Source organism: Amblyomma mixtum, chromosome 2, assembly GCF_055824585.1.
Source record: "Amblyomma mixtum isolate Tamu chromosome 2, ASM5582458v1, whole genome shotgun sequence".
Classification (NCBI taxonomy): Eukaryota; Metazoa; Arthropoda; class Arachnida; order Ixodida; family Ixodidae; genus Amblyomma; species Amblyomma mixtum.
The window spans coordinates 255,999,428-256,071,516 of record NC_143013.1 but is presented as its reverse complement, the minus strand read 5'-3'; the positions used below and the strand labels follow the sequence as shown (position 1 = coordinate 256,071,516).

Below are 72,089 nucleotides of genomic sequence, written 5' to 3'. Positions count from 1 at the left end.
CTCTGCAGCCTAAGCTATCAGCTGAAGCCGGTACTTAGGCGTAATTTGGTAATTTTCGAGGACGGACTGCAGAGCGAGCAGCTTAGAGGAGTCGGACAAGTAATCGGGGCCATGGAAGCCATCGACCATATAAAGCTTCGCCGCCTTCCCAAGGTCGTCTCGAAGCCCGATTGCTGGACGGATGTCTCGTCCCTGTGCCTAGTCCTAAAAGCCCCTCGTGGAGACAACTTGCCAGGAACTGCATATGCCAGCAGCTACCACATCGAAGCAATACAGCTTTTCTTCAAGAGTTGCGTGTCCAGCATCACAGAGTTGAACATGACGTCGTTCCACTTCGATCACGGCAGCGATGGGTCCGCGATCGTGGGCTCCACTCTGCATCATCTACGGGCGCTGGCGCTCACTCCCTGCGGGGTCAACCAGGCCGACGCCCTCACCTTTCTGGCGCGTGGTTGCAGAAGCCTAATGCAGCTGGAAGTCCGGGCGGAGCGTGACGTAATAGGGGAATGTACGTGTGAATTCTGCAAGACGCCTCTTCGTTTCAGCGAAGCGGGCTTCGAGGAGATGCAGAGGACGACCAAGCTTTGGCGGCTGAGTCTGGATGACGCGGCTAAGTTGACATCGCTGGATTTCCTGCGAGAGTGCCGCGTCACCGACCTGCGGTTAAGTCTGTACAGCCTCGAGGAAGAGGCGACAGACACTGCCGACCTCTACGCTACCCTGACTCGACTACTGCGAGCCAACACGAGGCTCAGCTTCCTGACGATTGAGACCCGCGGCATGCAGCCGCAGCACAACGCATCCGCGCAGGGCCTCGCAACCATTTCCACTCTGAAACATCTCTGCGTACTCACGGAGGCAGTGACCAGCGAGGTGGACGTCGCTTCCTTCTTCAAGTAAGTGATTAGTTTTATGCTTGCATGTACTACATATATTCGCACGTTTCCTTTATTCATATATCGTCTTCTATCATCGTACCTCGACACCTTAAGTACACTCGCTCATGACTCAGATCCACTCACATCAAAAACACTAACGTCCCCTCGCACTCGAATACTCACATGCCCATTCCACAGTTTCACTCGCCATGAAGTTTGCAGAGCATGTTTGCGTATAGACGGCACATCCTTCTAGATAGTTTTCTTTCCTCCTTGTTTGCTGAGAGTGGAGGGTGTGAGATTTGACAGTGGCTCTGTGTGCGCGAAAAAGAGTGCGAGGCGGCGCGGGGAGGACCGTCGTCATTCGCTTCATCGCTTAGTGGGCAAACCTCAAGCAAGCGATGGCAGCAGGCTACGTGCACCAGCGGTATAAGCAGCGGATATGTGTTTTCCTACGGTGCCTGCGCACTCCGACTTAGTAAACTTAATAAACACGCCCGTGACCTGTCCCCTCGATCTGCTTGGAAATGAGCACACTATGGAAAAGAACAGCTGCTCTGTGAGTTTGTCTGTGCCTGCGCTCACCGAAGTGTAGTCGGTGCCTGGGATCGAGCACTGGACATACGCCTCGCCCTGAAGTGCTCTCGACCCCAGCTGGCTGCAAACATGGTTAGCTCTTTTCTCCTTATTTAAATTTTGCGGGTCTGCCTCATAGCTACAACAAAACTAAATATTTTCTCTACGGCGACCGCCGATGACCCAGCCGACGGGGGAGGAACTATGTGACAAACTGGAAACGGCAGCCGGTTCTCTGATGGCTAATAAAGGGAGGTGGGGGTGGGGGGGTGGGGGGGGGGGGGGGCGGAGGTACACGGAGGAAACGATTCTCGTGGGCAAGACGGCCTTTGCTCGGGTCCCCTCCCCTAGCGTAGCATGACGCGGATCTGCCTTGGCCCCAACTTATGTTGCACATGTGTGCTCCTACGCTTGCTGATGAGACGACGAGTGTCTAGATTAAAGGGGACTACGAAATGGCTACTTTGCGATGAGGGATAACGTCTGAAGTATGCATGAACACCGTGGACGCACGTGGGGACTATGAATATTTTTAGAGGTGTGGGAAATCGAGACTCTTTGAAAAGATCTTACCTCCAGGGAAAGGAAAACCACTGACAGTTTTGCCTCGCGTAAAAGGAATGCAATGGATGACCATTGCAAATCGCTTTACAATCGCCCCTTGGACTTGGCTTCCCCTAGCCAGAGCAGGTGTGCGCGACTGTTGCACTCGACGCCGAGGACCGACGGAGCCCCGCCCCTTCCAACCACTTCGTCCCCCCCCCCCCCCCCCCCTCCCTTTCATCTTTGTGGCCCTACGGAATGAGCGTCCCATGGACGGACAGAAATGCCTTTCTCCGCTGCCGCGCTCGTCACTGCTGACTCCCTTTTTTCCCGCGTCACTGACGACTGGCACCGTCAGGTCACCGCTTGGCCAGATCACAGGGTCTGTGACCCGGTGGTGGCTTCTGAGCTTCACCTTGGCGGCGGGACGCACTCTCGGCGAGCTAGCGGCACCTCTGGGGGATCAGCCTTTTGACAGGGAGGCCTACGCAACACTCGCCAACGACGTCACAGACTGCGCTTTTGGGTCCAGCTGCGTGTGAGTCAAGAAGGCGGCAGTTTTTTTTTTTTTTTCGCTGCCTCGGCACTCGCTCCCCCCAGCTATCCTTTCGTCGTTCCTTTTCCCATGCGAAAAGCTCACAATGGTGCTTTATTTAAAAAAAAATAAAAAGAGATGAAGCAAAAGAGTGTTGTTGGTCGCGTCAATTGCTATCTAATATCTTAAACACCCGAACTGCAGCCGGCGAAAATGAAAGGGGAAGGGAGACGATAGTGAGGAGAAGTATAGAGGGGTGCGAGAGCAAGAAAGGACGGGAGAGCTGCCTTGCCAGCAGCTGATTTCTCTCACTCAAGCCAAGGTTGAGAGCAGCACAATCGTGGCGCGCGAATGCGCTAGTCACGTGATTTTTTTTTTTTTTGTATTTCGCGTGCTTCCTTTGGAGCTCGGAAAAAAAGACACGTGAGGCTTTCTTTGTCGCAAATAAATGGAATGGGTGTTTCTGAAGGTGCTCTCCAACTTTGCTATTCACATCTGCTGTCTATTGTCTATAATTACGCATTTAGAAAAGTTATCTCAATTGGTAATTTATTATTTGCAAAACAAAAAATTGCCTTTCACTGGCCTGCCTCAAGTATCTTATTTTTAAACCCTTGGCTAAAGTTAGCCTGGACACCCGGTATAAGTAGACAGTGCAGTACTCCACCCTGCACATACTGGGACATAAAAAAAATCCTAAGCGTCCACAGCAGCGATGGGTGCCGCTTTACGCTAATTAATGCTGATAAGCGGACAGTCGTTCTCTCAGCAGCAAGCATTGGAACTAGTAATATGGGCGCGAGCCACGTAGAAGGCGCGACAAGTGACACCCATCCTTCTAGCAGCGGCAGCGAGGAGATTGGTCAAAGGGCCCGACAGATTCATTGCCGCTCATAACACCCGCGAAGGGTCTGCGCCCATGTCAACGCTAAACTATAGCAAAGGGAACAGGAACAAAAGGTTGCCGCCGCTGCGTCCGCTGATTCCTCTACTCTGGTCCTCCAAACACACCCGCATGTTGCCTCACCCTCGAGCGCCCTCGGCAGTAAATATTCGCTCCCCTCAGCTGTAAACAACATAGAACACTAACCGCATACTGTCCGTGACGGAGCGCAGCGGCATGCTTGTGAAGCCAACCAACCAATGCGCACGTCTCCTGCGCCGCTGCTTATCGCACGCCTCGTCATACCCGTCTGCGTTGATGAATGAAGCGCCTTTTCTTTCCCGCTGCTCCCCTTGTTTACGCCGTCGTCGGGAAACACGCGGACAACTTCGCTGTCGCACCTACTGACCACTCACATACACTCACGCTCACTCACACTGATGCCAACTGTCACTCATCATCACAGACGTGGGTGCGAGTGAGGTGTAATGAGTTCACGCAGCGTGGCTTTTTGGGCTTGTTGGTACATAGTTCCAAATACACTGTAGCGCAGCAAAAGACGACGCAGCAAAAGAGACGAGAGGACACAAGAGACACAAGCGCTCGTGTTCGTCTCTTGTGTCGTCTTTTGCTGCGCTACAGTGTATTGACCATCAAACACTTCTTTCTTTCTTTCTTTCTTTCTTTCTTTCTTTCTTTCTTTCTTTCTTTCTTTCTTTCTTTCTTTCTTTCTTTCTTCCTTTCTTTCTTTCTTTCTTTCTTTCTTTCTTTCTTTCTTTCTTTCTTCCTTTCTTTCTTTCTTTCTTTCTCTCTCTCTTTCCTTCTTTCTTTCTTTCTTTTCTCTCTTTCTTTCTTCCTTCCTTTCTTTCTTCCTTTCTTTCATTCTTTCTTTCTTCCTTCCTTTCTTTCTCTCTTTCTTTCTTTCTTCCTTTCTCTCTTTCTTTCTTCCTTTCTTTCTTTCTTTATTTCTCTTCCTTTCTTTTTTTCTTTCTTTATTTCTTGCCAGAAAATCAGAATGTGCGTTTCTTCTAATACGTATGTATTTTTCGCTTCACAGGTTCATGCAGGCCGAACTGCCTTTCCTGCAGGTGCTTCATGCACACTACATGGAGACGCGATGGGGTCTGAAGCAGGTTACATGGCTTCGTCAGCGCCATCCGGTTAGGGCTAAGCTCGGGAAAGAAAAAAAGCGGCGGCGCCTAGGAAGCGGCGTTTTGCTCGATGACCGGCCCTGCTTTGGCTGCTCCCGGAGGTCCTTCATCGGTCTTGCAAAGCCTAGCAGCGTTGTTTGAAATGACATCGAAAACACAGTCTCTAAAGCTGCGGCGCGTGCGGCCAACGATCCCTGTTTCGACTTGTCATGATAGTCGTCTTGCCATGTGTACATAGCTCCTACTGCTCGACATTGCAGCAGTGAATGCATTTCTTGCTTTTTTTCTGCACTCCCTTTCCTCATGTGCGTTCGCTGAATAGTCTTTAATGCAAGTGTTCTGTGTCCCTTGTGCGTGCTTGATATTTGTGTTTCTTTTCCTGGGCACTAAATCAGAAGAAAACACATTAATTACTGTGGCATTTACTTCTGCCTTGAGGCGAAACTGTAGTTACCAAAAGCGTGGGGCCTTTCGCTCGGAATTCTAGTGCCATTAGTGAATGTGGACATTGCCGTTTGTGGGTCTATTGCAAGGAATCTGGAGAATACCATTGATACAGTGCATAAACGGAAAAGAAAAAAAAAATCACTGGCAATCAACGCTTGATGCTTAAGGGAATACGTTGGCAAATGAGCTCGATTTTGTGAGCGCATTGACTTGTGGTGACCTCTTTGTGCAGTCACGCAAACTAGAGCTTGCGCCAGAGATCTGTGACGCACTCTGTGCGTAGCTGCGACTTGTGCTACAGCGTGAGAGGCTAGCAGTTTAATACCCCTGTCACACGGCCGACTCAGAACTCCCTTGAACTTCCTTGGCCTAACGGAGTGTGAGGGAGTTTCACTTCGAAGGAGTTGTCTCCGTGTCACACGGCCTGTAAAGAGCTTCTCAGACGATCCGCCAGGGGCCCATTAGGCGCTGTTTATTTTGTGCAAACACATAAAAGAATAAGGTTAAAAACAACTGAAATGTTATCAATCCTTCATTTTTCTTCCCAAAGTGCAACGACGGGAAGCGGGAGCCAATGCGAGCGCGGAGAGCGGCAGCGTCATGTTGACGTAGAGCGCGCTACTCAGGGCGCTCGGGGCCGAGCCACGCCGGGCCGGTCTGCCAGCTTTGATGCCGGCCGCCGGCGACTGAAAAACGCGCTAGTATTGTTTGCTCGCGTTCATAGCAAGCCCAGGGATACATGCACGTCAAAAATGCATCATTTCTGATGATCGTTGGCCAATACTGAGTTGCTCGTAACAGTGATGACGGCGATACAAGCAAATTTCATCCCACAGCCGCTTCGGTGCTGCTGCTACTTGGTGCGGTTCGCCTGCCGTCTGTTAGCTTCGTTTCTGAAGGCGTCGTGGAAATCGAACATATCTTTTTTTATGGGACGAGTTCGCAGTAAAGCGATGTGAATAGTATGCTTTTTATTATAGCACAGGCGACTTTCAAAGCGCCGCCAGCTTCGGCTTCCATGCGAAACCACCTAGGCCTAGCGACGACTAGGGCAGCCTGGGACCAGCGCAGTTGTTCGTCGGCCGGCGTTGCCGTAGGCGGTGTCGTTGCCGAAAGGTCCTCTTTTGCACAGGCATATTGTCGTTCCTCGAATCTAGGAAGCATCCTCTCTGATATCATGGCTATTTTGTATTTTCTTGTGCGAACGTGGAGTACGCCGAGCATGCCGGCCGGCCGGCGAGCCTGGATCCCGTCTACCGGCGTCATAAAAACGAGCTAAAGTGTGTTCTTGACTTAAATAATAAACCCTGGGATAAAAAATGTAAGAAATGTGTCATTTTTGAGGATCGCTGACCAATGCTGAGCTGCTGGTAAAGGTAACGACTGTGATACGAGCAAACTTCTTGCCACAACCGCCTCGCAGCTGCCGCTGGCCCGACGTTGGTGTCCGGCTCGCCTGGCGCCCGCTCACTTCGCTGCTGAAGGCGTCGCGGAAATATACCATACTATTATTTTATTGTGAGATGATCATTGACAGTAAAACCATGTGTAGAATAGGCCTTTTATGATAGCTCAGGCGACCTCCGAAGCGCCGGCCCCTGCAGCTTGGATGCGGAAAAGGCTATAGGCCTAGCGACGACCACGGCATCCAGGCAGCAGCAGAGCTCGTCGCCCGGAGCGCCCGCGAGCGGTGCCGTTCCCCAAAGCTCGCAACATAAGCAGGCATGCTTTGTCGCTGCTCGAGCAGACCTTCTGATAAGAAGGCGATCTTGTCTTTTCTTGTGATATTTGTACACCATCCCAAGCAGCGCTCAGGCACTGCTGCACGGCGGCGAAGTGCGACAGCGGTTGTGGGCGCGTGCTTGGGTAGAGCGGCTCAGCGATGCTCACCGCTCGCGTCGGCCAAGTTTTCGCACATGTGTCCCCTGCTTAACGCTTCGCTGGCGGAGGTAGCACGGGTTGCGCGAATGCATCGTCCATCGTATAGGTAGTACACGCGCGAGGTGCGAGCATGTGCGCGACCACAGATCAAAACAAACAAATATGGCGCAGCCAAGGCAAGCTGTCAAGCAAGCGCCTAGCTTGAGAGTACAGTGCGGCCACTAAAATTAAACATAACTAACCGACCTGTAATGCTTGTTTTATGATATAATAACTAATATAGCCACTATTAAAAATGTATTTATTAAAGATAAAGGTTGTTTACATACTCGGAAGTAAAGCGCACTGCAAGCGAGAGTACTCCCTTCAGCATTCGAGGGAGATGACCGATCTCCTTTCGCGAGGAACTTCTTTCAACTTCCTTCCCTTAAGGACTGCCGTGTGACACGGCACGCATCTCCCTCGAGATAAAGACTACCTTGGCTGAAGGGAGTTGAAAGGAGTTCAAACGTGCCCGTGTGACAGGGGTATAACACACAAGGAGGAAGGCTGCTTGTTATGTTCTCCAGCGCCGACTTTGTCAGCCCACTCCACCACCAGAAAATGCGTTCTGGGGTCTGAGCTAGCCAGCACGGTCTCCCACCGCTCGAGAGATGGAGCGGTAACTAGATCATCCGGAGGTGGCTCTATTTTGCAATCCCATAGGATATTATCATAGTTGGCTCTTTGGCGGCAGTGTTTGCAGTTCGGGTTGTATAGATCAGGATAAATGTGTGCGAGGAATGATGGAGTGCGCCTCGATCTCGTCTGTAGACGACGCCACGTAGCCTCTTGTTCTTTAGTCAGGCTTTTGTCCGGAGGGGGAAAGCTCTCCTCTCTAGTTTAAGATGATTGGTTAGATCATGATATGTGATCATGGAGTCTTTCGTAAAATTCAGGGAGCTAGACTCATCCACTGCCCGGTCGACGAAACCTGGGGCTTTATTGTGGGCTGCCTCGTTCCCCGGATTCCCCGAATGGGCTGGGGCTCATATAAGTTCGGAATAATTTGGCGAGAATTTGGGGGAGTTAAGTGTTATAAGGGAGGTGTTTGTAATTCGCCCTTTTGCGAAATTATTGATAGCTATTTTGGAGTGTGTGAGAATGATGCTGTCTTGGGTATGCGCCAGGGCGAGGGCTATAGCTGCCTCCTCTGTCGTTTCAGAGGATTCCGTTTTTATTGTTGCCGAGACGACGAGGTCGCCATTCTCCTTCACAGCTTCAATTGCAAAGGCATTCGTATGTTTGTATTCTGCCGAATCTACATAAATTGTTCCGGCGCACTGTCCGTATTTATTATGTAGGGCTTTGGCTCGTGCTTGTCTTCTACCCTCATGGTGTAAAGGGTGCATGTTTTTGGGGAGTGGTTTTATTAGTAGGGCTGCTCTATAGCCGCGGGGCAAGTCTACTTTCGAGCCTTGGTTCGTAGGTTGAAAGCTAATTACAAGCCTGGTAAGAATACTCCTGCCAGTTCTGGAATTGGCTGATCTCGCCGTTTGAGCCAATAAATGAGCTTCATTCAGTTAATTGTAGGTGTTGTGTATTCCTAACCTCATAAGCCCTTCGGTTGAGGCATTTAGCGGGAGCCCTAAAGAGGCTTTTTAGGCGTTCTGTATCATGCTACGCAATTTGTCCTTTTCTGCTTTCAAAAAGTTGAGATAAGGGGTGGCATAGAGTATCCTGCTCAGCGCAAAGTCCTGCACTATAGTCGCCATAAATCTCTCCCTCACTCCTTCTCATCGATTATCTATGCGGCGGGTTAATCACGCCTTGGCTTCTACCGTGCATTTTAGCTTAGTGAGTGTGTCATTATTCTGTCTATTTGTAAATACAACCCTAGTATTCTCATTGTTTGTACCTCTTTGACGGATCGTCCATTGCCATAGAATTTTATGTGCGGCGGGGGAAGTCATAGCCTCTTTGTTTATGTCGTATCACGAATAGATTTTTGCTCTGAACAAGTGAGGCCGGATTCCTATGCGCATGCCTAAATGATGTTCATTGCTTCTTGGAGTGTCTTCTATGTAGCCTTCTTTGGTTACCCAAAGCGTGATGTCATCTGCGTAGAACGTGTGATGTAGGTCTGGTATTTGTGCGAATTTGGGGGGGAATTTTGATTTTGGTGAGGGAGAGGTTAAAAAGGAAAGGGGACAGGAAGGAGCCCTGTGGTGTTCCTTTGGTCCCTAGTGGGATTGGGGCATACTCTATTGTTCCGACCGTTATCACTGCTGTTCTGTTTGTGAGGAAGGATTGTATGTAGTTGAGCGTTTTTGCTCAGGGGTTGATTTCTGACAAGTTTGTCAAAATGGCTTTTGTGGGTGACGTAGCCGAAAGCTTTAATAAAGTCTAAACCTAATATTGCTTTCGTTCCTGTTCCCTCGTCAGCTTCAATTATGTCCTTGTTAAGCCGCAAGAGTGTGTCCTGGGTAGATAGTTGGGCCCTGAATCCTAAAATTGCCCTGAATCCGAAAGACGCGGGTTCGATCCCGGCCACGGCGGTTGAATTTCTTTGGAGGAGAATTTCTAGAGGCCCGTGTACTGTGCGATTTCAGTGCACGTTAAAGAACCCCAGGTGGTCGAAATTTCCGGAGCCCTCCACTACGGCGTCCCTCATATCCTTAGTCGCTTTGGAACGTTAAACCCCATAAACCAACCAACCAACGACAACCATTCACTCACCCTCTTGTCCACTCACTCTCATTCACGTTCACTCATTCTTTCCTTGTTTGCTGACAACGGAGGGGATGAGCGACTGCCCTCGTGGCTCCCCTAGCATAGCTGAGTCGCAAAGGTGGGGTGGTGAGCCGCCCAGGCTTTGTCGGGCTATAGGCCAATTTTCACAGTTTCTTAAACAGTGGTCTCTCATCACGCATATTTTATGGACCGAATGCTACGCACGTGTGCCTCCACGCTTTCTCCTAAGACGATGAGTGCCTGTTTAGCATCAGCTAATATGTCTAGACACGTTTTTGAACGGTGTCTTTCGCTCCCTCCTTTATCCCTTCCCTTACGGCGCGGTACTGTGCGGCACCTCTTTCTCTCTCTCTTCTTTCATTCCAACCTTCAATTCCTCTTGTCGCTTACGGCGCGGTTCAGGGGTCCATCGATGTATGTGAGACAGATACTGCGCCATTTCCTTTCCTCAACAGACAATTTTTGATCAGTCCACATTCACACGCCGCACGCTGCCCGCACCCACTGCCGCAGAAAATGTGAAGAACCTTGCATTTCCTGGCCAGCGATTTGAGTTCGTGCGTCAAAGACACAACGCTCCCGGCATCTACGGAGCGACAGAACCGGCCGAACCACACACACACAAAAAAAGAAGCGGTGCGCGCGCGTGCGTAGAGGCCTCCTATGAAAAAGGTCCATTGTGCTAAGCAGCGAACGCTCTTAGCTGGGCGAGTTTGTTTCTTAATCCGACATGGTGATAGCGCTAAAAAGACACGGACACAGAAAGAAGCGACAGCCTGTGTCCTGTCGCTTCTAAATTTCTGTATGTGCGGCTATTTAGCGCTAGTCTCCATGTGCTAGGCAGGACTGACGATAATATAGCGAGAGAGCCTTGAAGATAAGTAAAAAAAAATTACCGACGATTACGTTACTTCCTAATGCGAAATTTGAGCGCAGCAAATAAGCTGTTTCACCTTTTCGATAGATTGAGGCAAATGAATCGAGCAACACATGTATGCGCTATCACAGAATTTTTTTTTTATTTTTCACACGTATTCCTTTAACAAAGACTGCACTAACAGTTCTTGACAGTCATGAAGAAAGCTTTGTGGTCGGAGAAATAGAGTGATATTTGTTCGAATTGGTACACCAATGCTTGATTCTCAAAGACGAGATCTATACAAGTTCCTCGCGAGGTTGTCACAGCCGTGGGACGCGTTACGAGCGAGAGGAACGGGATGTTCTCCCGCATAAGTGTTAGGAAATTGCTGTTTGTCTTTATGTCAACATTAAAGTCCCCCACTACTAACATCGGTGTGGATCGATGGACGGTTAATGCGAGTTGCAGGAAGTGCACGACGTCTTTCGTGAGTGCGGTAGGGGCGAAGTAGGCAGCTACTACCAGCAAGCCGTTGGGCAACTTTGCGGCGCACAGTTCGCCAACTTCATGTGACGTGCCAAACATTTCGACTGGTATTGCAGAGAGACCTGTGCGCAAGTAGATAGCGACTCCCGCCGCTCTGTTGTGGTCTCTGCGAGCACCACAGCAGTATAGGAAATCTATGATTTCGAGAGGCTCTTCGGGATCCATCCAGGTTTCAGCAAAGCAAAGTACAGAGGAATGGCGCAGAATGTGATCGTGGTGTACGTCCTTGGCATGTGCGGCAAGGGAGCGTACGTTAAGAATGTGGTTGTCAATGATGAATCAATTGCTGCCAGCGAATGACGCGTCCATTGGCTGTCTGCGTGTGTTACTGATGTGTGGTTAACATGTTAAGCTTCGCCTGTAAGAGTGGAACGCGACAGCGTCTTGCAACGCTGCCAGGGAGTCCACAGAACGCCATCGCCAATTCGGCTGTGCGCCTTGCTGGACGGTAAATTTATTTTTTGAGGAAAGGAAATGTTCTCTCGCATATCTGGGTGGACACCTGCACCTCGCCGTAAGGGAAAGGGGGAAGATGGGAGTGAACGAAGACGCCGTATTAGCTAGACGCGCCTTTGTTCATTCCAAACCATTCAGCTGGCATTACGGAGTGGCTAGCGTGCTCGTATCGCACTCCGGAGACCCTGGTTCGATTCCCCAACTCGACCAATTTCGTTCTCGGTTTTATTGATTTATGCGGTCTAACTAGAAAGGTTAATTAGGCTATTTCATATTTATATTATTGTATTTCTATCCATCGTGTTCTGTCATTAACCTGTCAATTGTTGGAACTGTCTAGGATGTTCGACACAACGTATATGAAACGAGCAACGTCTTACTGAGTGGGGAAGTGCGTGGTGGTGGAGGGAACGCGGCTTCGTACTTATCTGTTTTTTTCAGCAGCGTCTCCTTCCGCGGACGCTGTTGTCGCTGCGGCGCGCGTCTTTCTTTTCTTTTCTTCTGACCTCTTCATTCTCCTGTATATTAATTAGGCTAATTGATTAATTAAGCAATTAGCTAAACTCAGTCCAACTTAGCTGCAGCATCACTATACGATCCCTTTGATTGGTTGCATGGTTACTAGCCAAAGTACAATTGGCCCCATTTGAAATTCGCGCACTGTGACGTCACGAGCATTTCGACCAATTGAAAAGCGAGACATTGGGGGCGGAGCTGGTTACGAGGCCGACGCCGACGACGACGCGAAACCCAGGAACGGACGCCAAAGAGCTGCGCTCTAAAAAAGAAACCCTCGCTATTCCTGTGTCAGAGCCATATCAGTACTTCTATCGGAAATGAGTCGGCATGCCCCGTGTCCAGTGCATAAATGGAACAGATATAAGAGAAAACATTACTCACCACCCTTTCCTTTAATTTTGTGCGTGTGTGTGCTGTGTATGACTGTCGAAATTTCTTGGATGACTGGTGGTTCGTCGTCATCGTCTGAGCAAGCGTGGTTAGAACATACAAAGAGCCAAGTGTTAGGGGGCACATTCATTGCTCTCCGCACACAGTAAGGTCGTTAATGTAAGATGTGAGAGAAGCTAACAGCCACAGAAACGAAGGGGCACAGGGGAATTTTAATTTATTTATTTCTTTTGTGGTGTTATCAATTTATAATATTGCTGAACATGTTATCGCTTAAAGCTAAATGATTAGAAAAGCAGAAGAAAAAACAACCACATGCCGCTGGTGGGATCCGAACCCATGACCTCCGAAATACGCGTCCGGTGCTCTACCGCTGAGCTACGGCGACGGCTGTCAAACCTTCTGCTTTCGGGGGTATTTATGTTTTACAAATAACCTAACCTTGGGAGTGTTCACCAGCGCCACCCACGTTCTTAAGCGGCGGACGTAGTACGTCCTAAGTTACCGCTGATGTGACGTAAAATGTCATCGAACGGCGAGGGTGGAATCTGCGTGAGAACCCTCTTATGCTTCCTAAGGCATCAAGGCTGCCAGAACCGAGGCTCTCGTTAAGCAATTAAGCAGACAAGGAAAGGGGAACGTTGAAGTAGACTGCTTGCAGTTTCTTTTTTTAGCAGATCCCTTAGTTGTGGCTTCAAAACGGAGATTACTGAGACTTTTTCGGTGTGGACATCACGAGTTTGAAGCAAGTGGTGGAAAAACTGTAAATGCAGTTTTCGCTGAAATAATTGCGTTGTTTGCTGTTGGAAAAATACCAACATAACAAGAAAGAGCGATAGATTCAACGTTCATCAAGAACCAAAAAATTGTATGGAGCTGTCCTCCGTTCTTTGGACTTAAGTCCTCCGTATCCAATTAATGTATTTTACAGCGCTCTTGCACTTTCTCAATGTTTCAATTTGTTGCCAGCTATGGCAAGTGCCTTGTTTTATCTCTCTCTCTCTCTCTGCGTTTTGACGGATCAGGCTAGTTATACAGTGGCAACTCCATATTACGAAGTCGATAAGACCGGAAATTTCGCTAAATCGTGGAGCGCGACGAACGAAGGAGGGAAAGCAAAGTACATTTCCTCTCCAATATTTCCTTTCAGATAAGGCCAGTCAAGTTGCTGTGATTTGCTTTTCCCTTGAATTGCCCCTTAGCCGTACACTTATGGAAATGAATTGAAGGCAACCCACCCACTTCCAATTTGCCTTGTGAGCGGCATGATTTCGGGGAAACGGCAGTGGGTTGACCACAAGGCTTTCGCCAAGCACACTTTAGAATTTCCAAAGTGTCTTCGGTAATTTTTCTCTGTAGCTGTCAAGTAGGCGCGCGCTCTGCTTCACGCCGGCCGTACGCGCACTCACTTTTATTGCGAAAGCAATACTACGCCAGGTCTGAGCGGCAAGGGATGGTTTCGTGTAGCACGCTGGAGCCTCGCTAGCTGCCGGAACAATCTGCGATGGGGCTCTTGTCGATATCATTTGAAATGCGACGGTAACAAGCCTCGCAAGGTTCCTGTTGGCAAAAGTCTCAGCGGGGTTTAGCGAGACCGGTTTTTGCTCGCGTCGACGTCTCGCTTCGATACGGTGTCGTAGCGAAGTCGAAGCAGAGTGGCTGCGCCAGCAGAGGGGTTGGATCGAGTCCCGACTGCGCCTTCCAGAAATGCATGTAAACCCGAAAGTGCGTCGCAGCAAAGCGAAGGGAAGAGGCGTGGTTAGGTTAGGTTAGGTTAGGTTAGGTTAGGTTAGGTTAGGTTAGGGTGGGGGACTCGAGGAATTGTGGGAGAGGTGGTCAAAAGTAGAGGCACCTGTAAGCCCCTAGTGGCGTTTCGGCAGGATTCGACGACATAAAAACGACGTCCGTAACTTCGCAAGAGAGCGCAATCCTGTAGCCGAACATACCGAAGAGTCACACCACAGAATCAACTTCGACGAAACCAGCATACTCGGAACTGAAAGAAATTACTACAAAAGGCTCTTACTCGAATCTTGGCACATTCAAACTACCCCGAACGACACCAACCGCGCAAAGGGAAATCTGCCCGCAGTATATGCACAGGGACTTCGCTTTGCAGCTCAAAGAAGAAAAGTCGCCATTGAAGACCTCTGCCCAGTCTGACAACGTGACTATAGTGTACTAGAATTTTCTAGTCCACTATAAACGTGACTCACAGCCCTAACCCCTCTCCCGCGGCTTTCGCATCCTCGCTACCCTTCTTTCGACCTCCTGTTCTCCTCCATGCATACATAGACGCTACTACTGCCCCCAGTCACGCCTAAAGGAGGAGCCGAGCCGGCTTCGAAACATTGGGTTTTAAATCAAAGTTTTTGGTTGATGTCCATCCATACCTCACTACCAGAGAACAATCAGTCTGGCGTCGCCTGGAGGCGCGAACGCTACCTACACCAGCGAATCTTTCTAAATTTATGCCGGCACCCACTATATGCACCTTGTGCACCCCGAGGCCACCTTTACCCACATCCTCCTATCATGCCCGGAGTTGCCTCCCACCGCCAGGCCGGTGCCTCTCCGAACCTCACTGCGGTCAGCGGACCTGGCCAGGCAGAAGATCGCCGTTAGCCCGGCCGCATACGTCATGGACCAACACCACATGAACGTTTAGACCGTGAGTGGGGTCGTGCGGAGACCCAGGAGGCCTGCGGGACTCGAATTCCCTTGCCAAATAAAGTTTCACCACAATCACTTGAGTTTATTTTTAAAAACGTACAGAATACCAGAACCTGTAGAACAATAAAACAGAAATAGGCATAAACAGCGCACACGGTGGTATAAACTCGAAAAGATACTGAATAAATAAGGCTCTCAATAGAATTTTCAATATCAGGCGCATCCATCACTTCATTCAAAAGCTGGTTCCAGTCGTTAATTGTACTAGGAAAAAATGAATATTTTAGCAGATTAATGCGGCATTGTCCCCTCGTGTTTGCCACTTTTTTTTGTCGCGTTATCAAGGAACTGAACCTACCAGATCTTTCCTCTCCTGCATTCTGAATGCAGAGAAGGTATGGAACGCAGTGGGAGAGTGCAAGTTCATTAGTGATGACTTTTTTTTTATTGCGGTTTCAGGATGTTTCAAGGTGCCCGCTCAGGCACCTTGCATTTGCCGTAATGTAAAAAACTCTCTGCCTCTTGCGCTACGCTTAAAGCCGCATTCAGCGGCTGTCATCACACGCCTTAATATAATACTAGGCGCTAAAAACTACCTCACTAGGTTTAAAAGATAATAGCTACTATAATAATTGGAGCTCCACCTTTTTAACTTTTTACATTATTTTTTCACTAGTAGAAATTAGTAGGGTTAAGAGCCTAGTTGTAATTAGACATTTGTAGCCGGTCATTAGCAATAACGATATCACTTTTCAGAATTTCGAAAACGCGATTACCCTCCCCGCTGGGGGTCGACATAATTTGGCTGCATCGTGCGAAAGTACATGCGCTCTCGAAAGCATGCAGGCCAAGCAACACCTCCAGTGCATGTAACTAGTCGAAAAAAACAAATTTTGTCGAGCCACAGCGACGAGGGTAATCGTGTTTTCGAAATTCTAAAAACTGATATGGCTCTTACTAATGACCGGCTACAAATCTATAATTGCAACTAGGTGCGTAACTCTATTAGTTAAAAGATAATTATTAAAAAAATACTTAACCAGCTTACTACTTAAGACGATTCACCGGTTTTGTGGTGTCGCCAACATTGGTAATATTATGCCGCAAAAGCCATATTTTTACCCCAAACAGCCTACTTCTGAAAACTTTTTAAAGTGTTCGCTGAAGCACCCGATACACGGTGTACTTTACGCCGACAGCAAGTTGTTATATGGTGTGATTCCCCTAAGACTTTACATAATTTAAAAAAAATGAGAGTTTTGAGTTAGTAGAGCGCTTTTTTGGCATAGCATTGTCAGTGATGTAGTACATCAGAATACAGCTGTGTTAATTAGGAGGCTGGTTAACTAACATTGAATAGTTAAGATTTAACTGTTACTGTTAAGATCCTTATAATTACTAAGAGCCGTGTAGCCCACCGTAAGTAATATCCACATCAGTTTTTAGCATTTCGAAAACGCGGTTACCCTCGGCGCTGTGGCCCAAAAAATTTTGGCTACATCGTGACAAAATACGTGCGGTTTCGAGAAGCTTTCAGGCAAAGCAACCTGTCCAGTGCTCAGAACTCGTCGAAATAGCCAAAATTTGGTGGGCAACAGCGCCGAGGGTAACCGCATTTTTGAAATTCTAAAACCTGATATGGATATTACTTGCGATGGGCTACACGCTGAATGAGCCCTGCACTAATAGTTCAAGTTCAACTTTATTTCCTTGTAACAAGAAAAGGAGGGACCAGAACTAAAAGCTGTGGAAACAGCTTGACGGGGTCCTGGCCCCCTTACAGTGTTGGCACAGCAGCATATAGGAGAAAAAAAAATGAATTTGCATGTTCGTAGACTAGACCCGTCTATACATGGCTAAAACATAACAATAGTACCACTCAAAGAAGCAATAAGGAGCTAAATAGAAAAGAAATCAGTTTCAAGTTCAATACAATTATTTCGTACAGAAGAGGCTGATTTCGCTGTTTGACACGCAAGCTGGATCAAATCCGACAGTATGCAACCTGTTCAACAATTTCGGTATTGTGTAGCGAGTGACTGTATATATTAGTAGGTGTGAGGTACTGGAACGAGATATTCTTCTTTACGTCGTGTTTGTCTATTTCCAACATTTTCTGGTAAATCGGCAAGATGATAGCACTCTCATTATATCTAATGTAAGATTTATAATTTATTATCAGTCTGTAATCAAATAACTGGAATAAAGGAAGTACGTCAAATTTGAAAAAAAGCTCTTGGGTGGGATGAAAATAGTTAACGCCAGCGATATACCGTACGGCTCTTTTTTGCAATAAACGTAATTTAGATAAATTAGTCACTCCTGTGGTACAGCAAACTAATGAACAATATTGTAAAAGAGGCAAGACAAGAGCATTATATAAGAGAAGTTTGATTCTTGAAGGCAAAGATATCTAGTTCGTGCAATGGCGCCGACAGCTGATGGTACTTTAGGTTTGGTTTGGTTTATGGGGTTTAACGTCCCAAAGCGAGTAAGGCTATGAGAGACGCCGTAGTGGAGGGCTCCGGAAATTTCGACCACCTGGGGTTCTTTAACGTGCACTGACATCGCACAGTAGACGGGCCTCTAGAATTTCTCCTCCAAAGAAATTCTAGCCGCCGCGGCCGGGATCGAACCCGCGTCTTTTGGGTCAGCAGCCGAGCACCATAGCCGCTGAGCCACCGCGGCGGCTACTTTAGATACTTTAGATTGAAGATAATCTATGTGGTCATTCCAAGTTAGGTGCCGCGAAAAAAACAACTCCGATATAGTTAAAAAGTTAACTTTCCGATTTAGTTAACTAGCCTGATAGTTAGCACATCTTAGCCTGATACATTACATTAGTCCTGATGCATTACAACACTGAAAATGCTATGCCGAAAGAATCGCTCTTCCAACTTAAAAAGCCAACTTTTTAAAATCGTCTAAAGTCTTATGTGAAACACCCTGTATAAGTCAACCACAGAATAACGTCTGCAGAGTGGAGGGAAGGGGGGGGGGGGGGTAGAAGAGAAAAAATGCACAAAAACTTGACAGTCCAATGGATGCCGGCGTGCTACCGGGAGGAGAATGCTCAGCGGGTACACAGGCATACCCGAGCATACCCGAGCAAAGTTCCATCTGACAGCGTTAATCGAAATACATACCACTCCTTGGCGGTCGCGTGAATGTACGCACAAAATTTTGCAGCAGTACGTCCAACAGTTCCAAAGAGCTTTCTCTATGCTCTCTGCTGCGGGCCTTCCTGCCTACATAAACACGCAACGACATTTTATGGGGCATATTTAGATAAGTACACATGCACTACAGGATACGTATTTAAATCAAATATGCAATAAATCTCATGGAAAAGCATGAGAGTCTTGGGAGCTGTTTGGCCGCTGGGAACGGAAATATAGTTTAAACAAATAACCCACTTGGGAGGCTGCTCAGACCACCACTATTATTACACAGTTCTTGAAAAGCTTAATACATGGGAACCCAGTGAGTACTCTGCTACTTCCATTAGCACTTGGGCTGCAGAAATGATGCGTTCTGTTCTTTCTTTTTAACTTCCGTAAAAGATAAATTTGCATTATAAGGTACGCTGGGTCTGACGAGGATAGATGGGAGTATGTGTTTGGGTAGTGTACAAAATGGCTGCTTTCAGAAACTCGCGCAGGTAAACAAAACAGCCTAACGGATCTTCGCATAATTAAGAACCACTTATGATACTGCACCTACCATGGTGCTGCTAAACAAGACAGTCTGATGCAACTTAGCATACAGAACCCTTTTTATACCGCTTCTAAACAGTGTCAACTTGCACACTCATTACACCAATAACACTCCACCTCTCCTTTATACATGTGTCACTCAGCTTATATATAAGTTCCGTCATTGCAGGTGCTCTTGGGGTTGGTGCAGTGCAGAGGTAGACGGACTTCTTGGCAAACCTGTGGACTTGAGCGTGCATCAGCCGGTGAGCAGTCGCGCTGCTTGGCTACTGAGGCACTTTTCATATCATGCATACGTGATCGAATATGCGCCACGAGCTCTATGGGCATAAGGAACTCGGGTCACGATGACCCTAACTAATAATTACGAATGCCCGGGAAACTGCAGTAGCGGCGACTGCCGCCAGAACGGCAACACAGCTGGGTCCTGGGGCGGAGGTGGCTGCGTCGAGTGACAGGAAAGAGCGGAAGATGGTCCGCGTCGACTGGACATCGGCTCCGATTTGAATGGCCCGCACGTTGTCGGCTACCAGTCCGACGCAGGAAGCATCGCCGGCCAGGCTCCAACGCAGCTTGCGAAGTTCCTCGAGCTACAAACGATCGCAGAGAAAAGTAAGCATTAAAAGCTAACGTATTCCACCTGCGAACGCTATTAGAAATCTGTATTCATATTTAATGTAGCACATGGATAACAAAATTGCTGACTAACGAGAAGGCAAACGGACTCAGCTTTATCAGTTACAACTCAAACGACAGTGATTGCCAAACTTTTTTTACCATTTGCAGGGCGTTGCTTGCAACAACTTCCAGCAGCTTTAGCCAATGACATCAGAAAGATCCCCCCCCCTCCCACCCACCCAAACACACACACACACACACACACACACACACACACACACACACACACACACACACACACACACACACACACACACACACACACACACACACACACACACACACACAAATAAAAAAAACATGGCAGAGCGTGCATGTGCATGCCACGGTCCTTCTTGGAACTTTTCTGCCTGACACGTTCAAGACTTCGCATCATTTTCGCACCAAGTCCAACTGCGAAGGAAGTCTGCAGCGCGCGTCTTATTGTTCTAAGCCACGTGCACTAGAGCTGTCGGAACACAGCAGTTTCAGTCACCGTGGTTGAAATATTCCCCATTATAGGCCCGTGTATTGAGAAGTGATGGAGATCATGTAGTATGAGTTAGCTGCCACTTGCGACAGTCGGATGAACTGTTCAGCGCTTCTGAAGCCATGGTTAGGGTGAAGAAAGAGATGTTGCAGGGCGCCGTAGATAGCTAACAGCCATGCTAACAGCGAACCACGTAGACGGCGGCACAATCTGCTAACGTTCAGAACTGGTTGCAAGCCGGCCCCGGATTTCAGTGCAAAAGCGCTCATATACGCTCACCAACACCGACCAAGAATCTTGCAAACCGTCCCATCTTTCTTTCTTGTGCCGTTGCCGATAGAAACAGAGATGGCGCTTACTCGAGCTTACCCTAATTGCCCAGGCAGTAACTCGGGTAAGCTCGAGCAAGTTCGGAGGAGAGCCGCTCAAGCTGCAGCCAATGGGAGGAAGCTCGGTAAAGTCCGCTGAGGAGTGTCACGCCAGTTTCATGATAAGTTGCTCGGGAAGAGCGGATCGCACAATCCATATGGCTGACTGTGACCCGAACAGCCCCCTGCCAGTGCAGTGGAAAATGAAAGTTGGTTTTTGAGGAAAGGAAATTGCGCATGCAGTAACTGTCTCGCATATCTCGGCGGTCACCGGAACCGCGCCGTAAGGGAAGGGAGGAAGGTGGGAGTGATTGAAGAAAGAGGTGCCGTAGTGCAGGGCTCCGGAATAATTTCCACCACCTGGGGATCTTTAACGTGCACTGTTGGGCATTAACCCACTAAAGAGATCACGTCCTACCCTTAAGGCGGAGCTTAAGTGTCCCCTCCAATTGAAGAATAGGCATCTGCTTTCTCACGCCAACTCGGTTTAACTAAGTTAAACTCCTAGTTTCAATCGCCGCCGGTGTGATCGAAGAACTATGACGCGAAGCGCAACCGCTCCTGCACGCACCTGCTTCCGCCCGATGGGGACAGTCCTCTGGAAGACGACGTTGATGACTCGCTCGGTGCACGGGGGAAACGAGAGCGAACCCGGGTAGATGTAATACTCGACGGTGCTCCGCGGCACCAGCGATGCCATGAGGAACTCGGGTATCGTGTGCGTACCGTGCTGGGCGGACAGCTCTTGCAACGCGTACAGGAACGGAAGCAGGTCCTGGTTGTTGTCTTCCACTTCCTGCACGTCCGAAGAGCACGTCCCACGTTGGTATAGGGGGACAGTTAGAAGACAGGTAAGAGTAAACGCGTGTAAGGATACGCAAGTAAAGAATTAGCAAAGTCCTTGAAGGTCTCCGGTGATGGTTTGCAAACTGGGGCTTATGCAGCGAACTAGAATAGTATGAGTTGCAAAACTTCGCCCAGTCGCCATGTTGAAAAGAAAAGAAAAAAGCTCTACTACATTCATGCCCGGTCAACGTGTCCATCATGTCTTTTGCACATTAGAAAAATGCCTTCGGCCAGATGGTGAACTTGCGACACACACAGGCGATAACGACCGTTCATTTCAAGGAAAGCTCTCTACAATACCTATCAATGCAATGCTTATTAGCGCAAGACTCGAAGATCTGAAAGTTGTCGCGCCACCTGCGATTTTCAAATAAACCTATCTAAGAAGTCGGAGAGCTCTATAAGGCACCCTTGCTGATTCCTGTCGCAATTCATAGGCGGCAGGTTGTAAAGTTTGCTACCATCCGAAAAGGTCACCACGGTAGATGCCTGGTCTTTGGAGCACAGCCTTAAAACAGGCATGGGTGAATAGCGTTTTTAACGGAAACTATACAATAACGTTGTCATGGACGCCGTGCATAAGGACAAGAAGCGTGGACATGCAATTTTAATAATTAATATTCGTCCGACCATCTTAGCACCACTCTGTAAGCTGTGATGAAAGGTGTATTACCTTGAACTCTTGACGCCTGCGGCGACATGTTCGTGGCATCTTACACGAAATTTACTGCAGTTTTGGTGGCAATTTTTGCAACGTTCTCATTGTACCGAAAGTGTCACTGAAATTCGAAGGATGATCAGAAACAGCACGCCTATAAAGTTCGATTAATTTCAGATGTACTCGATGGCAAACACAACAATTAAGTAAAAACTAATCTAACAAAATAAAATAACTATCATAGTTTGTTTCCTGTTCCTCTTCTGTCAATCACGTTCATCGCTTTTCGATATACAGGCTTCTTCACTAAAGGTTGTAAGTAACAGTTAAAATAGGTCTTGTATAACTTAGAGGGGACGTTTTCTTCTGCACACCGTTGTGACTGGTGGCGGACACAGGAAAACATTTAATGCATGTCAGTTATCATAATGGTTAGGTAAACTTTAATAGTTTAAGTTTTAAAATGACCTGTTACTATGCGCCTCACAGTAATTAGAGATTTGCAGCTCTGCGCTATAGTAACAACGGTATCAGCTTCAAGATTTTTCGAAAATTCGATTCTCGTAGGCGCTGCATCGCAAGGAATCTAGCTCTGCGGCCGCGGATAGCCGAAACCGCCTAGCCGAAGCGTGTTCAGAGCCGCACCCTCGAGCCCACCCACGTATGACAGCCGGCGATGTGCAAATCACATGCTAGTCTTCGCGCTGGTCTTCTTATCTGGAAAAGGCGTTCCATGCAGAAGATCGGCCAAGTTTCGCACAGAAGCTAACGCTCGTTCCAAAGTGTGTCTGGGTAGAATGAAACGCCGTTTCCTTAATTCGGAAAAAAGAGAAGATTCGACCAGAGGAAAGTCACCATCCGTGGAAGCGCGGCAGGCGCGTGTGGCATTGATTGATCCCATCGTAAGGCCTCGAGCTGGATGACTCTATATTACCACCACTATCATTAGCTCAATGTCAAAAGCTCAATCCGCGACTATTCGGATTCCTGATAACGACCTCATTGATGACGAGCTCTTTTTTTTTCCTCTTTGTTCGCCCTTGTTTTCTTGTTTATTTTTGTTTGTTTTTTTTTTGGGGGGGGGGGAGGTGATGACTGCAAATCATTCCTATCTGTCCAGGGATATTGCCGACGCAGCTTTAGTGGCTGGCATAAAGTTTATCTGGATGGAGAGAAGAGGACGGGGTAATGGGGCGAGAGGTAATGAGGGTATACAAAGCGTTGCCGGCTAGCGGCTCAGCCTTTAACCCCCTTGACGGACACAAACAGAGCCTGCGCTGATACATCCTTTGTTGGCCTTCCAAGGGTCCGAAGAACTGCCTCCTGAACGCCCGTCACAACTGCATTTGGCGCCCACTTCGTTTTTTGTATACGTTTCTTTCTTTCATCCAAAAGCCCTTCACCCCGAGCGCTCAGGGTTCGTCTGTTCGAATAACACGAACGTGATAACGCGTTGCCGACACTATAAAATGAAGATGACCTCGTGGGAAAATAAGCGGATTTAGGCTAGGCTACGTACCACGGCGCCACAGAAGGAAGTGAGGATGGGTCAAGTACTGACGGCACGAAATTTCTACACAGGCTGAAGCTTGTAACCAGCGTGGGAGAAAACAGCAGTGTGGGAAAGTGGAAAGCATGGTGGCAAAAAGACCCCGCTGAAAAGTTTGAGTCTGTTCCCGACACCTCTTCTAAACAGCACTCGCACGTCTCTTATGCAGCCAAGTACACAATTTCCTGTACATGCATACAACTGCTTTAACAACGTTACAATGAGAAATGAAAAATCGCAAACCAGTGTCTGGTACAGGTGTGTAAGCATATTCTCACTGTGTTATTAAACAAAGAATCTACAGCTGGGAGATTCTTGCGGTGATTTGGTCCGAACTTCACACAAGCTTACTTAAAATAAATTCAGCGATTGCTTCAAAACTCGTTCAAGATACTTTTTCCATTTTTTCTAGAAGCATTTAAACGTTCTGTCAAAATTTTTCTGTGCAGCTGAGATATTTTATCTATATCTATCGGATTCAACTCTAAACTGTGGGCAATTCTCACCCGTCGGTAACTGTCATTGTGAGACAGGCAGGGCTTATCTGATGAAAGATGTCCTGATTTTGTTTATCATAATGTAAAGCGCTCTTATCACCTCACACTCATTAATGTCCCTTCGTTGGCGCTCAGAATCTTTACATTTCAGAGCACATATCTGCCCTTACATTTCAGAGCACATATCTGCCCTCTCACAGTCACTCATTGATGCACCTCGCTATACATTGGGCTTCCCACATGAAAACTGTGTCTTGCAGAGTCACACACAGTGTGTACAGTAGGGGAAAAAAGTCTGTGGACCACGTGTTTCTCAAACGAATTAGCCGGCGGTAGTAGGCATGATGATGAAAGAACGAACTTTTGAGTTCCACCTCCACAAGTGTGGTCTCCAGCCACCGGCTAATAATAGAGGTACCGGCTTGGTTTGATTAACACGTGCCGCTGCATGTCTAACTCTCCGACGCCATCCTCCGCACCTGTTCTACTCAACATACTCTCTCCACAGACTTACCAAACTCCTCAAACGAACACTGACAGATATGCTTTCTATGTATGTTTCTGCTGACCATCGCGATTGAGACGAATTCGTTTTACCTTATGTCACATTCGCCCATGGTTCTCCCCGCCATGAAACCTCAGGGTTTTCCCCTTTTAGTTTGGCTGGCGCCGTCACTTGTCTTTCGACTCATTATTACCACTCGCTATGGCTTTGACCACATAGTACGCACAGGACACCATTACATGAGCCGACATGGGGCGCAGAGTTACCCGCCCTCGTCAATCCTCATTCCAGATCAAGCAGAAGCCCATTTGCGACCGCCGACATCGGCACGTCCACTTCTCACTGGGGTCATTCGTCATCTTGTGGGGTTCCTCTCGCCGCGGTGAACTTTCTGAAAAGCTGCCGCCCCCTATACACCGGTCCTTATCGCATGCTCCGCCAGGTGGCCGACATGGCTTACGAAATTACTTCCGTCTCTTCTCTGACATCGTCCGGTCACCCTGTGACTGACGTTGTTCATGTGGTTCGGCTTAAACCATACCGCACACCTGATACGTAACACCAGCTGCTTTTTGCCGACGGGGGTTGCGTCTCGGCAGCAGGCTTGAAGAACGAAGATGATGAAGTCGTTGGTCGGGCTGGACGCTACTTGCCTTGGCTGTTCAGCTGCGCCTTTTCCAGTCGCTTAATCTTTATCTCAAATACATTACGTTGTGATATCAATATCCACGCTTCATTGCACAGCAGGAAATGGACTTGAGAGGGGAACAGGATGCGCACAACAGATAACTGATGGGGGTCTTTTGGGCAGTAGAGTGAAAGGAAACGCAGCCGGAGGCAACCGCAGTGTCAGGTGGCGATATGAGATTAGGAATCTTGTTAGGATAAGGCGGGCAGAGACAGGACCAGGAGGACACCAGTGAAAGGGGCTTTTGCCCAGCAGTGCAGGTAGCCTGTGTTTAATAGTGATGATGAAAAATGATAAAGACAGGGCTGGTGCTGCAACGTAATGCCTATAGCAACGAAAACAAGTCAGCAGCGATAGAAATGAAGGTCCACTCTGGAGGGAAGATGAACCGAGCTCGGTCGAAAGATTGCAAGACGCAGACGAGCACTCAGAAACCTCCCAAAGAAGTTATTCAGGGAATGGGTAAATGGCATGAGGAAGGGGAAGGGACTGACCGACAATGCATGGCGACTCCGTAAAGAGAACTCCCACGCAACTCGCCGTCCTCAAGGACGTCCTGAGTGAGTGATAAGTGCAGCGCGCTCTTCACAAAGGCGGCCACTTGTAAGTGATCTTACACGGGACATCGTCGAAGGCACCTACTCGCTAGCCCACGAAGCCCTTACCACCCAGTAAAGCGTGAATATTAAGGATAAAGCCTTTAATGCCTCATACTGTCGTTAGCAGCCGTGTCGGCAGCCGTGTCGGCAGCCGTGTCCGAGTTTCGGCGTCACTACTTTAAAAAGAAACTGTGTCGAACCAGGGAATCGAACCAGGGCTTTTGGCATTTGAAGTGGAGAGACTACCACTCCGCCACGAAGGCTCAGGATTTGAGCATGAATAAAGGCTCATCTAGTGAATGCGTGGGTTTAATAAATAAAATAAAAGGAATGAAAAAGTAAAAATAAGAAAAGGAACAAAAATAAAAAATTAAATATGAAGAATAACCAAATTTAAAAAATCGCACTGTTTTCTTTATTTTGTTATTCTTCATATTTCGTTCATATTTTCATATTTTGTTATTCTTCATATAGAGAGCCAAAGTGCCCCCTGAATTTTAATCTCAATGGCAAGCAGTAGGCGAAAGAGTTTTCGGTTGCAAAATACTATGGCAACGGAGTTAATTACCACAGAAAAATCACCGCTTAAAGCTTGGGAAAACACCATGGTCGACAATGAAGGTTCTCAGACAACATAATTACATCTCTGCCGCGTTCTCCTGCCTGTTGAGGGAATCCGGAGGATGCCCTCAACATATCTTCAATGGCGCTTCAACTGGAGCTGTTTTCCGGCCTGCTCAAATCCTCATGTAATCATCAAACTTGCCCCAGAGTAAATTTCTGGTCTGCCATCAGGACGTAGGATGACGATTTGGCGCAAAGAGTGCGTGCTATTATTTGCTTTATTATTGTCGGCAGCATTCACAACAGTTGCGAAACAGCTTTCTTTTCGATTCTGACAAAAATAAATTTCGCAGTTCGATCACCGCCTTTGTCACTTCCCACGATTGTGTTGTACAGCGATGTTTACAGATCTCCCTAAGCTCTCGGCCTTAATGGAAAAATCACTGAGACAAGTATGTCTGCTGTGGGCCAAAAACCTCACAGGTCAGCGGTTGATAGGATCTGGTTAAAAAGCAAATGTATTTTAAAATACATATTTTGAAGGAATATAACTTATTGGGCCGCTGCGGTGGCTCAGTGGCTATGGTGCTCGACTGCTGACCCGAAAGACGCGGGTTCGATCCCGGCCGCGGCGGTTGAATTTCTTTGGGGGAGAAATTCTAGAGGCCCGTGTACTGTGCGATGTCAGTGCACGTTAAAGAACCCCAGGTGGTCTAAATTTCCGGAGCCCTCCACTACGGCGTCTCTCATAGCCTTAGTCGCTTTGAGACGTTAAACCCCATAAACCAAACCAAACCATAACTTATTGGGTCAGTATTATATATTACCTTTATTATATCACCATTGTTCACAAATTTCTTTTAATCAAACCTGCAGTTTTATGCAATGAGAGGCGCGTGCGCGAGACAAAGCTGGCTTGATGTCAGCGCAATTTCACAATATTGTCCTGCGAGAGGACGTTTTGTAGGACATTCGAAATATTATCCTCGCGTCGTCCAACAGCACACAAATCGAGGACATCCTTTTCAATACATTTGGCCGTGATGCACCCAAAAGGCGCTGAAGACGTCCTGTTCGAGATGAGAACATTTGTACCATTTCAGGATGTCTTTAAGGACTTTTGGTGTTCGCTGGGACTCAACTCACCTCCAGAAGAATGACCAGAACAAGCAGACCATTGGCCTCCTGGAGACAGTCGTTATCACTCATTATTTCGGTGGTGTGAACAAGCTGCACCTGCGTGAGAAGGCGGCTGTCGCACCATTTCCACTGTGATATCTCGAATTATGTTGACGATGATTATTTGAATTCATAGGCGCCAGTATAGCTTGGCCAAAGATGACCATGGTTAATGTACTTCTGGTTCGCGAGAGGTAGCGGGGCTATTTTTCTAAGCATTGAATCCTATAAGAATGCCGAGCACAAAGCATAGGAATTCGCTTGCGGCCATTCAAATCTTTGGATACCTGGCTGCATTGAGGATCAAACCTAGTACATCTCACATACGAGGCGGATGATAAAATTAATATAGTTCATCGCTGCAGTAGGTTATATCTTTTCTCACTCTCTGGAAACATATCATTTAGATCCGAAAGCAATAAAAGAATCCCATCATGTCTCTTATGACTCAGACAGAATAGGGGTCAACGATGCCTGTATTTTTATTTTTTGCACTATTTCATGAGCTATTCACGAAACAATCGGCTCCTCTTTATGTGCGCTAGAGTCGGATACAACGTAATTCCAGCCACTGTAACGTAAGCCTGCAGTGAAGCTCCGCCCATATTCAGGACCGCCGCACAGGATTCCTCCACGACGAAAAAGTAGTCCGTCGTTGAAACTTTTCTTGTATACCTGAATAAGAAACTTATCACAAGAACAAAAATGATAAGCCCTACAGTTTTGATACCCGGCTTGTTTAAGATAGTCAAACATAAAATAGCTGACGTCGTTTACTGTTACAATTGCCCAGCGGAGTAATACAGGACGCCGCGGTCCGCGGCCCAGTGTTAGCAACTTCTGTTTTTTTTTTTAAGTTGTATCCTACTATAGAAACAACTTTTTAAGTGTATCAGCGTGCGCAGGAAATAACAGCTTATACCCAAGAAGTCTCGCCGACGGTCTGGGACAGCATCTGTGACAAGATATGAGCTATGGGTGTAACTCGCAGCTCTTCGTTTCGTTTGGGTTGGTTTATTGGGTTTAACGTCCCAAAGCGACTCAGGCTATGAGGGACGACGTAGTGAAGGGCTCCGGAAATTTCGACCACCTGGGGTTCTTCAACGTGCACTGACATCGCACAGTACACGGGCCTCTAGAATTTCGCCTCCATCAAAATTCAACCGCCGCGGCAGGAATCGAACCCTCGTCTTTCGGGTCAGCAGCCGAGCACCATAACCATTGAGCCACCGCGGCGGCTCGCAAGCTCTTCGTAACGCCAGGGCTTCGTAACGCCAGGGTCTTTTGACTCTCAATAAAATTTTGAACCAGACGACCCGACTAGAGTTCATGTAGATTTCGCACTGGATGCCGGCTTGGTTGCCAGCTTGAATGTCGTCTTGTTGGCTATAGACACTGGCGCACTGGCGTGTTCAGGAGACCCGGCTGGCCCGGCCAATGAAGGGTCACACCCGACGGACTCACCACTTCGTAAGCTGTGACCACGATGGCTGTTTCCGTGCGGTGGAGTTTTTGCAGTCTGGACCTAAAGCGCGAATCATCTACGTATGGGGCAGAGTACACATCTCAGACCTCTACGAGCCGCCGCGGTGGCTCAGCGGTTATGGTGCTCGGCTGCCGACCTGAAAAAAATGGCTGAGGCTTAACTTGGTTAAGCCTGGAGAATGCGAAGCATCATCGTGTCGCGTAATTTGGAGGCGCACAACCACAGCGACGGCGCGAGGTGGGCCCCCGTTTCTCCACTGTCGTGACGTCATCAAGTCACGTGGTGTGACGTCATGTATCACGTGATTTGGAGGCGCACAACCACAGCGACGGCGCGAGGTGGGCCCCCGTATCTCCACTGCCGTGACGTCATCGTGTCACGTGGTGTGGCATCATCGTGTCACGTGATTTGGAGGCGCACAACCACAGCGACGGCGCGAGGTGGGCCCCCGTTTCTCCACTGTCGTGACGTCATCGTGTCACGTGGTGTGACGTCATGTATCACGTGATTTGGAGGCGCACAACCACAGCGACGGCGCGAGGTGGGCCCCCGTTTCTCCACTGTCGTGACGTCATCGTGTCACGTGGTGTGACGTCATGTATCACGTGATTTGGAGGCGCACAACCACAGCGACGGCGCGAGGTGGGCCCCCGTTTCTCTACTGTCGTGACGTCATCGTGTCACGTGGTGTGACGTCATGTATCACGTGATTTGGAGGCGCATAACCACGGTGAAGGGCTGAAGTGGTAGCCAAAGTAGTATGCTTCGCATAAAAGCGGGTTCTGTAGTCGCGGCCGCGGTGGTCGCATTTCGATAAAGGCCAAACGCTAGAGGCCCGTGTACTGCGCGATGTCAGTGCACTTTAGAGAACCCCGGGTGGTCGATATTGTCCGGAGCCCTCCACTATGGCGTCCGTCTTAGCCTGAGTCGCTTAGGGACGTTAAAGCCCCATAAACCGTCCCGTTTCTACATCCACAGATGCAGACAAGTGGGTTACCCGGACACTGCTGCGATATGAAGCGTTACACTTGGGGTGCGCAGAGGGAAACTGCATAGTTATCGGCGTAGACAGCGTTGGAAGATTCACCCACGCACCTCCGCAGCGTACCGCTGATTCTCAACGACATGCTCAGAACCGGTTTCAGATTCCATGCCGAAGTGCACGGTGCCCACGAAGAAGCTGTACTGCACATTCAGGGGGCCGCCGAATACGCCCAGGTCCAAACCGAAAGGGTAGAAGAACACTGCGAAGGTGAGGTATATAAAAGAGTATGTTTAAAGAACAGATATATAATTAATATTAGTAACAATCAACCAGTGGACCACCGCAGTGGTCATTTTGCACAGTGCGGTATGTGTTGAGCATGCATGATGTTCGCCGTTTAATACATCTTTATCGCATTACTACTTTCTACAATAATTTGTTGCTATAATTTGTTTCTACTACAACACTGCGCTTTACATACGACTGATGAATCCACGAGATCACTGTACCTAGCATGCACCTCTCTTGAAGGTCTCGAACACACAGTTTGTGCCTGCAGCCATTTTACGGCCTCACTTATGATCTTCATGACTGCGCTATAATACTGCGTCACTTGCCTCAATTTGGGTGATGCTTCCGGCGAGCCGGGTTCGTATGATTTCTTTCAGGCACGAAGGTCTGTGCGTGTGCGAGTGTGTGTCTCCATGCGTGTGTGCGAGCGTGTCTGTTAGGAGGACAACGACCCGTTGTTCCAAGTGATAAGTAAGCCTTCTTCAAAAATATAAAAATTGCTGGTCCACCGGCGGTCGCAACATCTCAACTATAAGCATTGTTGCGTTTTCCCCCCCACTTCCACATCGACGCGAGTCTCCATTAGGACGTGCGATCAGTGCGGAGGACAGCGGGAGACGCAAGTTGTTGAGGAATGTCGCAAGTCGGCGCCCCGCGATGCTAGGGAGCTCGGTACGCCATGGCGGGTCTGAACGCAAAGTACCTGAGTGCCAGTCCTGCATCGAAGCGTGGCCGCACAGTTTCGACACCGGCGCACGCGTGTCTTCCTGTTTGTTTGGCAACAGGAGCCTTCAAGGAGGATGTTCCCACCAGGCTACGTGAGTGTGAGTGCGCTATTCGTCGTGGCTTTGTACGCAGGCTGGAGTCTCCGGATAGGCGGTCTCGTATTGTAGTATGGGTCACGCGTGGATGTGCAGGACGTGTAAACGTTCTATACTGTTCAAAGTAAGCGGTGCATATGCACTGTGGAACAAGCACTCCGCGTGTATTTTGTTTCACCACAATGGCCGTAAAGTAAGCGACAACATATAGAGCAATCTGAATCTGAGCTAGTTATTACATAGCTCAAAGGGAAGGTGGTGTCAACAAGTGGTAACGAACAAGAATACACGCTCGGGGAACTAGAAAGTTGCTGTAAAAAAATATGAATCTGAGCTATTTGGTTGATAGTGCTCATATAGAGCTCTTGCTCGTTCTTCGTTTTCAACGACGGTGACGATGACCGGAAATTTCTAGTACTCTGTGTTTATGGTCTCATATTCCATTTTAGCTGTGTAAAGTTTACTTTTAAATGCTAGAAGAGGCCCGGTGGACGTCTTTGCCCGTGCATATGTTCTATAGACAGTGTCTGGTTATCTCCTTTCTGCCGCTTTTCCTGCTGCTTAGTAATTATACGAGAGCACATTTCCGGAGACGAATTCAACGAGAGATAATGGCGTATTTAAATCTAGAAGTGTACGCTTCCTCGTGGCGGTCTCAGCTTGCCAATGACACATATGGAATATTTGGTTCGTATGAGTCCAATGAGTCCTTCCAATTTTCTATACAGCTTTACTGCGTTGAAGCTTACAGTGAATTTTTCTTCCACTTCTGTCTTGAGCCTATTCCAACGTGCCCGAAGCTTCGGGTGAAAAGCCAACGTCTTACAGGCAAATCTTAGGCCATCGGCGCCAGAACTAAAGTGTATTTCTACAACTGCAGACTACGTGGCGTTTATTTCTGCTCGTAAAACAGACAACATTTCATTGTTTACCTGCCCGCTTGCAACAAGGATATGTTGCACTCTTTCTAGTCGCTTGGAAAGGCGCGAGGAAATGCGATTTTGTCGAAGTGAGTTAACCCGACTTCCGACTCGAGTCGACTTAAGCAGGCATGGCAATGGGCCCGCACGAACGCTGAAGGCACTTGATCATCGTCGATTACCAAGACATGCCATAGACGTATACATGATTCGACGAAAAGCGGGACAAGTCGAAATTAACCGAACGTACCGGTGGTGCCGAACACCTCGACGTCGAGCTGCAGCCGTGAGTCGTAGTTGAAGAACTGTATGGGCTCGAAGTGCTTGTACTCGGACCGCGAGAACAGTATCGGGATGGGGGACTGCTGGGAGCCGTCGCACGAAGGGTACCGCTGCCGCCAGCTGCTGGAGTCTGCGTCGAGCACGTCACCGTATAGGCCACGTGAACGTACCGAAGACCTTCACATGCTCGACCGCCTCAGGTGGTATTGCCTTTTGGCCGCGTAAGTATTTGCTCAATCCACTGAATGATTCAGTGGAGTTATTGAGGCACATAATAATTTTAAGGTTTCAGAGACTGAATCAGTGACTGATGCAAAGACTTCACATGCCACATATATTAGAATAGTGCGCAAGGGGACAGGATCACAATACTGAGATCGATTCAGGAGCGCTTGAGCAACGCAGCAGGGGCCATGAAATTAAAGAAAAAAATTAGATCATTGATACTATAATTTTATAGCACTTAAGAAAAAAGGACGCGTTTTGGCAAACATATTATTATAAATGAAAATCACTGTATGCTAAAGTTAAAAGGTTCGTAATGATTTAACACATATTATAAATGTTGGAGAGCACGGCAGGTACTTATTTCGACGTGAGCGCAGTGTAAACTTAGTGTGTGATCAAAACCACTGCACTGATTGGCCTAGAGATTAACTAGCAATCGACCCCTCGATAAACATCTCTACCGGTCGATCGATCAATAATGTTTGTTTTTGGCGCAAGCACGCTTCACCGACGAATGGCCTTGACAGACGTATTCAGGGGCGGCACATCTGACAAACGGTAACGAAGGTGTTCTGAGGTACGCTCAGCGAGGGCAGAAACCTCGCATGAACTAAAAGGCAAATACCTGCTTTATTTTGCCCATCAGCAGTATTCGGTGCCGTTAATGTCCTCTTAGAGTTTTAAGCAAGAGGGTTCAGAAGAAAGAGAAGTTTATTCACAAGGCACGGTAGAGATATCGTCCTCAGTGATGATTCTTTGGCAGGTTGGACACAAAGAATCAGTATTCTCTCTTCTAAAAACTTCTGCTTTAAAAAAAAAAAGTTACCAATAAAACTCTCTTGTCAAAGCCACTTGTCAAACTTATTGCTTTTTACGGTCCACGAAAAAGACCTTACAAACTCACCGGCCCCGCCAAGAAAGGGAACCGTTGCCCCCCTCCACACTTGGCGTTAGAAACATGGGCACATTGTTCGGTTTGCACTAGATCGAGTAAGTGCAATAAATACGAACGCGGCGAGGAACTTCCAGACGGATATGAAATATGTTGGGGTTCCGGTCACCGAAAAGGTTAGTCGAGCCGAGTAGAGGAAATCTTTTGCAACGCTTCGAGAGCGTCTAGCCTTGTTCCTGCAAAAGCGATAGTGGCGCCCTTCACCGGTACGCTATCATTTCCTGCCAACGCGTTGCCCTACTAGGCAGCCGCTTGACCTTTGGACGACGCCAACTATACAGCGGCAGACGCGCCGGATGTACGAAAGCTCACGTAGTGTCGTGTGTTGCGCGAAAAAAAAAAAGATGTTATTTGACAAGAATGTACGACAGATCGTATATGCAGCGTGAAAAGCAAAATGTGGCCTCACTCAGCACTTCGGCGGTGTTGAATTTCAGGCAGGGCTTAAGCGTGTCGTAGCTCCAGTCGCGGCCCCTGCAATTCCTGTACGCTTCTGCGTAAAGAAAAAAAGAGAAGAGAAAGTTAAAAGAGGCCGCAGTAAGAAAACTGTGCAGACGCTTAAATAACCCTAAGGGAAAATGAAGTTGCATTAGACTTCACAGTTTTCGCAGCTTCTGTTATAACAAAGTCCAGCTTTCCTGAGCAAAAATGTTTGTACTGTTATGAAATTATTGGAGGTAAAGGTCCATTCTTCTGATGCGTAGAAAAATCTTTCTTGTAAAGTTTCTCCATCGTTCTCATCGAGTAGTTAAGACTGCCATTGAAAACCAATAGGGAACGTATTGACGATGGCAAAAGCGTTAAACGCAGAACATTGCAAGCCTGCCGAGGAGAGCACTGCGGATATAATGATTGCTATAGTGAAATCTTACAATGTTCGGAAAAACGGCGTTCACAAACTATTTTTCGTTGAAAAATGTTTTGTCGAGAATTTCTGGGTACGTTCAGTGTGCGTTTGCGCCAGTTTCTTTGCATTTATCTGTCTATCAACCGCCATATTCAGACTGCTAGCGTCAGTAGCAGGTATCCGTTATGCTGTGACGATGCGGATACTGGCATATATCAATACTTTTTCTGATTTTTAATTTCGATTCTCTATCAAGGCTGCCGTGGGAAACTAGGCTGCTCAAAATCCTATGGGCAGGTGGTTATGACGTCACAAGGTCACGTGACCTCTCTCGACCAGTCGCGGTGGCCCATCAAAGGAAGTCATGAAAACGTCACAATGTCACCTGACCTCCTTCTACCAATCAGCGTGTTTCGTCTCGGAGACCAGCGGGGTTTTGGTGTGAGAACAATTATAATGATATCGCATTAAAATTGCCGCACTTTTAATCGTGGCAAGGAAGTGAAAGCGACAGCTGCCACAAGAACTTTCACTTCCAAAGCCCCGGGCCACAATTCTCACGTGATCAATAACGGTATATTACTGGGAACTCCCAGATCCCTGGGAGTCCGTGGCGACGTAGATATTCCAGGTCAAAAAGCTGTGCCTCAAGTTCCCGATCTTCATTAACATCCTGGCGTCAGTATACAGTGAAGCAATGGCCAGCAGAATAATCGCAAGGCTAATACCACCAGTAGCTCACAACAACCTCAACTCAAGCCAGCTTGGCAGTCATGCCTGGGCTAGTAACTAGATGGCGCTACTTCTCCAACAAGGCTAGGGTGCCTCGATGCCAGCGCCGCCGTACAGGGTGGAGACAACATCGCGGGCGCCGCCATATTGAATCACACGGGATCAGCTGCGCTAGCGTGTGTAACGGCGCCACTCTTACTTTCGGCGGGCGTGAGAGTGCTTTTGACTGGAATTGTCTTTTTCATCAACATCGCACTGCGTATCTTTTCACTCATAATAGCCATTTTAACATCCGAGGGTCGAAGACGTAATTGCATGACTTAATTTTACAGCCCCGGGTGGTCGAAGTTGAACATTTACTGTTCTGTCTGTTGGTCTGAAAAACGCGCTAATATTTTAAAAATCTGTTGCCCGGCAGGTGCTGCTGCACCATGCGGATAGAATAAATTGATGCCTCTGTTTTTTCCGTGATATTTTTGATTTTAATTCCCACGTTCTGTTAACGCCCGCGTGTCGTCAGCCGCTCGAGCGCTGCGGGTGGCTTCGCTATCGTCGTGCGGGCTGTTTCCGCTTCTTCTGCTCGCAAAAACTGGTGCCTGTTTGCTTTCTAATGTTTCAAAGGGTAACTGCGAGTTGCTCGCCCGTTTATTGCTCACAAGGGCGCAATTACATCTGCTTATGGGGCGGGCGCTGGTATATACAAATGATGTCGCCGTACACCGACGTTGCCACTGCTCCTGCGTTTTCTTTCTCGAGGCCAAAGAAAACGAATCGCCCCTCGTTGGCGATAGGATAAAGGATTATTGCAAGTTTCTCACTCGTTTCATTTCTATGAGGGGCGCACAACCGCCGAATGTTCTTGCGTGCGCACGCATGCACACTTCGCTTGCGCCCTGGACATACGCACCGGTTGCTCTCCTGCGATTCCTCAGTTTGTGAAACACAATTCTACATACATTTTTCATATTTATTTTATTCAAGCCAATCGGTATTCATTAATAAACCATGCATGTAAACCTGCTCAAAAAATATTGGATTTTAGTCATTAAAAAAACTGCAGTAATTCTGAAAATTTTAAATTCGAAATCGAATTAATCGACTTTGAAAAGTCACGCTTTTCGAAAAAAATCGACCATAGAGGGTTTTGTTAAAAAAAAACAACGCGGTTTTTAACGTTGGCTATCCGTGTATTTCCTATTCTGTCTACAAAATTGTGTGCTGATGGGTTAGGCTGTTCGAAAAATAACTCCTACCTAAAAGTTGATCTTTATTATTGAGGAAGACAAATATGTAACATAGCCTTTCAGCCTACCCTCTTACAGAGTGTACAGAGAACAAAACAAAAGATAATGCAAATTAATCATTTAATGCCAGCTGTAATTGCAGGTCATGAAAAAAACACGAACTACAATATAAGCAAGCAAGACATTGGGACAGAAAAGTGAGGCATGTACCGTGGGGTGTAACCTTAAAGGAAAACATAAAAGGAAAGCATGAAAAAAGGTTCAAACCACGAAATAAGTCAACAAGATTTAGGGGAAAAATGTTGTTGTGCACAGTGTGGTGCAACCTTCGCCGCAAACATGAAAACAAAGTGTGAAAAAAAAAAAGATGAAAACCCCGAAATAGCAGAACGAGACAGAGTGGCAAAAAGGACAGTGAGGTGTAACATTTCAAGCAATGTACTATAGGGTTTATCCTTCTTTACTTGAGCTTCCCATTTTTTCCTTTGCTCGGGGTCCCGGGGGAAGCGAAAACAGCGTAGACCTTTACGCGTTGACCTGGCGCACATTGGCACACAACAACCCGTCATGCTGCCTCGGTGGGCTTGAGAAACTCCTCAGTCATGCGGTGGAGCACTGTCAAACAAATAAAGCCACCAGCGATCGTCCGCAGCCACTGGACCTCGAAAAACGGAAGCTCAGCTGCTTGCACCAAGCCAGCCCGACCGACCGTTGTGATTCAAAATGGCGCCGCAGGGAGGGAGAGGCGGCGTTGGAGCGGTCAAAGGATGGCACCACCCTGAACGGCGGCGCTGGCATCGAGGCACCCTAAACAAGGCGGCGCCGATGAGAAAATTGTGCATATTTTTTGCGCCAGTTTTTAAAAAACCTCGGCAACTGTATCAACTTGAGCGCAAGACATCTCCGTTTGCTTGGGCTGGCCATATGGACATAGTCTTTTATTTTGTTGCGAAAGCAACACTACGCTAGTCGCCGAGCCATTTCGTGCAGCTCTGGAAAGGCCAAGCTGCGCATGCGCGAGGAGCGGGGGACGTCACACGGCGCACAGCTGGCGCGCCGGGGCCGCCACCGCGCACTCTCCATCGCCTCGCCGACAGTCTCCAGCTCCCTCTCTCTCCCTCTTTGATGCGCAGTAGCGATTGCGCATCACCTTCTGCGTGGTTTGTGGTTATATAAAATTGGCGAACCAACTCTCTCAGTTTTACTATTTTTTACTTTTTATGGCAAGGGTTCAAGGCTGCCGCCGCACGCTCCCTCCGCAGTTTTTTTTTGTTCCTTCATGCAGGTTTGTAGGCATGAGCCAGAACAGAAGGCGCTGCGGAAAGCGTTGTGCAGACGACGCGACGCCAAGGCTACGCCCAACCTTCTCCCGTCAGTCAGAACGATGCACCAATGGAGTGCATTCAGCGAAAGTAACCCCCCATGATGTCAACGGGGTTCAGAGTAGTGGGCCGGGCCCGTTTTTGTTGAAGGAAAGAACGAGCGGCCTTTGATTTGAATTTTCGCAGCTTTTCGGGGTGCGCATGGCTCTAGTATTTTGCAGAGGTTATCTTCCATGCCTCATCTATGCAGTGGGCTTGTTTTTAAAAAAATTCCGGACCCTGGGCAGTGGCCCTTTAAGCTTTAAGCATGCTTTTATGCTTTAAGCTAATGCAGCTCACGCAGCAATATGTGGCTACACGCAGGTGTTGCTTTCGCAATCCTTCAGGATTAACCATGCTAAACCACAGCCAATTTTTTTTTTTTCTGCGCGGGCATTTGAAACTGCGCACAGATCGAGTAAACGAAGACAAAATCGCGGGAGATATTCGAAGTGGTCAGTAAGTGTACAGTAACACGTCGTGAAAATTGATGTGAGAGTAATTTTTCTTTCCGTCTGTTTATTCAGAAGCAGGTGGCCTGTAAATCTCTTCGCGTAGAAAACGCATAACCCAATCTACGCGTTGAGTTTGAACCTAAGCAGTTCTCGTACTTTAACTACTAAGGTGCAGTGAAGAGGAATCTGAACTCGTCTTTTTGCCGCGGGAACTCAATCTGCATGTTCCGAGCATTCTTAGAAACTTCGACTTATTGCCCTGTGTGGCTGATTTTCCTAATTAAATCGGATTAACGTCCGGCTCCCGCCTTTTTTTTTGTTAATTCTCCCCGAACGGTGGGCGGAGTCGACCAACGCATGGAGTGCCTTTCAGCCAGCTCCGTGGAGGCTTTGTTTTCGCTTTATTTTGTTTTCTAGGTTTCCGTGAATAAATAGATTCATTCGCAGATAACGTAGCCGCAAAACAAGCCCGCAGAAATAAAAATACGCGCGGACTATTTGCTTTCGCGTATTACTACGTATTGCTCCGCCGATGGCAGAGTGGCAAGCCTCCACGGAGCTGGTTGAAAGGCACTCCACGCGTTGGTCGACTCCGCCCACCATACGGGGTAAATTAAAAAAAAAAGGGGGGAGCCGTACGTTAATACGATTTAATTAGGGAAATCGGCCAGACAGGGCAATAAGTCGACGTTTGTAAGAATGCTCGGAACGTGTAGATTGAGTTCCCGCGGCAGAAAGACAAGTTCAGATTCCTCTTCACTGCACCTTTAACTACCAATAAGTTCTTGAGTTAAACCGCGGTTCATAACTGTGCGTCAAGTGCTCAGACACACTTCACAAGATAAGCCTGCACTCACGTATGAACCTCTCGTGACTGAGCCAGTGGTGGGCGGCCGCCTCCCCCGCGCGCTGTGAGTGGTTGACCACAGATGACATCGGCAGAGCTGTAATAATCAAAAGAGATTGCCGACAATATTCGCTGAGAACGCTCCACAGCTGCTATGTGTCACCTCTATCGAGAACTGAAACTGACGTCACATCTATTCCGACATTCCTGTTGAATGAAGACCCCCTATATCCTTGATGGCAATGTCTGCCCCAACTCAATTTCGGGGACGAAGTGAGGTTTACGCATGTCTACGAATCAGTCACAACGTGGTGTACGACTCCACGCTGAAAAGGTCATTAGACTGTCGGGAAGACAGGCGTCGTGAGAAGACTTCAACCCTAACCTATAAGTGATGCTACAGTCTGGGCTGCCAGCAGAAACAGACATATCGAAGTCACAACGGAAGCAAGATCGAGGTAAATCAACCAGATGCCTGTCTCGAACAAGTGGGCTCGTCAAACGAGAATAGCTGCTACCACTTGCAGACACCACTTCAAACTAAACACTTTAGGTAGCAAGCGCGTGGTTGTTGCCCAGGGGACGAGGACGGCAAAGGCACTCGCACAGAAAGCCGTCATCATCGTGGATCGAATCAGAGTGTTTCTTTAGAGGGAAAGACCGAGGCGGACGTTGCATCGCGGTCCGCTCTGTTCTCAACGCCCGCTTCCGAACATCGAAAAACTGAGGTAGAAACACTGTCGTCGGTGAAATAATACTTACAAAATTGCCTGCGAGCTGCGCACTCGCTCCATTCGGTAATGAGGTGAAAGAAGGCGCACATCTGCGATTTGGCCGCGAAAAAAAAATTAACTCATATGACCGGTCAGCATTCCTTGAACACAGCAACTAGTGTTATCATCGGATTTCAAGCGTGGATGAGGCAACGTCACTCGGCTCACCCACGTGTGCGGCACCCGTCGAATGAACATGCTGGACGTTTATGTCGCTTGCGATGCCACTCTGGTGGTGCGGATACGTCATCTCCCACAAGAAGAAAGAAGCCAAAGTACAGCAAACGCTCAGAAAAGGATGAAGGCAGGATGTAAGGTGCAGGATGTAAGGTTTATTAATTAAATTTTTAACAATTCATACATATTTTCTAATTTCAAACATTCACTATTTTACTTCGCTTTATTCCCGCTTTTTTTTCCCCCTTGGCATTCACCACCCTACCTTGGCCAATCACCCGCGTGGGTATGTGCCATTTTTATATATGGTGAAGAAGAAGAAGGTGCACCGACGCGTTTTTTCTTATTCTATCTTGACCTCTTGTCCCTTCTTTTTCTTCATTTCTGTTGTTTCGTTGGCCAGCCGTAGGTTACGATTGAGAATATATAAAAAAAATATTACACAAGTTTTCTAGAACCGAATCTCACAGACAAAAAAGAAGCTTTAGGCTATTTCTGTCTTCCTTCACCATTACAATGACGCTGTTTATCATCGTATAATCCCTCTGTCTTCTCTTTCTGGAGGAACAGCGGGGGTGGGAAGCAGACGCCATCCCAATGGTCACTGAAACTCTCTTGGACGCCCTGCGGACATCCTGAACGTCCGTAGGACGTAGCGGGGACTTTCAATGCCCATTTGGGATAACGTTGTCACGGTCGAGAAAAGGGCGCCAACGATAAAAAAAATTGAGTCTCCTACTCCTTGCAGAAGAGAGCGTAAGGAGAAGCAAGGCAGGGAGGAAAGAAAGAACGAGGGGGGGGGGGGGGAGTGGAAAGAGATAGGCAGTGAGGCATTGGGCTACGCGAAAAAACAGGCGTCACGCCCTCCCAGCTGAGTTTGTAGGCCCTCCAGGACATGGCCATAACCTCGCAGAATTGTTAAAGCAGAAGATCGTGATGGAGAAAAAAATATATACATGAGTTACAGTCGGGCAATGTGCTACTCTTCCTTGAAACTATTTATTTAATCAGGGCGTATGCACGTGAATTACTAAGAAGGCGTTGCAGATTGTTCGTGCCATAATGAGTGGACAGCATGCAATGGATTTTACAAGCAATGTGTGACATTATAGCTCAGTTTATAAGATAATGAGATATGGAATCAGAACCACGCCCACAAGGGCATTTATTGTTAGGCCGGAGCCCAAAACGATGAAAATCAATAGGGAAACGACCGCGGCCTGTTATGAACTGAACCATGGGTTTCGGGGAAGGGAAGAAGATAGAATGCGAGTGACATCAGAGACCCAGAGGTAAAGTTCAATGCTACGGAATGTCACTGCGCTAACCATCTCCTGTGGACAGAAGCTGGAAAGGCGGTCCGGACACAATGGCGAGAAAACTGAGAGCGACGTGAAAGTCCGAGGTGTGCTGCTGAGGCCGTTGCAATCTCCGCAAGTACATTACCAATAAAACCCCGGTGACCCGGGATGTGAAGCCTAATCATATAGAGTTCTGCAGTTTCCAGTTAAAGATGTTTGATTTTGGCAGTGCTCAGGCAAGATATCTGAAGGATATAATGCGGCATAGTAGCAGTAATATATACAGATGTTCATGATGGTGCTATTTATCCGGTGCATGTCATCACCCGACGTGCTAAAAAGCGAGAAGGGTGTTTTAAAGGCCTCCATATATATAAAAAAATGAACCGATCTTCCCGTCTTCGGTTATCCTTTTGGAAAATGTTAGCAACTCATTAAGATGTGCAGGATTAGATGAGAAGGAATTTAGTCGCAGAGGCTGGATTTCAACCGTTTAACAAATTTACTAAGTGGCGCATGGCTTTTTACGTCACTTTTTATTTCTACACGAAAACTGGGAAACAGGTAAAGCACAGCGCAGAATGCGGTTTTATTGACCGGCAACACGTCTCAAACCAGTTACGCAAAAGCTGTTATTTGTTCATATCTATAAATGCAGAGCTATAAGAGTAATGTGCCAAAGGTAGCAAGCAAAAAAAGAAAAATTTATTCAGTTTATTACAAAGCGACAAATCACAATTACACTACAATCAACAAAGAGCAAGCAATAACATGACATCTCCGTAAGGCGTTGCTGTACATTTATATACATAAGCACGTGAGTTTTTACACAAAGTCCTCAATTAACTTGAAAAGCTATACTATATAATTACTAGTGTAGTGAAAAACTAGGCCTAATTCTTAACACGTAATTTCGGCGCCTACCACGTCCCCAACACGCAAATACCGCCGCAAGATCCGCCAGCAGTCGTAGGGAATTGTGTCCAGGCAAGGACTGCCATCAGCGCTTTCCTGGCAAACAACCCTCTCCCTGACCACACCGGTGACGCTCATGAAAAAGTCCAAGTCGTTCAGGTCGGCGAGCCTGCTGTTGATCGCCTCCTTAGCTTCTTTTTCGTTCACTGAAGCCACTTCCTGGACCTTGCTGACGAGCATGTGGTTCGACCCCAGCAGCTCGAGAGCCTCTGCTCCGCTTTTTTCCACCGCGCTGCCGGTAACGCACTGAGCGGCGCGGACCAGGAGAGTGCAGTTACGCGCTACTACTTCCTGGATCAAGTTCCAGTCTTCGGCGGAGGCTCTCAGCCGATAAGAATTCACCGAAAGGATTGTGCAATTTCCCTCAATGCGCTTGGCAAGCGCCGAAAAGAACGCTGGCGAGGGATGGATGCTGGTCAAGTGGTAGGTGAGCGCCCTAATTCTCTTGCTTGAGCAGACGATGTCAGCGAGGATCCGCGCGGTTGGCCTACTCTCGCACCAGCGCTCCACATTGAGCGTCGTGATGCTGGTGTTATTCGAGAGTGCCTCGAGCAAGACTAGTGCCTCGTTGCGGAGCGCCGAGAAGCTCATCGTAACATCGCTCAGCAGCTGAGTCTTCCGCAGGTAATGAGCGAGTAAATGGGCTGACTCGGCGTCAATATCACCTTCTGCTTCCACCGACAGGGATGTCAAAGTGTTTAACGTCGGCAGCTGCGCTAAACATCTATGAATTTCACCAGTGCGTGCTGTCTCGTCAACCACCACGCGAATGTCTCCAATACGCAACCCCTTTGAGGCACTCTCCAGGCTCAACTCGTCCATATGAAGTGTGTCGATCTTCACCCTGCTGCCGGTGCCGGTCTCGCAGATAAGGCGGAACAGCTCGCGCAAGCAACATTTGCTGGGCTTATGGATGTTCACCTCTGCCATAAAATCACTCGCCGCCAGCGCCTCGAAGAACGCCCTCTGGTCCTCCTTGAGAAATCCAGTCAAAGACAACGTAAGCTTCCGCAGTGATGACGCCTCGCGCAGCATGTGCACAAAGGGCTGGATGCGCCAGTGAATGCCCTTGTACGAGTCGTCTCCCGTCCTCGGCACACTCGTCAGGTACGTGAATAAGTGCATGCACGATTGAAGTGTCAGCCGCTGCACTGTCCTGCTGCAGGAAAGAGACATTGCCAATGCCCAGGCCTCACTAGTGGTGATGCGAAAATGGGATAGTTCTAAGCTGACCAGCGCCGTCAAGCCTTTCGTTGCTGCTGCAATCGCAGCCACACCCAAGGTATGCTTCCGGCGTGATCCGACCAGGCGCAGCGACTGGAGTGAGATGTTTTCTTCGAGTGCCTGCGAGAAAAGGTTGCTTTCGTCCGCTCTCAGGCAGCTCAGGTCAATGCTGAGCTCGGTGATGGTTGCATTCGTTGCAAGCGCTTGCGCGATGTCCGACATGCCCGGCGACTTGCCGACAAATCTCTCAACCGCAAGCCGACCCAACTTGCCGTTTCTCGCTACAACATAGCCGAGAAGGGCCATGTTATCGGAATATTCGTCTACGTGCAGGGTGTGATAGACGAACTCTTCGAGGTGGTGCAGGTTGCGCATCGCAGCCAGCAGCCGCTCGTGCTCACTGGAGTCTGGATGTTCTACGCACAAGTTGAGACTCTTCAGGCGACGGGACTCGCGCAGGCCGTCGCAGAGAAGGTCAAAGTACTCTGGATACTGGAACATGCCCCATTCATCCACTCGAAGGGCGGTCACGCAGGAGTGTGAGATGAGCAGCCAGTGCAAGAGAAGGATGGCGCGCTGGAGGCGGCATGCGCGGTCCCACATGTCACCGGGCAGGGGACAACAGAGGACCTCCAGCTCGCCAGGGGCGTCCCGTTCCCTCAGCTGAACGTTGATCGCGGCCAGGACACGGTTCCATTGTTTGAGCTGGCGAGGCAGCTCACAGGCGTGACGGCTGCCTCGAGCGCATGGCGCTCTGATGTCGGCTCCGCTGCTCCGCAGTATCGTCTTGGTCTCTTGCAGCCGGGCGTATGCTTCGTTCGCCGAGCTGAACAGCACCGGGCCGCGGAGCTTCGGGCACAGCTGGTTCACGAATTTCGCGTGCATCCACAGACCCAAGTCCTTTGGAGCCATAGCCTGCAGCATGGAAACGTTTGTGTTGGCATGAAACTTCCTGAAACTCAATGCTTTACCTTTTTTTTTCGTTTTTATTGCGGTAGCTTTAGAAGCACCACAGGGCACAAATGCGTCGTCGGTCATAAAATTCGCCCCTTGGCTGTAGGAAAGTGATGTCCCAGACCGGCGCATTCACATTGGGTACAGGGAGATGGCGTCACTAGACCCTATAGTATTCCCATTTGCCTTACAGGTAGGGATGTCGTCAGGCCAGAAGTGACGTGACTTCCGTTAACGGCATTAGCAGCTTCTAATACTATCGATTTGTCAACGGATAATGGAATTAGGTGCCCCGGTAATCTTTAATGGGACAGATTATACCTCACATCATGCGGTTTCGCGTCCTACGTTAGTCACAAAAGTCGCTGAATGGGCGCGAGAGCGGTGACATCACAAGGTTACGCGACCAACTGCGCGAACATTAAAAAAAAAATGCGGTAGTGCTCAATCGGGAAAGGACGAAACAAGCAGGTTGGAACATGTCCTCCGCGGCCCCCGCGTCAGTGTGCGGCTACTCTTCGTTGAGTTTAGACATGTTTCAAACAGTTCCAGTGGGCACGGATCAACAACCTACTGTAAGCTGCTCTACAGACGAGGGGGAGCGCAGACTCGCTCCCAAGTACCTCTGCAGCAGCGGTTCTAGCGATGTCGCATTCTACTAATAAGATGACGTAATGAAGCGATTCAATAATTTTTTTGTGACCTCATTAACCGAAAGAATAACAGATTAGTGGTTTTTGAGGAAAGAAAATGGCGCCGTAATTGTCTCGCTGCTCGGTGGACAGCTCAACCGCGTCATTAGGGAAGCGAGGGATATGGGAGTGCAAAAAGAAAGAAAAAAAAACAGGTGCCGTAGTCGAGGGCTCCGGGATAATTCTGACCACTGACATCGCACAGCTCACGGGCGCCTTTTGCGTTTCGCTAGCATCGAAACGCGGCCGCCGTGGTCGGGTTCTAACCGCTACACTGCAGATTTTGCCGGTTAATGGCGAATTTATGCAGGAACATATAAAATTTTCCTTTCTTACGCCGCTTCTTCTGCTGTATACTTGTAAGGTTTGGCGTAATTTCAAAATCTGTAACGAAGTACGCAAAGCGGGGGCCCTGAGCTTTCAATGAGGCAAAAGAGCGCCTTCACTATACAGAGGACACGGGTAACGACAGCTGCGGACTGAACTCGTATGGCTACAAGGTTACCTAGAAGAAGTATGCCCAAAATAATCTTGAAATGTGCTTTAGTTAACACAAAGTTGAGCGCGTTTTCGTTGGAAGCGAAAATGCTAGCGAATCCTGCCTCCGCGGCGGAAAAACCTGAGTCGTCGCTGCGATGAGCGGCGAGGTTTCAACAACTTGGGAATTTTCGCTGCGACGCGCCGCTCAATCGCTGGAATGTGAACCAGCCTTTACAGGTTAGACTTAACAGGAGGAAACTGCTTTTTAACGCTTTTGCTGGTTATAAGAAAATAAAGTTGCTGAGCCAGAGAAAAAGGCTGCGTTTCAGCTCTGCAGTATGAATACCATCAAGATATTTACACTCCTTTAAACGACAGGAAGGCCGGATGTCTGATACGAGGAGGTCTGACTCAGAGCAGCACGCATGCGAGGGAATCTCGTTCACTTTTTGAAGCAGATCGCACTATGCCGTAACAGTTTGCAGTTGTCTCGAAATGGGCAATAACGAAGTGTAATAAGTTTTTTAATGCAACTGTGACTCGTGACGACCGCTTTTCTGATCTTTTCCCGAACTCCGTGATCGGGAACTGCGGAGTAATCGTTATTTGCTCGTATAAGAGAAATAAATATCAAGACACAAACTGAACACCTTCAGCGTGAAGACCTTCAACATATGTGTAATGACAACTTGCGCACAAATAACGTAATGAAATGAAGCACTCCTGCTCTCGTAGTGTCTGACTAAATGCCACGCTTTTCCTTGCTCCGCTGAGGCAATAGATACGTTCAGCCTTTGTCAAAAATATAAAATAGAGCCCTGTAGATTTACTCGTGAGTCCTCCTCCGTGGTTCGTTTCCACGGAGGAACCGTTTCCACGGTTCGTTTCCTCAATGCGAGTTACACTATGTAAAAATTGTTGAACTAAGTAGGGAAGCCTGGGCATTGATAGACAGTGGTATTGTTGGGGAAAGCCGCGCAGTTGTGCAATTTGAAGCATTTTTCCGCTTGTTTACACGCCCCTGAAGACCGGGAAGCACCACTAACTCGTTGTCTGCTGTCTAAGTACGTACTTCAATGCATATTGTAACCGCGCGAACGACTAGGGACGAAGAAACAGACTCCTTCGTCGCTTGTCGTTCGCGCGGTTACAATGCAGGCTGAAGTACGAAACACCAACTAGCCCGCCTTTCCCTGTTATATTTGCTATCTGAGCACTGTTCGTTCACTTTATCATCACCCGCTTAGAACAGTTAGTCGGCTAAGTAGGTTTAGTAACTGGTGAAATGTTTAGGGGAATCCCCCAAGGTGGAGTATGGCTGCGCTCGGGTGGATGCCAATGAGTAATTACTCCCTTATTACAGGTTTAGTAACTGCATGTAGGATAATGACACAAAACCGTACGTGGTCGTCATGAAAACTATTACGTTCGGGCTACCGCGACGACTGAGCCATCTCTGCCATCAACACCCAGACCAAGTGATGCCCCGCCCTCTCGCTCAACCCAGCGCGACAATCCAAAGGAAACTTGCCAACCTAGTTTTTTGAAGTAAACTTCCACTTGCGCGCTTTCCTGCTGGCCGTCTCATCAAACTGTTATTAATGAAAGCAATTACAGCCGCCGCAGTGGATCGGTGGTTATGCATGGTACTCGGCTGCTGACCCGAACGACGCAGGTTCGGTCCCGGCCGCACCTGTTGCACTTCGATGGAGGCCAAATGCTAGAGGCCCATGTACTGTGCGATGTCAGCGCGCGTTAAAGAACCTCAGGTGGTCGAAATTATCCGAAGCCCTCCACTACGGCGTCTTTCATATACTCAGTAGCTTTGATACGTTAAAAACCATAAGACCACGAAAAGGAAACAATTGCTTCTCCAACAACACCTCCAAGTGCAGAATAGTTTATTTACGGTTTGGTTTATGTGGTTTAACGTCTCAAAGCAAATATCCGGCTATGAGGGACACCGTAGGGAACGGCTCCGGAAATTTCAACCACATGGGGTTCTTTAACATGCACTGACATCGCACAGTACACGGGCCTCTAGAATTTTGCCTCCATCGAAATTCGACCGCCGCGGCCGGGATCGAACCCGCATCTTTCGGGTCAGCAGCCGAGCGCCACAACCACTGAGCCACCGCGGCGGCACAAAATTAGTGGTAAAATATGTTAATTACTGGCAAACGAACTGTTCACTCCGAAAAGTGCAGACATAGACTCTAAGTGACTTTTGACCAACGAGAATTGCCGCATTAAATCATCGAAAATATCAGTAATTAATTTGCCCCCAAAAAAAATTCGTCGAAAAGAAACGGAACTTGCATTCTGAAACAAACGCCGAAAAAAGCACCCCTAATTTTCGCAAAATAAAAACCGAAAAAGCCAACCCCTATAAATATACCCTCCCAAAGGCGAAAGGGACTCGCGTCCTTAACTTTATCAATAAGCTTGCGACTGCCCAATGTGTTGAGAGCCCCGCTACACTACTATAGGAAGCAAATGCTCTTTCGTGCTATATTTATGACAAAGGCTGTACGCTGAAATGTAGTCTATGTGTTTCGCGTTTGAAAGTTTTCAAGAAGGTTGTTCGATGACTTACCGTCTCGGGTGTCTATACGATTCCCCTGGACGAACGGTGCGTCTTGAAGGAGCCGGTGGTTGAGACCGATGGATGCGGACTGCAGCGCTGCACAGCTCGTCGTCGTTAGACGCTAGGACTTCCACTCACGTCCTCTTTTATATCCTGGTCAGACCCCAGGAGGAAAATGAGGACGGCTGCTAGACGGGTATCCCGATGCGTAAGCGTGCCCCCAATTTCCGTTGGTGATTAACGTATTTCTCTGGTTAAACGTTATCTCTGGGCTCTGAATTCAAAGCGAGCTGATTCCAAATGACCCAGGTTTTGCACGCGCGAACATCTCAGGTATCTTTTTTAAAAAATTCCTAGCTTATCGTGTCGTTATGATAAGCGCTGTCCTAGTTTTATTGTGGTGAAAAAGGGGGTTCAGTGCGCAGGATAATAGCGCCCCTCCCTCCGGTTATCGCATTTCTCCTGTGCACTGCCCCCCCCCCCCCCCCCCCATTCCCCGAAGCCCTAACCGATAGCGCCACCCTATTCAAAAAGTCCCTACTGAGGTGCGACTGACTCATGCCCGCAGTAGACAAGATAAAAGTGCAGGGGTAAAAGGGCTGCAGCTGGCACAGGGCAGGGTTGAATGGAGATATGACAGATACCTTTGTCCTGCAGTGACACACTTAGCTGCTTAGGTGCTGATGGTGATAAGCAAAGGCGCATGCATTCTGCAGTAGTCTCTTCCAGCAGTTCTGCTGCCGAAGGAGATGGCGCCAGTACACCAAACCACAAGTAGATAACCCGTCGCGATAGCTCAGCGGTTACGGTGTTTGGGTTCCGAGACCGAGGGTGCGGGACAAGATTCTGGCCTCGGCGGTCATTTGTCAAAGTAGGCGACGCAAAAGAGGCCCGTGTGTTGTGCGATGAAATGACCCAGAAAGAAATTGGGGACATTCAAGCCCCTCCTTCCGTGGCGCAGCTTCCGTGGGGGTCTCTAGCGGATCCGCCACGTTGCTGCCCTGCTGCAGAATCCAGCGCCCTGCCAGGCTCGCATCCTGTGTTCCTGACAACTTCGTGGTGCCTGCCGCCCCAAGTCCTTGCCGCGCGCACGTGTGGCAACCAGCGTGCCCGCCGCGCTGGTGCCCTGCAGCAGATGCCTGCGGTCCCCTGTAGCTGCCGCGCGATTCCCTCGGTGTGGCTAGTTCCCTCAAATGACGCGTTAGTTTACAGGCGTGTGTGCTGTCTACAGAAATCTACGCAGGTGGCAGGAATCGTTTAATGCAGGTGAAGTATCGGTGCAGTATCGGGCGCTGCAGTAGTGATTAGAAAATAATACTAATGATCCATCGCCAGCAGCAACATAGAGCGCACCGGCGGACCCTCAATATAAGTGGACTTACTCGGCCGTTGCCGAGTAAACTGGCAGCGCGTACAACTGCCAAGGTGGTAGATGCCATTCCACATATATTAACTGGCCTTGTGTCGTACACACGCGGGAAGCCCACTTGACCAACCAATACACACGTCTCTCAAAGACATCGTTTAGTCGCCGCCTGCTTGCCCGACTGCACATCCAACACACCACTCTTATGGAAGAGCGCGTACGTATTCCATCCCAGTGGAGATGCGCCCTCCACGTGCGCCCTCTTCCCGCGAACATGAACCGTGAAGACCATAATGGCCGGCGCCTGGCGCGGGCGGAAGCCCTGGCCCGCCACTATGGATCGAAACCCGGCGTATTCTACGTGGATGCCTCCGGCTCCCACCACGGGGGATGGTACACGCCCGCAGTCGTCCACCAATCCAAAACAGTGAACGGCCTTACTTTGCGAGCCCGTGACATAACACACGCGGAGCAGGTCGCCATTGCGTTGGCTGCATCTGATTCCAATTCAAAAACAATTATTTCCGACTCGCGAGGGGCATGTCGGAACGTCGAGCAGGGCTGGGTACCATATCTAGCCTACCGCATTCTCCAAAACAGCGTCTACACCGGGGACCCCGAGCACCGGCGTATCGTTTGGGCTCCTGCTCACATGGGCCTTGAGGGAAATGAGGCAGCTGACGCCGCCGCCCGCGCGCTCTCTCACCGGACATTCCCCTCCGACCCCGACGATCAGGAAGTCGAATTCACTCCCGCTTACTCCTTTAAAGACATTGTTTTACATTATCAATCTGGTCATGGTCTTCATCCCCACCCGTGTAAAGGTCTCTCAAAGGCGGAGGAGCGGCTTGTGCTCCGCCTGTATACCAATACTTTGCTGTGCACGGCAGCTCTCAAACACTTCGACCCTTCTTTCTCGGGCAGCTGTCCGCACTGTGCGGAGAAGTCTTCGGACATCTACCACATGGTGTGGGCCTGCCCCTCCAACCCTGCTACCCCCTTCAGCCCAACCCAACCCGGGAGGACTGGGAGGCGACACTGCTCGGCTGCTCTGACCTGCAGGCCCAACGGGCCTTGGTCGCGCGAGCCCGGGCGGCGGCCGACGCCACTGGGGTCCCGAACTAGGGACCTCCACCTAGTACTTGTAAGGGCTGGCCCCCTCTGGGTCAGCTCATGCAATACCTCCAGTATTGCATGTGTAAATAAATGTTTTCCAACACCACCACCGGTAACAGCGCGGCTCTGCAGATTTATAGACTACCCCAGGCCACCACGCAATAGCGTTACGTGTCCTGTCGATGCGCATGGAGTGTTAGTGGGTTGTGGGGTCGACGTCCCGAGGCTCTACGGGCAGCGCTGTATTGGAGGGCTCCGGATTAACATACTTTTTTTATATATATCTGTACGGTAAATACGCAATATACGGTAATTACGACCGTACGGCAGATGCGGCTATGCTAGCGCGACAACGGTATACGAATGCGGCTCCGTATTTCGTCAAAATCGAAACGCAGCAAAATTCGATCTGCGACCTTGGGGTGAGCAGTCTCGGGCCAAAGCCACTGAAATACCGCCGAAAGGGAAAGGAAAAAAAGGTAACAGAAACGTGTGAGCAGCACACAAGGCGGAAGCACGTACAATATTTGAAGACATGAAAAAAAAAAAAAAACTCGGGTCACATTCCTTCCCCAGTTTCTTTCGGAGGAAGTCTTTAGTTTCAGTTTTCACTTCATATTTCACGTGGCTATTCACTCTCGACACAAAACTAGGCATGACGAGAACAACACTCTTTTGGGCTGTTTGCGAACGCCGCGCACACGAGCTGCTTTTAGGGCAGCAGGGCGCCTGATCAATAGGGTGCTGTTCTCTGGAGCGTTCTAGCGCGTTCTAGAGTTAGAATAATTAATATGAACACAGACTAATCATCACGGCGTCGATTATGACAAGAATGACACAAACAACAGAGGAGATAGCCCTGGCCATCGCGCACAATAGAAAATGATCGTCGATTTGTATGGTTAGACCAAATATGAACTAGGTGCACTAGCTCTCTACGGCCATTGTTTCGCACTGTTTTTATTGGTTTGTCATTGTTTATCGTGGTTATGCTTTGTTATTTATGATAGTGCCATAATAATAAAGTGGTTAAAAGGAAGAAACAGCGCGGTGAAACACGGACACACGAAGAAACGACACACACACGAGCGCTGACTCGCAACTGAAATTTTATTCTTGGGGAAAGACGCTTAAATAGAAAACATGAGAGGGTGGGTAATCCCGTGGTTCTTTGCGCCGTTTCTTCCTTTCAAATGCGTTACCAACAAGCCCGAAACCTTGCTCTTTTGGTTAAAGTGGTCTCTAATGAGTATGGTCGAACTCCTATCGTTTGTCTCCTCTTCATGAGCTCACGAAATGTTGGGATCAGGTCGATCCCGCTCCATGGTGAGGGTCAAAAAAATAAAACAAAAGAAACCAGATTCACATGCGTTTCTGCAGTAGGTCAAGAACTTTTATTAATTTATTTAGCACTTGACGCAATGCATCCAACACAAATAAACGCCCAGCGGAAAGAAGGCTGTAATTTTCCTCTGGGATTTTGAAATTTCTTAATTTTCTCCACACTGGAAATTTTCTGGCACACTCCAGCATAAATACAACAAAAGATCGCAATCTTGTTTCGGAACCTAAATTATCATATTCTAAGCATTTGAAAATAAATTGCAGACAAAATTTACACGTCGACTCTCAGGAGGATATGCGGTCGGGTACATCTTTCCGGTTGATTTATTGATTCGTCGGGTCTCTCACAACTTTTCCACTTTTCAATAAAGTTAATTGCTTCATGCTCTACGGTTTATTTTCTGTCTTTTCATCACGCTGCTGCGGCAACAAAAGGAACTAAATAAATCAACTCTACCAAGTGTTCCTCGTATCACCGAAAGCTCAATACGAAGGCTTTATGGTCAGGCACAGCCCCGTATGAAGCGACTCCAGAATGATCTACACCCATAGAGTATATTCAGACAGGAAGCGCCATCTTTCTTGAGTCGCGTGCTTCGCTTCTTTGTTGGACGAGCCGTAACACGAAGGGAGGCGCTGTACATCGCGGTACTATTAAGGCTGCTGTACTCTGTAGCGTAGAGCTGCTGAGCCGCTTAAACGTCTTAGCGGTCGCGCGCCAATAATAGTACCGTATACTGAAATGAGTCAGTATATCAACTGTGCAGTGTATCTAGAGCTATATACGAGGTCTGTTAGAAAAGTATCCGACCTTATTTTATTTTTTTTTTTGCGAACACCTGATGGATATGACACAAGCGCGCTTGCACCAGCAGACGTTGAACCGTCGTGCGCAAGCACGAATTTTTTCCCGCCTGCTGATAGCGTCAGTCGCTGGGAAGCAGCGTTTGAGTGAGGTAGTGCGCAGTGCTCTCGTCGGTTTTTTAGTGCAAGCAAAATGGCGGTGCGACAGGAGCGGCGCTAATGCATCAAATTTTGCCAGAAACGGGGCGACAGCCAAGTGGAAACCATTCGGAATATTTAGACGGTTTTCGGTGATGATGCTTAGAGCAGCACACAAATTAAGCAATAGTACAACTGGTTTAAAGATGGCCGCACATCGGTGGAGAGCGAGCCATGCTCCGGTCGGCCATCAACATGCCGAAATGGCCAGGTCATTGCCGAAGTGAACGCTCTGGTGATGCGGGACCGTTGTGTGACTATCCAAGAATTTGCGGAAGAGGTGGACATCAGTAGTTTTTCTCCACATTCCATTATCACCGAAGATTTGGCCATGAAGAGAGTTGCGGCGAAATTCGCGACGAAGCTGCTCACGGTGGAGCAAAAGCAGCTTCGTGTTGATGTATCACAGGACACTCTGGATTCCACAAACAGTGACCCCGACTTCATCAACACCATAATCACTGGTGACGAGTCTTGGGTGTACGGGTACGACCCGGAAACCAAATCCCAGTCGTCACAGTAGAAGCATTCCACGTCCCCAAGACCAAAGAAGGCCTGCCAAATGCTCAGCAACGTCAAAGTGATGCTGACTGCTTTCTTGGACTCTCGCTGTGTGGCACACCACGAGTACGCACGCCCCAGGGTCAAACAATGACCAAAGAGTACAACAGGGATGTCCTCCGTCGCCTACGTGATGCTGTGCGGAGCAAGAGACCGGAGTTGTGGTCAACAGGAAATTGGCGCATCCGCCACGACAATGCTCCTGAACATTCTTGGCATTTGAATAAGACTTTTTTGGCGAAAAATCAGACCCCTGTAGTTGAACGGGATTCTTACTCTCTTGATATGGCCCCCTGCGACTTCTGGTTGTTTCCCAAAATCAAGAGGTCATTGAAAGGAGCGCGATTTCAGACAAGAGAGGACATTATGGCTGCAACGACAGCTGAGCTAAACTCCATTCCGAAAAAGGCCTTTTCGGAATACTTCCAACAGTGGCAGCACATCTGGGAGAAGTGTGTTGAGTCCCAAGGAGACTACTTTGAAGGTAATTAGGTTTCTAACGCTCCAGTTATGCCATTTTTTTTTTCTTCGGCCAAAGGTCGGATATTTTTCTAACAGACCTCGTATATCTTCTTAATTGCGAAATTAAAAGGCAGACACAGAATATTATGAACTGCTAAAATTGGTAAGGGTTACAGGAAAGTATGGAATGGAATATAAAAAAAACTTTACAGGATAGATTGTAAGACACTTTATTAGCTGGGAAGAGTTTGGTAAGAGAAAACAGTGAAGAGAGTTAACTTTTAAATATAGTCGTACTCACAGGTATGGTTATATTCCGGACTCAAAAGCAGTCCCTGTCCTGAGCGGCGTATATGGTCAGGAAAATTATGATGAACGGGAACGAAACTTGGGTGATGATCACGTGACGTTAGCGAACTCCGTTGTTTCGCACCGGTAAATTCTGACGGAGTTAAAGAGCTGGTTAATAAGATTAAAAATGTTGCAGTCAGATTAGATGAAACGAAAGCCATATTATACACGTGTCAGTAATATCCCTCATCAAAGTTGAAATAATCGTTACAGTATGAAACTGGAACACTTCCTGGCTATCACAAGATAGGCGACGTTGATAAAGATAGGCCGAATTGTAGTCTGCCTGTTTTACCTAAGGTATTTGTGGGCGCCATAAATGTAAACTCAGGAAAATTATGCACCAAATGTGGAGTAATAAGTGACACGCAGTTCGGTTTCTAAAAAAGTAAGCCTACCGAAGAATATCGTGCTTTGGAGTAAAACACGATATACAGGTTGTTTCATTTAAGACTACCAGCAAGTTTGTTTGTTTGTTTATTTTTAATATGTTTTTAGAGTTAGAATGGCGCATTTTTGCGCATATAGCATTACCAGCAGTGAATACTGCGTCAGGATACAGCTAGGACGTGCAAACATCAGGCTCTTTAACTTATACTGGATAGTTGTTATCTTTTAACTATTACTGTTAGGGCCCCTCAGTTATTGAGAGGCTTTTAGCCTGCGTTAAGTAATATCCATACTAGTTTCTACATTTTCTACATACCAGTTTCGCCACTGCAGCGCAAGCAATTTAGAGCGCCCTCTACCCTTTAACTCGCCGCTCCTAGTCGGTCGTTGCCATGAGGGAGCGTCCGGCGACAACCTTGAAGCCTAGTTTTAACAAGTAAAGATATAGCAAAAGAAAGAGAGTTTGTCCCCCCGAGATCACGCCACGTGATAGCGTGCGGTAAAATCTAGCCCCACTGCGCGCACGCATGCGCGGATTAGCGCGGCAGACAGAGTGTAGATCAACCTCCTTGCTGTAGACGCTCCGCGCCACACGCCGCGCATACGCGGGCACTAAAACATACCAGAATCAAAAGATACAGGACTGACTGGGAGAGCGAAAAACTGAGGGAGGAAACGGCTTCATAAACACTCGGCTTCCGAACGCTGGCCGCGTGACGTCACGCTCCCTCTTCAGTTTTTTTTTTTTCCTCCATGGTCGTTGCGAAAGGAGCACGTGGCACCGCACCGCTGTGTGACGCGCGCCCCTAGGCGTGGCTAGCTGCTCTTTCTGGTCGCGAGGTTCCGCTTTCGGCCGGGTGTGGTGCCAAAATTGCTTGCGCTGCAGACGAGAATGACATTTTCGAAAATCTAAAAACAGATACGGATATCACTTCCGATGGGCTACAAGCCTCCCATAAATAAGGAGCCGAACGGCAGTAGTTTAAAATTTAACTACGTATTATTAGTTAACCGGCTTGTTAATTAGCACGTCATAGCCGTATTCTAATGCACTGCACCGCTGACAATGATATGCGGATGAAGCGCTCTTCTAACATGAAAAGGCTATATTTAAAAAAATTGCTGCCAATTTCAAGTGAAAAACACTTTTTAAATTTGAGCTTGGGTTACATGGTCACACATAATTGCGCTTTTGAAATGACTTGCGACAACACATGGACGACACAAACACTGGTTCGCAACTACCAGCTAGCCCAATTTGAAACCCTCTTAATATGTTATACACGCTAGTATTGCTTGATCTATACACGTAAAGGGTTCCATTTGGTGCTTCATTACGGGCTATTAAATTGTAGATATGGTGTGCGTGGTGGAGTCTTCTGGCGAATAGACAGTTACTCTATCACTCTATCTTAAGTGGCAGGAGAAAAATGGCGGAGGAGTTTTGAAGTAGTATTCTGACGGCGACTGTTCGAAAATCTTGTATGATATTTATTGCTCAAAGCACCTATGGAATATCACCAGACGGTTGACAGCATGTTGGGAGTGCTGCAACACGGATGGGAGGCAGTATATGTGCCGCCTCTGGGAGATGCAGCCCAGGTTGGACAGCGCAGCATCATCTCAGGGGAATAGGGTTGGATTTCACGATATGTATGTCCTTGCTCTTGACTTGTGTGCATTGTTCGTGGAGTGTACATTTCATTCTTGGTTTCAGTGTCTCTGCAAACTGATTTGTGAGTGTGGGTTTCATTCATATATGTTCGGTGTCTGTAATATCTGTAATCACATATGTGTTCTGATATGTATGCGCGTTTCATTCTTGGCTTTGATCTCTATATGAATTATATTTACCAAAGGTCGTGTGTATTTCAATGTGAGTGTGTATGTGTGTGTCCATGTGCGCGCGCGTGTGGACGTGTGTGTGTGTTATTGTGTTGTGTGTGTGTGTGATTTTTTATGCACACTTTCACGTTGAAAGTGACCTGGCATTTTGAACGGGACAGCGTTAAGCCTCCCGTTGTGCAGATAATCCGGCAGCGTCGTCGTCGGCGTTGTGAGCGAAAAATCTGCTGTGGCTTAGCTCAGCTAGGCCAGGATATACGTAGCGAAAGGTACGTTAGGCGCCGAGCGCGCCTAACAACCAAGGCAACCGGTTGCCATAGTTACGGCGCATGCACAGTACTGGCCTCCGACGACCGCCCGAAATGCGCCGCTGACTAGCCTAGTGTAGCTTTCGCTACCAAATATGGCGCCTACCGTAGGCCACCTAAGTCACGTGCCTTTGTGGAGTCACCACATCCTGGAAGCCCATGGGATTGGGAGTAAACTCACCACCGTGTCAGGTGGCAGTTAAGTTAATGATTGACCGTGAGAGGTTGCTCGGCCAGAGCAGCTTAGGTCGCACAATCCCCACGGGTGGCAGCACCTGCCATCGCGGGCCAGTGCCTCATTCCTGAACCGCTGGACCATTGCGCACGCAGTGGTATGAGGACTATCAGAGACCTATGGAAATAAGATTGAGTATGACCAATTCCGCATATATGGGCAGTAACTCATCAACGCTATCACATCATACCCTTAAGGCGGAGCAGAAGTGACCCCTGAAGTTTTTTTGTTTTTTTGCGGACTATATGGTTTGATTCGTGTACCAGACTCTGGAATCGTAATGAAACTCCAATATAAACCTCGATCGTCAAGCTTAATCGTTTTATCTGGATAACGCGGCCTTTAAGGAATTTCAGGATTGACTGCGCCGTGTAGATAACGCCGCCGGGGGGCATGACTGTATTAGGCCCAGGTTTCAGGGGTTCGTAAACCCTCGATCATCATCACACCATTCAGTTTTTCGACCAGGCGCCCCGACCCAGCAGTGCTTTAGGGCTCAATCCCTCGTTCCTTGAAGAATGGGCGGAAGGGAACTTGCGAGTTTTAGCGCGGTAGTACTGATAGGCTTATTTTTCGATTTTGGGCGGCATACGTACCGCCTCAGCCAAAAGTAACCGCGCAATGACCAGCTCTGGAGAGCGCAGCGCCGCTGCTCGGGTGCGAGCCAGCTCCGGCGGCCGGCGTGGCTGCTCGGTTACTTTTGGCGAAGACGGTCACATGTCTGAGGCCTGCTTTCTGGCAAGCGGCCCACCTAACCACCGGGTTGAGTAACCTGCCAGGTATGTACACCTGGCATGCCTCTCCTTTCTCCTGGGTGAAGGGTAAAAGCCTGGGTGAAGGGTACACCTGGCTGAAGGCCTTTAAGGTAAATACCTTCAGCGAGAAGCCCTTTTGTGGTAAATGCTTTTATGTGAAATGCCAATAGGTCAAAGGCCTTCATGGTAAATGCCTTCCGGGTAAAGGCCTTTAGGCCAAATGCCTTTAGAACGTAAGGACTTTAATTTCCCACAGTAATTAGTGCTGTTGCACGATATTCCGCATTTAGCCATGCAAAAATTAAATTACTTCCTTCTGCTTGCTATCGATTGTTTTATCTTGGTCCTGAGCCATAATGGGTGTGGTACGCCTGCCTTGCAAGATGGAACTCTTCAAACTGCGCCCCCTGTAGTATGAATGAGGTGAACCAGGGATTGTGGGCGTATGAAGGAAAGGGTATTGCGGTACAACTACCTCTAATCTGTTCGTCCTAGGAGACCGCGAAGAATCAGTCTAGCTTCCTGCAGTAGTTCGATGGAACGTAACAGTCAGAAATGGGCTTAAAGAGTTCATTTCATTTCATTTGTTAATAATGTCAGCCCCAATTGGGGCTTTAACAAGAGGCTTGGTTGTGCGTTCACAACGACAAAAGGAAAACCTGCGGGCTGCCGGGAAAAGTTCCAAGTAGTAAATGTAAGTTCAAAGCCAGGTCTTAGTTAATAAAGTAATGTCGACATTAAAACGGCGGAGGCTAGAAGCGCTGTCTCCATGTGACCCCGAAACAAGAAAATACGACTCGAAGCGGACATTGTCGTGAAACCTCGAGCTGTGCGCTGTAGCCTGGTTGACCGGTATATACGAGGGGCGTTCAATAAAGATTTCCCCTGACCCACTTCCTTTGGGCGGAGAGCAACGACACTTTGCAGATTTATTAGTCCTTCTCTACATAGGTGCCACACGGGGACACACACTTCTCCCATTGTTTTATGGAACTGTAAACAGCACGCTTGTAGAAGTCGACAGGTTGCTCCAAAAGCCATGTTGTGACTTCAGAAATCAGAGTCTCATCATCTGGAAAATGCTTGCCCTTAAAATATGACTTCATTGTTGGAAAGAGGAGGCAGTCTAATAGTGCGAGGTCGGGTGAATAAGGGGAATGCGGTAGAATTTCAAAACCGCAGCAGCGTGGTTCCATCTAGGCAACACGTGAGTTGCGAACTGAGGCATTGTCTTGCAGAAGGCGGACACCTTTGGTGAGCATGCCACGTCTCTTGCTTTTGATGGCCTCCCGCAATTTCCTCCGCAGTGACGCATAGTATGCCCCAGTAATCGTGGCACCTTTTGCTAGGAAATCCATCAAGACTACTCCGTGCTGGTCCCCAAAGACTGTGAGCATGACCTTGCCCGCCTAGGGCTGGCCGCGTGCCTTCTTTGGAGGCGGTGAGTCCAAGTGCTTCAATTGCGTCGACGGGACTTTAGTCTCCGGATCATAGTGATGGACTCAGCTTGCATACTGTGCAATCAGTCTGTTGAAAAAGTCCTCCTGGTTTCCATTCCACATGGTGAAAAGAGCCTGGGAGCATTCGACTCGTTCCTGCTTTCGGAAAGGTGTGAGCAGCCGGGGAACCCAGCGAGCGCATACCTTACGCATGTGAAGATGGTTCTGGTCAAATGTTTAGGGGAAACCCCCAAGGTGGAGTAGATTTGTAATAAGGGAGTAATTACTCATTGGCATCCACCCGAGCGCAGCCATACGGCTACAAAGGAAAGCTATACAGCTTTCTCAGAAACTTCGTAGTTAAAGAAAAATTCGTCCTGGTCCGGGGTTCGAACCCAGGACCACCGCTACACCGGAGCAGTCGCTCTACCAATTGAGCTAACCAGGACGGCAAGCTTATGGTAGGGCGAGATCGAATTGATCAATAACTCGAAGTGGGAACAGTGTTGGTCAAATGTTTAGGGGAAACCCCCAAGGTGGAGTAGATTTGTAATAAGGGAGTAATTACTCATTGGCATCCACCCGAGCGCAGGTGGATGCCAATGAGTAATTACTCCCTTATTGAAGATGGTTCTGAATGATTTTTTCCACGGACCCCACACTAATCTTGTTATTTTGGGCTAGGTCTCGAACGGTTATGCGGCGATTTTCTAAAATGGCGACTTCCACTTGCAGGATGGCTTGCTCATCGATAGCGGAGTAAGGTCGCCCTGAAATCGGAGCCGTTTCCACCAAAGTCCGACCACATTTGAATTGACGATGCCAGTCCTTTACTACATCATATGATGGGGAATCCTATCATAAACCTCTTTCATCTCATCGAACGTCTCCCTTGGAGTGCGGATTTTCAAGTACAGGAACTTGATGACTGCTCTGTATTTTCCTGCATCCATTATCACACCTCACACGACTTCAGCACCTGTGAAAGGAAGACCGTTATTAGTTGAGAGTTGCATATTGGCATGTGACCTATAGGGACTGAAGTCATTACACATGCGCAGTTCAGCATCCTGCAGTAAGTAGAAGTGAGTCAGGGGAAATCTTTATTGAAAGCCCCTCGTAGCGGCATATACCACAGTATACGGACGCGCGTCCTTATACAGTGAAGCAATAACCAGCAGAATAATCGCAAGACTAGTACCACCAGTAGCTCACAACAACCTCAACTCAAGCCAGCTCTGCAGTCATGCCCAGACTAGTAACTAGATGGCGCTACTTCTCCAACAAGGCGGCGCCGATGAGAAAATTGTGCATATTCTTTGCGCCAGTTTTTAAAAAACCTCGGCAACTGTATAAAGTTGAGCGCAAGACTTCTAATTTTGCTTAGGCTGGCCATATGGACATAGTCTTTTATTTTGTTGCGAAAGCAACACTACGCTAGTCGCCGAGACATTTCGTGGAGCTCTGGAAAGGCCAAGCTGCGCATGCGCGAGGAGCGGTTGACGTCACACGGCGCACAGCTGGCGCGCCGGAGCCGCCCCCGCGCACTCTCCATCGCCTCGCCGACAGTCTCCCCCCCTCTCTCTCCCTCTTTGATGCGAAGTAGTGATTGCGCAGCACCTTCTGCGCGGTTTGTGGTTATATAAAATTGGCAGTGGCATAGCTCTGCCATGCCAGGATATACGTAGCGTGAGGTGAGGGCGAGGTGTCCACATTTCGGTGGACACCTGAACCAGAGGGAAGGCGCATCACTGCCCTCTTTGAGCAGCAGACACCTCAACCATCTTTTAAGCTTTAAGCATGCTTTTATGCTTTAAGCTAATGCAGCTCACGCAGCAATATATGGCTGGGCGCAGATGTTGCTTTCGCAATCCTCCAGGTTTAACCAGAGCTAAACCACAGCCAATTTTTTTTCTACGCGTGCATTTGAAACTGCGCACAGATCGAGTAAACGAAAACAAAATCGCGGGAGATATTCGAAGTGGACAGTATATTTACAGTAACAAGTCGTGAAAATTGATGTGAGGTTCATTTTTCTTACCGGCTGTTTATTCGGAAGCAGGTGGCCTGTAAAACTCTTTGCGTAGAAAACGCATGACCCACATCTACGCCTTGAGTTTGACCTAAGCAGTTCTCGTACTTTAACTACTAATAAGTTCCTGAGTTTAACCGCGTTTCATAACTGGACGTCAAGTGCTCAGACACACTTCCCAAGATAAGCCTTCACTCACGTATGAACCTCTCGTGGCTGAGCCAGTGGTGGGCGGCCGCCTCCCCCGCTTGCTGTGAGTGGTTGACCACAGATAACATCGGCAGAGATTGCCGAGAATATTCGCTGAGAACGCTCTACAGCTGCTGTGTCACCCCTATTGAGAACTGAGACTGACGTCACATCTATCCAGACATTCCTGTTGAATGGAGACCCACTATATCCTTGATGGCAATGTCTGCCCCAACTCAATATCGTGGACGAAGTGAGGTTTACGCGTGTCTACGAATCAGTCACAACGTGGTGTACGACTCCACGTTGAAAAGGTCATTAGACTGTCGGGAAGGGAGGCGTCGTTGGAAGACTTCAACCTTAACTTAGAAGTTATGCTATAGACTTGGCTGCCAGCGGAAACAGACAAACCGAAGCCACACGGGAAACAAGATCAAGGTGAATCAACCAGATGCGTGCCTCGAACAAGTGGGTATGTCAAAAGAGAATATTGCTACCATCATGACGAGGACGGCAAAGGCACTCGCACAGAAAATCATCATCATCGTGGATCGAATCACAGTGTTTCGTTAGAGGGAAAGACCGAGGCGGACGTTGCATCGTGGTCCGCTCTGTTCTCAAAGCTCCCTTCCGAACATCGAAAAAGTGAGGTAGAAACACCGTTGTAGGAGAAATAATACTTACAAAAATCCCTGTGAGCTGCGCACTCGCTCCACACGGTAATGAGGTGAAAGAAGGCGCACATCTGCGATTTGGCCGCGAAAAAAAAAATTAACTCATATGACCGGTCAGTCTTCCTTGAACACACCAACTAGTGTTATAATCGGATTTCAAGCGTGGATGGGGCAACGTCACTCGGCTCACCAGAGTGTGCGGCACCCGTCGAATGAACATGCTGGACGTTTATGTCGCTTGCGATGCCACTGGTCTTGCGGATGCGTCGACTCCCACAAAAAGAAAGAAGCCAAAGTTCAGCAAACGCTCAGAAAATGATGAAGGCAAGATGTAAGGTGCACCGACGCGGTTTTTTCTTATTCTATCATGACCTCTTGTCCCTTCCTTTTCTTCATTTCTGTTGCTTCCTTGGCCAGCCGTAGGTTACGATTGAGAATATATAAAAAAATAATACACAAGTTTGCTAGAACCAAATCTCACAGACAAAAAAGAAGCTTTAGGCTATTTCTGTCTTCCTTCACCATTACAATGACGCTGTTTCTCATCGTATAATCCCTCTTTTTTCTCTGTTTGGAGGTACAGGGGGGGTGGGAAGCAGGCGCCATCCCAATGGGCACTGAACCTCTCTTGGACGCCCTGCGGACATCCTGAACGTCCGTAGGACGTCGAGGGGACTTTCAATGCCCATTTGGGATAACGTTGCCACGGTCGAGAAGCGGGCGCCAACGATAAAAAGAAGATTCCCAGGCTTAGCTTGGTTAAGCAAAGAATGCGTTGCATATTGCGCGGTCTTTTTGAGCGAGGTATTGCTTGGCGGCACTCGATTTTCTCAGCAGCTTTTCCTCCGTGACGTATGGATGGATGGATGGATGGATGGATGGATGGATGGATGGGTGGGTGGGTGGGTGGGTGGGTGGGTGGGTGGATGGGTGGATGGATGGATGGATGGATGGATGGGTGGGTGGGTGGGTGGGTGGGTGGGTGGATGGATGGATGGATGGATGGATGGATGGGTGGGTGGGTGGGTGAGTGGGTGGGTGGGTGGGTGTGTGGGTGTGTGGATGGGCGGGTGGGTGGGCGGGTGGATGGATGGATGGATGGATGGGTGGGTGGGTGGGTGGATGGATGGATGGATGGATGGATGGATGGATGGATGGATGGATGGATGGATGGATGGGTGGGTGGGTGGGTGGGTGGGTGGATGGATGGATGGATGGATAGGAGCGCCCCTTTTGAAACGGGGCGGTGGCAACCGCCACCATGCTCAGTCGCCTTTTTTATCTTTTTCCTTTTTTTTCTTTTTCTAACGTGGTTTGGTGACGTCACCAAACCACGTGACGTCACGTCACCAAACCACGTGACGTCACGTCACGTGGTTTGGTGGCTGCACGGCCGCGCCCAAGGGCTGAACTGAGTGATTGCAACACGCTACGCATAAAAATTGAGTCTCCTACTCCTTGCAGAAGAGAGCGTGAGGAGAAGCAAGGCAGGGAGGAAAGAAAGAACGAGGGGGAGGGGGGGCGTGGAAAGAGATAGGCAGTGAGGCATTGGGCTACACGAAAAAACAGGCGTCACGACCTCCCACCTGGGTTTGTAGGCCCTCCAGGACATGGCCATAACCTCGCAGAGTTGTTAAAGCAGAAGATCGAGATGGAGAAAAAATATATATACATGAGTAACAGTCGGGCATTGTGCTACTCTTCATTGAAACTATTTATTGTAAAGAGGAAGATCATCAGCAGTCAGAGCAGCAGAACCGAGGCGAGGCGCGAGACGAGAAGACGACGATCGGCAGCTGAAGCAGCAGAGCCGACGCGCGGCGAATAGACGGGCTGAGATCGGAGGAAGCAGTGGTCTCAGAAGGCATAGTGCGGTGAAAAGGCTGGGGAGGGGCGTAGGCATAACCTCGAGGGTCGGGATCGGCAGCAGGGGACAACACTTGGCGGCGGCAGTGACGCATCACGTGACCAGGAATGCCACAGGCATAACAAATGGGTAAGTTGTCCGGTGTCCGCCATGGACGGAAACGTTGCGGTGGTGGCTGGGCAGGACGAAATGGTGTCGACTGCGGTGGATGCTGGTACGAAACGAACGTTTCTGGCCGGGGACGCCTGACGGCTTCGGCGTAGGTAAGTGGCGCAGCGACGGGAGGCGAAGAGGAAACCGATGGCAGGGCTTCGGACACTTGCTCCCGAATGACGTGCTGAAGTGTCGGAGTTAGGTTAGAAGGACTCGGAACAGCAGGAAGAAGCGACAGCTGCCGCGCAACCTCCTCACGGACAAACTGCTTGATCTGGAGCAGTAACGAGCTGTCTTCTGTCGTCATGCTGAGGCTAGTAACTGTGTCTGTCTGTGGAGACGGCTGCCGAGTGAAAACGCGCTGTCGGCGAAGCTCATCGTAGCTTTGGCAGTGGTCGAATATATCGGTAACAGAGGTGACGTTCTTGCCCACAAGCATATTGAAAGCGTCGTCTTCGATTCCTTTAAGGACGTGTTTAACTTTATCGGCCTCTGGCATGGACGCATTGACACGCTTGCAGAGATTGACGACGTCCCAGTCAGTATGGTCGGCCGCCACGTACATTGACAACATGTCACCTAATGTTCGATTGAAACGTTCAGTCAAGCCGTTCGTCTGGGGATGATAGGCAGTAGTGGTGCGGCGAGTAATGTTGCATTGCTGCAGGAGAGATGAAACGACGTCTGACAGAAACACCCGCCCACGGTCGCTCAACAGTTCACGCGGTGCTCCGTGCCGAAGTATGAAATGGTGCAAGAGGAAGGTGGCAACATCCCGCGCTGTAGCAGCTGGGAGGGCGGCTGTTTCAGCGTACCGTGTCAGGTGGTCTACAGCGACGATAACCCAGCGGTTTCCTGCAGCAGTGTACGGAAGGGGTCCATACAGGTCAATGCCAACTCGGTCAAATGGCCTGGATGGGCAAGGCAAAGGCTGCAGAGGGCCGGTCGAATGATGATGACCGAGCTTGCGGCGCTGGCAATCGGGGCAGGAACGGACGAATTTTCGAACGTAGTTGTACATGCCGCGCCAGTAATAGCGGAGGCGAAGCCGGTTGTAGGTCTTGAAAGCACCGCCGTGACCAGCTTGCGGGTCGCTATGAAAGGCTGCGCATATTTCTGAGCGTAAATGTCCAGGGATCACTAGGAGCCATTTGCGGCCATCAGGGAGATAATTTCGGCGGTACAAAATCCCATCATGAATAGTGAAGTGGGCAGCCTGACGGCGGATTGCACGCGGTACCGACACGACAGAACAGTCTGAAAGATAACGTACAAGAGAAGTGATCCACGTGTCCTTGGACTGCTCGTTGGGCATATCGTCCAATGACAAGGGGGCGCAGTCGATGGCGGGAGGAGAGGCACATTCATTGGCTAGAGGTGAACGAGACAAAGCGTCGGCGTCGTTATGCTTCCTGCCAGAGCGATAGATCACACGAATATCGTACTCCTGAAGGCGTAAGGCCCATCGGGCGAGGCGGCCATTTGGGTCTTTGAGGGAGGACAGCCAACATAGGGAATGATGGTCCGTGACGACCGCGAAAGGCCGGCCGTATACGTAAGGTCGAAATTTTCCGATTGCCCAAACGATTGCCAAGCACTCTTTTTCTGTGACGGAGTAGTTTTGCTCTGACTTCGTCAGGGTGCGGCTCGCGTATGCTCGCGTATGATTATTTAATCAGGGCGTATGCACGTGAATTACTAAGAAGGCGTTGCAGATTGTTCGTGCCATAATGCGTGGACAGCATGCGATGGATTTTACAGGCAATGTGTGACATTATAGCTCAGTTTATAAGATAATGAGTTATGGAATCAGAACCACGCCCACAAGGGCATTTGTTGTTAGGCCGGAGCCCAAAACGATGAAAATCAATAGGGAAACGACCGTAGCCTGTTATGAACTGAACCATGGGTTTCGGGGAAGGGAAGAAGATAGAATGCGAGTGACATCAGAGACCCAGAGGTAAAGTTCAATGCTACGGAATGTCACTGCGCAAACCATCTCCTGTGTACAGAAGCTGGAAAGGCGGTCCGGACACAATGGCGAGGAAACTGAGAGTAACGAGAAAGTCCGAGATGTGCTGCTGAGGCCGTTGCAATCTCCGCAAGTTCATTACCGATAACACCCCGGTGACCCGGGATGTGACGCCTAATCATACAGAGTTCTGCAATTTCCAGTTAAAGATGTTTGATTTTGGCAGCGCTCAGGCAAGATATCTGAAGGATATAATGCGGCATAGTAGCAGTAATATATAGAGATGTTCATGATAGCGCTATTTGGCCGGTGCATGTCGATACCCGGCGTGCTAAAAAGCGAGAAAGGTTTGTAAAGGCCTCCATATATACAGTATATATATATATATATATATATATATATGAACCCACCTTCCCGTCTACGGTTACCCTTTTGGAAAGCGTTAGTAACTCATTAGGATGTGCAGGATTAGACGAGAAGGAATTTAGTCGCAGAGGCTGGATTTCAACCCTTTAACAAATTTACTAAGTGGCGCATGGCTTTTTACGTCACTTTTTATTTCTACACGAAAACTGGGAAACAGGTAAAGCACAGCGCAGAATACGGTTTTTTTGACGGACAACACGTCTCACACCGGTTACGCAAAAGCAGTTATTTGGTCATATCTATAAATGCAGAGCTATAAGAGTAATGTGCCAAAGATAGCAAACAAGAAAAGAAAAATTTATTCAGTTTATTGCAAAGCGACAAATCACAATTACACTACAATCAACAAAGAGCAAGCAAGAACATGACTTCTTCGTAAGGCGTTGCTGTACATTTATATACATAAGCACATGAGTTTTTACACAAAGTAATGAATTAACTTGAAAAAATATACTATATAATGACTAGCGTAGCGCAAAACTAGGCCTAATTCTTAGCACGTAATTTCGGTGCCTACCACGTCCCTAACTCGCAAATACCGTCGCATGATCCGCCAGCAGTCGTAGGGTATTGTGTCCAGGCAAGGACGGCCATCAGCCCTTTCCTCGCAAACAACCCTCTCCCTGACCACACCGGTGACGCTCATGAAAAAGTCCAAGTCGTCCAGGTCGGCGAGCCTGCTGTTGATCGCCTCCTTAGCTTCTTTTTCGTTCACTGAAGCCACTTCCTGGACCTTGCTGACGAGCATGTGGTTCGACCTCAGCAGCTCGAGAGCCTCTGCTCCGCTTTTTTCCACCGCGCGGCCGCTAACGCACTGAGCGGCGTGGACCAGGAGAGTGCAGTTGCGCGCTACTACTTCCTGGATCAAGTTCCAGTCTTCGGCGGAGGCTCTCAGCCGATAAGCCTTCACCGAAAGGATTGTGCAATTGCCGTCAATGTGCTTGGCAAGCGCCGAAAAGAACGCTGGCGAGGGTCTGATGCTGGTCAAGTGGTAGGTGAGCGCCCTAATGCTCTTGCTTGAACAGACGATGTCAGCGAGGATCCGGGCGGTGAGCCTACTCTCGCACCAGCGCTCCACATCGAGCGTCGTGATGCTGGTGTTATTCGAGAGTGCCTCGAGCAAGACTAGTGCCTCGTTGCGGAGCGCCCAGAAGTTCAGCGTAACATCGCTCAGCAGCTGAGTCTTCCGCAGGTAATGAGCGAGTAAACGGGCTGACTCGGCGTCAATATCACCTTCTGCTTCCACCGACAGGGATGTCAAAGTGTTTAACGTCGGCAGCTGCGCTAAACATCTATAAATTTCACCAGTGCGTGCTATCTCGTCAACCACCACGCGAATGTCTCCAATACGCAACCACTTCGAGGCACTCTCCAGGCTCATCTCGTCCATATCAAGTGTGTCGATCTTCACCCTGCTGCCGGTGTCGGTCTCGCAGATAAGGCGGAACAGCTCGCGAAAGGAAGAGTTGCTGGGCTTATGGATGTTCACCTCTGCCATAAAACCGCTCGCCGCCAGCGCCTCGAAGAACGCCCTCTGGTCCTGCTTGGGAAATGCACTCACAGACATCGTAAGCTTCCGCAGTGATGACACCTCGCGCAGCATGTGCACAAAGGGCTGGATGCGCCAGTGAATGCCCTTGTACGAGTCGTCTCCCGTGCTTGGCACACTCGTCAGGTACGTGAATAAGTGCATGCACGATTGAAGTGTCAGCCGCTGCACTGTCCTGCTGCAGGAAACAGACATTGCCAATGCCCAGGCCTCAATAGTGGTGATGCGAAAATGGGATAGTTCTAAGCTGACCAGCGCCGTCAAGCTTTTCGTTGCTGCTGCAATCGCAGCCACACCCAAGGAGGTAGGATTTTGGAGTGATCCGACCAGGCGCAGCGACTGGAGTGAGATGTTTTCTTTGAGTGCCTGCGAGAAAAGGTTGTTTTCGTCCGCTCTCAGGCAGCTGAGGTCAATGCTGAGCTCGGTGATGGTTGCATTCGTTGCAAGCGCTTGCGCGATGTCCGACATGCCCGGGGACTTGGCGACAAATCTCTGAACCGCAAGCCGACCCAACTTGGTGTTTCTCGCTACAACATTGCGGAGAAGTTCCATGTTACCGGAATATTCGTCTACGTGCAGGGTGTGACAGACGAACTCTTCCAGGTGGTGCAGGTTGCACATCGCAGCCAGCAGCCGCTCGTGCTCGCTGAAGATTGGATGTTCTACGCACAACTTGAGACTCTTCAGGCGGCGGGACTCGCGGAGGCCGTCGCAGAGAAGGTCAAGGTACTCTGGACGCTGGAACACGCCCCATTCGTCCACTCGAAGGGCGGTCACGCAGGAGTGTGAGATGAGTAGCCAGTGCAAGAGAAGGATGGCGCGCTGGAGACGGCATGCGCGCTCCCGCATGTCACCGGGCACGAGACAACAGAGGACCTCCAGCTCGCCAGGGGCGTCCCGTTCCCTCAGCTGAACGTTGATCGCGGCCAGGACACGATTCCATTGTTTGAGCTGGCGAGGCAGCTCACAGGCGTGACGGCTGCCTCGAGCGCATGGCGCGCTGATGTCGGCTCCGCTGCTCTGCAGTATCGTCTTAGTCTCTTGCAGCCGGGCGTATGCTTCGTTCGCCGAGCTGAACAGCACCGAGCCGTCGAGCTTCGGGCACAGCTGGTTCACGATTTTCGCGTGCATCCACAGACCCAAGTCCTTTGGAGCCATAGCCTGCAGCAAGGAAACGTTTGTGTTGGCATGAAACTTCCTGAAACGCAATGCTTTACCTTATTTTCGTTTTTATTGCGGTAGCTTTAGAAGCACCACAGGGCCGAAATGCGTCGTCGGTCATAAAATTGGCCCCTTCACTGTAGGGAAGTGATGTCCCAGACCGGCGCATTCACATTGGGTACAGGTAGATGACGTCACTAGACCCTATAGTATTCCCATTTGCCTTACAGGTAGGGACGTCGTCAGGCCAGAAGTGACGTGCCTTCCGTTAACGGCATTAGCAGCTTCTAATACTATCGATTTGTCAACAGATAATGGAATTAGATGCCCCGGTAATCTTTAATGGGACAGATTTTACTTCACATCGTGCGGTTTCGCGTCCTACGTTAGTCACAAAAGTCGCTGAATGGGCGCGAGAGCGGTGACATCACAAGGTTACGCGACCAACTGCGCGAACATTCAAAAATAAAAAAAAGTGGCAGTGCTCAATCGGGAAAGGACGAAACAAGCAGGTTGGAACATGTCCTCCGCGGCCCCCGCGTCAGTGTGCGGCTACTCTTTGTTGAGTTTAGAGATGCTTCGAACAGTTCCATTGGGCACGGATCAACAACCTACTGTAAACGGCTCTACAGACGAGGGGGAGCGCAGACTCGCTCCCAAGTACCTCTACAGCAGCGGTTCTAGCGATGTCGCATTCTACTAATAAGATGACGTAATGAAGCGATTCAATAATTTTTTTGTGAACTCATTAACCGAAAGAATAACAGATTAGTGGTTTTTGAGCAAAGAAAATGGCGCCGTAATTGTCTCGCTGCTCGGTGGACAGCTCAACCGCGTCATTAGGGAAGCGAGGGATATGGGAGTGCAATAAGAAAGAAAAAAAAACAGGTGCCGTAGTGGAGGGCTCCGGGAAAATTCTGACCACTGACATCGCACAGCTCACGGGCGCCTTTTGCGTTTCGCCTGCATCGAAAAGCGGCCGCCGTAGTCGGGTTCTAACCGCTACACTGCAGATTTTGCCGGTTAATGGCGAATTTATGCAGGAACATATAAAATTTTCCTTTCTTACGCCGCTTCTTCTGCTGTGTACTTGTAAGGTTTGGCGTCATTTCAAAATCTGTAACGAAGTACGCAAAGCGGGGGCACTGAGCTTTCAAGGAGGCAAAAGTTTGCCTTCAGTCAGAGGACACGGATAACGACAGCTGCGGACTGAATTCGTGGCTACGCGCTTAGCTAGAAGAAGTATGCCCAAAATAATCTTGAAATGTGCTTTAGTTAACACAAAGTTGAGCGCGTTTTCCTTGTAAGCGAAAATGCTAGCGAATCCTGCCTCCGCGGCGGAAAAACCTGAGTAGTCGCTGCGATGAGCGGCGAGGTTTCAACAAGTTGGGAATATTCGCTGCGACGCGCCGCTCAATCGCTCAGTCGCTGGAATGTGAACCAGCCTTTACACGTTACACTTAACAGGAGTAAACTGCTTTTTTAACGCTTTTGCTGGTTATAAGAAAATAAAGTTGCGGAGCCAGAGAAAAAGGCTGCGTTTCAGTTCTGCAGTATGAATACCATCAATATATTTATACTCATTTAAACGACAGGAAGGCCGGATGTCTGATACGAGGAGGTCTGACTCAAAGCAGCACACATGCGAGGGAATCTCTTTCACTTTTTGAAGCAGATCGCACTATGCCGTAACAGTTTGCAGTTGTCTTGAAATGGGCAATAACCAAGTGTAATAAGTTTTTTAATGCAATTGTGACTGGTGACAACCGCTTTTCTGATCTTTTCCCGAACTCCGTAATCGGGAACTGCGGAGTAATCGTTATTTGCTCGTATAAGAGAAATATAAATATCAAGACACAAACTGAACACCTTCAGCGTGAAGACCTTCAACTTATGTGTAATGACAACTTGCGCACAAATAACGTAATGAAATGAGGCAGTCCTGCTGTCGTGGTGTCTGGGAATATTCCGCGCTTTTCCTTGCTCCGCTGAGGCAATAGATACGTTCAGCCTTTGTCGAAAATATAAAATAGAGCCCTGTAGATTTACTCGTGAGTCCTCTTCCGTGGTTCGTTTCGCATGCTCAGAGATGATGTATACTACAAAGATTGGACTTTTCGGTTTAAATAGAAAAAAAAAAAACCATAGAAGTAAGCGGAATTTACTTTTCGAAATTCGGTTTTAACAAAAAAGGTGAGTATTCTTGGCGTGCAAGGCATAGCTAGCTGGCTCCTCAGTGCGAGTTACACTCGGTTACATTGATTAACTAAGTAGGGAAGCCTGGGCCTTGATCGACAGTAGTATTGTTGGGGAAAGCCGCGTAGTTGTGCAATTTAAAGCATTTTTCCGCTTGTTTGCACGCCCCTGAAGACCGGGAAGCACCACTAACTCGTTGTCTGCTGTCTAAGTACGTACTTCAATGCATATTGTAACCGCGCGTATGACCAGGGACGAAGAAACAGACTCCTTCGTCGCTTGTCGTTCCCGCGGTTACAATACAGGCTGAAGTACGAAACACCAACTAGCCCGCCTTGCCCTGTTATATTTCCTATCTGAGCACTGTTCGTTCACTTTATCATCACCCGCTTAGAGCAGTTAGTCGGCTAAGTAGGTTTAGTAACTGCATGTAGGAAAATGACACAAAACCGTACGTGGTCGTCATGAAAACTATTATGTTCGGGCTACCGCGACGACTGAGCCATCTCTGCCATCAACACTCAGACCAAGTGATGCCCCGCCCTCTCGCTCAACCCAGCGCGACAACCCAAAGGAAACTTGCCAAGCTAGTTTTTTGAAGCAAACTTCCACTTGCGTTCTTACCTGCTGGCTGTCTCATTAAACTGTTATTAATGAAAGCAATTACAGCCGCCGCGGTGGATCGGTGGTTATGCA

General features: G+C 48.6%; 1 protein-coding gene and 1 pseudogene across 1 annotated transcript; both read right to left on the bottom strand.

Annotated features, from left to right (window-relative positions):
* Positions 1-19,106: 19,106 nt before the first annotated feature.
* On the bottom strand, positions 19,107-38,926 carry LOC149363617 (carbonic anhydrase 1-like; annotated as a pseudogene).
* A 3,062-nt stretch (positions 38,927-41,988) lies between these two features.
* On the bottom strand, positions 41,989-44,199 carry LOC149363616 (uncharacterized). The gene has a single exon (XM_089568577.1). It carries the CDS (start codon positions 44,197-44,199, stop codon positions 41,989-41,991), a length of 2,211 nt encoding a protein of 736 aa, XP_089424703.1.
* Positions 44,200-72,089: the final 27,890 nt, after the last annotated feature.

Excerpts from the sequence above, each read along its gene's own strand:
- LOC149363616 (XM_089568577.1), bottom strand. The coding sequence starts at position 44,199 with ATGGCTCCAAAGGACTTGGGTCTGTGGATGCACGCGAAATTCGTGAAC.